Below are 72,089 nucleotides of genomic sequence, written 5' to 3'. Positions count from 1 at the left end.
TATGCCTTTGTAAAGTTAATGGATATCAACTGGTTAAACAAGTCCCTTTAAATTCTCAGGGAAAAGACCATTTCTCTCTCTCTCTCTCTCTCTCTCTCTCTCTCTCTCTCTCTCTCTCTCTCTCTCTCTTCAGATTAATGTCACATTCCTTCAAGACCCTACTCTCAGAAAAATGAGGGGGTTCAATCTGATAAACTCTAAAATTCTTTCCAGTATTAAATCTTTCACCATATTGCCATGTTTGAATATAACATGATAGTGATGTGACAAATTTTGAATAGCTATTTTAAATGGTAAAAATTCATAGTAGCCCATGCTCATAAGTAATTGGCTAAGGGCCTATGGTTAAAGCTGTCTTAATAATTGATGTTCTCAATTGTGTGTATATATATATATATATATATATATATATATATATATATATATATATTCTCAAAGAACCACCATGGTATTTATTGTACTTTATAGATAATAGGTGCTTAATGTACACTAAATAAATGCATGATTCAAAGAATTCTTTAGACTCACTAAAAGTACCAGGGCCTGGATGATCAGTAAATAAGTGTTCAAATAAACAGAAGTGAAGAAATGAGAGTCAGATGAAAAATAATGCAATTAAATTCAATAGATATTTAAGCAACTATGTGTATTGTACTAAGCATAGAAGACTGTTTCCTTGCACCAAAGAGCTTATATTTTCATGGAAAATTAAATAGAAGAACTTTGAGGAGGGGAAGAGCACTAACAAATAGGGAGATAAGAAAAATTCATAAAGAATATAGTGTCTGAAAAAAAGAATATGGTGTCTGAACTGAGTCTCAAAAGAACCTAGGAATTCAAAGGGGTAGAAATGAGAAGAGGGTGTGTGTTAAATATGAAGGGTAGCTTACACAAAATGAAAGAAAGACAATGTTCAACAGTGAATTGGTCAATGGAACACTGAATGTGCAAAGGGATAGCATATGAAAGAGTCTGGATAGGTAGACTGGAGTCAGATGGTGGAAGAATTGAAATGCCAGGCTGAAAAGTTCATATATTTTTTCCAAAGGCAATAGAAAACCATTGAAAAGTTTTGTTAGTTAATACTTTTGAAACTAGAGATCAGTAGGGCTCTACTGTTAGAGACATCAGGAGAATTAGGATTTTGTATTGCTTGGTTAAGAGAAGAGAGGGGAAGAAATAGAGAATAAAGGAGAACAGACTCACAGAATCTTAAGAGTTAGAATTGGACTTCAGAGATCAGCTAGCCCCACCCAAACCTAAAAAAGGATTTCTTCTACAGTGTCTGACAAGGGTTCATCCTACCTTTACTTGAAGACTTAGATGGAGGGAAACCATGCAGATGACACAGTTCTAGGAGGGATAACAGCTACATGGAGTTCTGTCCATCTTCATCTCCATTTCCTAGCTTCCTTCAAGACCTAGTTAAAATCATACCTTCTAGGGGTGGTTAGGTGGCTAGGTGGTACAGTGGATAAAGCACTGGCCCTGGAGTCAGGAGTACCTGGGTTTGAATCTGGTCTCAGACACTTAATAATTACCTAGCTGTGTGGCCTTGGGCAAGCCACTTAACCCCATTTGCCTTGCAAAAACCTAAAAAAAATCATACCTTCTATTAAAAAAATTTTCCAATTTATTGCTAATATCTTCTGTTGATGTTCTCCAATATCTTCTATAGATCTTGTTTGCATATAATTGTGTGCAATTGTCTTCCTCATTAAACTATTAGAACCTTGAGAACATTGATGGTTTTTTTTTTCTTTTTATCTCTTAGCAGAGTGCCTGGGACATAGTTGTAATTTAATAAAAGCTTGACACAGGATGATAGTGTAAAGATGCTAAAAGGATCTTGACAGATCAGAACATTAGGCTGAATTTAATAAAGAGAAATTTAATAGGGAAAATATAATATATTTCATAGTTTCAAATATTGAGTTGTACAAAAATTGTAAAGACAAGTACAAGGTAGAGAAAATAAAAATTTACCTCTTATGTGGTCTGTGGGTAATGGTTGTTGTCGTTATTATTTGTTCTTCATTTTCAAAAAGGACCAATGTCATCACAGAGTGATATCTTGAATTTAAGTGAAGCAGAATTACACAGAGTTATCAGCCCCACTCTCTTTTACAGAGTCATCAAGGTCCAATGGCAAGATGACTGCCATCAACTCAGTGTGTAGTAGGAGAGACAGCAATCTCAATATGAATAAACAGAGTGATATAAGCTACATAAAGAGAGTGATAGCTTTTAAGAATAAGGAGGTCATGGAAAGACTTGCATGAATTGATGCTGTGTGAGATGAGCAGAACCAGAAGAACATTATACACCTTAACAACATCATGGGGTGATAATCAGCCTTGATGGACATGCTCACTCCATCAGTGCAATGATCAGGAACAATTTCAGAGGACCTGTCATAGAAAATATCATCTGTATCCAGAGAAGGAACTAAGGAGTTTAAATAAAGACCAAAGATTATTATCTTCAATTTTTAAAAAGTTATATTATATTAGATTAGATTATTATATATTATATATTATATAATTTTGCTATCTCTAATATTTTCTTTCTTTATGGATATGTTTTTCCTCTCAACACATTCAATTTTGATCTATGGAAACAAATCTAAAGATTATATCAGATTGCCTTCTATTGGGGGAAGGGGGGAATGGAAGGGAGGGAGGGGGAAAATTTGTAAAATTCAAAACCTTGCAAAAAATAATTTCTAGAAACTACTATTGTATAGAATTGGAAAACAAATAAAAATTTATATGATATAAAATAAAATCTGAAAAAAAGAATAAGGAGGTCATAGCCTCCACTACACATTGTCCTATTTGAACCAAACCTGGAGTACTATATTCTGTTCTGGCTCTCTATTTTAGGAAGAACATTGATACCCTAAGAGAATTTCCAAGGAAAATGGCCTGAATGATAAAAGATCTCATGTTCATTTCTTATGAGGGTTTGTTGAAAGAACTAGTAATATTTTAGCCTTGAGGAGAGAACACCCCAAGTGAAAATAATAGCTGCTATCAAATATATCATAGGACATAAGTTCATGGATTAGGATCTGGAAGGAACCTTAGAAGTCATTTTATTTTATAGATGAAGAAGATGAGGATAAAAAACTATTTGACTTGCCCCAGGTCAGACAGGCAGTTAATAAGAAGGAGAGGACTTGAACCCGGAGCCTCTGACTTCAAATCCAGCAGTTTTTTTTTCAATATATCACATCTAGATGGAGGAACAATTAGGATTGTTTTTTCTTGGTCCCCAGGAGCAGAGCTAGAAATGATATATAGAAGTTAGAGGCAAATTTAAGACTGGTATTGGGGAATGAACTTTCTTTGGTAATGAGACTTCACCTCATTAAAGCTCTTAAAACATAGACTGAATACTTACCAATTCTTATAGAAGAACTATGTAAAGTCTCTTTCACCTCATAAATTATGTGATTCTGTGAGAAGTCACAACTTCCCAGTTTTTCTCAGGTAGCCCATATCAAGTCTAAATTTGACCTTCTGAAACTTTCATCCATTGATGCTAGCTCTGTGGTCTTTGGGCTCAGAAAATCAATCAAATTGCTCTTAATTACTTTATTTAAAATGTTTCAGCTGTTTGAAGACATTTCCATTTCCACTTTCTCCAGGCAAAACATTTCTGATTCCTTTAACAGGATCCTAGTAGAATGATCTTGTGACCAGATCTTCAGCCATCTGGATAATTTTTCTCTCAGTGTTGTCCAGCTTACTGATGTTCTTCCTAAAATTTGGGGGGGACAGAACTGAACACAATATAACAGATCTAGCCTCCCCAGCAAAGAGGACAGTGGACCCATAATCATATTCTTTCTAGATCCTGGGCATTTCTTCATCCAAGATAAGACTGTTTGGTTCACTTGGTACACTAAAACCCCAGATCTTTTTTTTTCAATTAAATTATTATCTAGTCAAACTTCCCTCATCTTAAATTCATAAAATTGACTTTTTAAACTCAAGTACAGGATTTCCCCCTTTCTTCATGCAGTTTTAAGATCTGGTAAAGTTTTGGAGCATCCTGTAATCATATTTTATACTGACTTTTAGAATATTCATAATGATACTTTACATGGATTTGCACTAAGAGTTTTGGAGCATCCTGTAATAATAATTTACATGTATCTCTATTTAATTTAATCTTATTTGACTTAGTCTAATGTCCTAGTCTATCGAAATCTTTAAAAAATTCTTATTGCTATCCAATGCATTAGATGTCCCTCCAGGCTTTCTGTCATAAACCAATTTGATAAGCATGCTGCCTATATCTTCATCCAAGTCATTAATAAAAATATTAACAATACACAGTCAATCACAGAGGCCTGGGGCACTTCAGTAGAGATCTTCTTTGAAGTTGACATTGAAACATCTATGAATACTGTTTAAGTCTTGTGTGGTGTTATGAAAATTCTCTTGAAAGCATTCGAGTTGGAGTTTGAAAATCTGGTTCAAATTCTGATTCAGCTACTTATTGCAGGTGTTACTTTGAGCAATTCCCTTGACCTCTCCAAGGGGTCTGAAATGAGATTATGTTTGGTGAATGCTCACTAATCAGAAGCCAGGACATAGGACAGGAGCTTTCAGCATCAGATTAGATGTTGATTTTGCTGTTTGTCCTTTTTTGAAGAGGACCAATGACATCATGGGTGGTGTTTTGACTTGTGCATTAATTGAATTTAAATGAGGCAAAGTAGGAATGAGATTGGATGTGGTGGTTAGAGCAAAGGAGCATGGCAATAATTAAGAGTATAAATGACATCTAATGTTAGTGTAGAGGTCTGGAAAGCCATATTTATGTCAGTAGATTTTAAGAAGTTTCTTTCTTCCCAGACACTCTACTATCCTTGCTCTCTGGCATATGTCCCTATTCATGACATGCTATTCTGATCAAGGTGGGCCATTACCATATGGAGCCCTCTTGTCCTCTGCTGTTCCTCTCTAATAGACTTTTCCAGGCTTCCTTTGCCCTGGGTGTCTCTTTGTTTCAATTAAGAGTAGGAGTGAGGGGGATTGGGTAGTGCAGTAGAATAGCTCTGGAAATGAAATAAGGAAGAAAGTAAGGTAATCTGATCTATTATCCTGAATGCTTGCAGGGAAGTAACAAAGGGAGGAAAACAGCAATAAATCCTGAGGAGTTGGTGTTGATTCAAAACTGGCTCAGTAACAGCCACTGGGAAAACAAGGAGAGAATGACATGCTGGTTTCTCTTTAATGTAGACCATTTCCATTCTTTTTTCACAAAGGGATCTGAGCAGCAACTGTGAGCAAGTGTTATATCTCGACTTTGATAAAAGATAGCTCTGAGAAAAGACTAATGCAGAAATGGCCTAATCTAAAACTGGGAGCTCTTTTGGGAAGATTTCTTTTGAGTGATTTTGCTTGCTGAACCCCATTGCTTCCTGGGTCACCTCCCATCCATTGCAGGATGTGTAGGAAACTGTACATGCTCAGGGTCTACATCAAGTTATAACAGGAAGATGAGGATTTTGCTTTTATCTTTAAATGACCTTGTAGAAATTTCCTCACATTCCCGTGCCTCAGTTTCTTCATTGTACCCAAATTCAGTAATTAAGAAATCCGAGATGGTTTTAGACAGTGAATTTTCAGTTGAATGATGAGGTAAGAAGTCAGACTGCAGAGAGTTAAGAGACAGAAAAAAGGGAAAGCCAGATCTTCTGGCTTCTATTCTCAGATTTGTAGGTTGATTGCTCTGCCCATAAGTTTATCATCTGGGTAATATCACAGGTATCATCATTAGAAATTCATTTTGGTGAGTTAAGGCTCGTTACTAGTGTAGTTGGTTTCTTGGTGACCTCTACTTTCAGCTGAGACATTGTTTTTCAGTCATTTCAGTCCTGTCCAATATTTCATGATGGGTGATCTTGGTAAAAATACTGTAGTGGTTTGTCATTTCCTTCTTCAACATATTTTTACATATGAGGAAACTGAGGCAAACAAGATTAAGTGACATGCCTAGGATCACACATCTAGTTATGTATCTGTGAGGCCAGATTTGAGCTGAGGAAGATAAAGCTTCTCAGATCCAACACTCTATCCAGTGTACCAACTAGCTGTCCTTTGCCTGATACATACTAGGTATCCAAAGAAATGTAAAAAAACATGGCAGATGCCAGTTGGCCTTACTAGGGCTTCCTGCTCTATTACATGGCATACAAAATCTTTCTGCCATTAGTCTTGTGACCCTCAGCTCCAGGTGATGCTGTACCCTTTAGTAAAAAAGAAGGTAGGTCAGTGACTTCTCAGAACACACCATGTCCCTGGTTACTTTAAAGAGATAAAATGAAGCACTCTCCAGGTGAGTGGCACTTAGGGGACCTCACAGAGTTATAAGAAAGCCTGGACAAGATAGGACAGTATTTGTAAAGCTCTTAACATTGTGACTGACATATAGTAGGTACTTAAATGATTAGTCCCTTCCCCTTCCCTTCTCTAATGATTTGCTTCTTGGTGTTGGGGCGAAATGCAAGACCAAAGTTGGGGTCCTCATGATGCCAAATCATATGGATGACAAATGGAAAATCCAGTTCATTTTTCCAGATACTTCATATTAGCTCTGTTTGATATTATGTCATAATATTTTTGGCAGCTAGGTGACACTAGACCAGAATCAGGAAGACCTGAGTTCAAATCTTACCTCTGGTTTTTAATATCCTTTTGATCCTGGGCAAGTTATTTAACCTCTGTTTGACTCAGGTTCCTCATCTATAAAATGGGGATAACAATATCTCTATTGTTTGCTATATACCTATATAGATAACATTTATCAACCAGGGTTGTTTTAAGGATAAAATAATATTCATAAAGCACACTGTAAATCTTAAAGGATTATAGGATTCTAGCCATTATTTTTATTTTGCAATTCCATATTTCTTTTGGTGCTTTAATCTTTATAAAACCATCCAGTGAAGTAGGCATTACAAGTCTGATTATCTCTGTTTTACAGACTATGGAACTGAGGCTTGAGTAGAGAAGGAATTTGGTTTCTCAGCTGGTGAATGGCAGAATCAGGATTTGAGTTCAGGCCTTCTGGCGGTCAGCCCTGTGTTCTTTCTACTACACCAGACTGCAGGGGATTGACTCAATTTTTCATTTTTCCTTAGGATGTTCTGGTGTCCTGTAGGCCTCGCCAGATTGTAAAACCATGTACTGCGTGGGAAATAACATTAAGCTAATCCCCTGCAGGGCTCCTCTGGCATCCTTTTTTCTTCCTCTTAATTTCTATTTTAGAGAAAAGATAGGTCCTTTTCCCCAGGTGTCTGCACCTTATTTGGTTTAATTTAGAAAAGAAACCTTTCCTTTCTTCTTTTTTTTAAATTAATTTGGGAACGACCCTCAGTTATCTGCAGCCCACTAGGCAAAGGAACCTGCCTCTAGGAATTAGGAAACCAGTTTGTCCCAGAGGGGTAAAGAGAGCCTTCTTAACTACTGGGATAGGAGAGGCCACCATTGGGAGAAAGAAGGGATTGAGGAGAGAGAAAGAATTCATCTGCACCATCTGCAATCAGAAGAAGATAGCAAAAGCAGCTGGGCCACCCCAGGTGGTAGCCCTAAATTTCCACATATTCACACCTCTCTCCTCCACCCTGTTTCTTAGCCTCCTGTTTTCTTATATCCTCACTTTCAGCTTCCCAAAGGAATAGGAGTATGAAGCTTATCCCTCAGTTCTGGCGTTGGGAGGAGGAGGAAGCTGGGAGGAAGGATGGGGATGGGGCAGTACTGGAACTAATGTAAGGGGGAACGTGGCCAGTACTCATGCTCTAGAAACTGGTCAGTTTCTAGGTAAATTAACATTAAAGAAAATGCAGCATATACATACATATATATATATATATATATATATATATATATCTGGTGGTGGGGTTCAAGGGAAGAGTGAAGAGAAGAGGTAGGAGGAGAGGAAAAAAACAGGAAGGGAGATTTTACTAAAAAGCTCTGGAGAGAAAGGAACTCAGGAGAATGAAAGAAGGCTAATAGGAAAGAAGGATGATGAATGAGAGATGGGGAGGACTGAGAAACAAGGGAAAGGAAGAAGAGGAGAGTTAGGTTAAGAAAACTGGGAGAAGGATGTAGAGATAGGAAGAGAAAGAAGAAGGAAAGATAGCAAAAAGAGAGTTGGACAAGGAAAGAGGGAGAAGAGTAAAGAAAGGAAATGGGGAGGAGGAGAAGAAAAGAAAAAGGGATAAAGGCAAGGACACCAAGGGAGGGTTTCCATTCAAAGCTGGAAATAGGTCTTTTAATCCAAGCAGGGACAGGAATGATTCAGGTCACTAGGCAAATACAGTATGGCTTAGTCTCACCCCAGCAGCTGAATGTGCCCATGGCCTATTGTTCCCTATGGCACTTTTACTGGAGGCTCTGTGATCAAACAGTAGGCAGAGCTGAGAAATGTGCTTCCCAAACTTGGAGACAGCTGAGAGTTCAGAAATGAGCGAAGAGAAGCCACATGATTCCCTTCTCTCTGCTTCTCTGGACTGGTCACAACGAAACTTCCAGCTAGACAGAGGTCCTGGGAATCAGGTAACCACAAGAGGTATAGTGCCTGGGACTTCAGCTGGACTTCCTGAAGAGATAACTTTCACCAGATTCAGACAGCTAAAAGGGAAAAGAGAGTGGGGCCAGCTCAGTGCTGCAGAGGAGGCAAATGAAGCCCAGAAGGATGTGACCAGGGTCACTCAGCTCATAGGCATCAGATTTGAACCCCTCTTCTTTCTTTCACAATGCCTCCAAAAAGGCTGTGGTAGAGATAGGGTGGAGAGTATTGATGCTGGACAAGCAACAATAATATTGAGTCCCAGGAAGTACAGTAATCCATTCCTTCCACATCACAACATTCCCCACTGGAGTTTCATATATCTTAGGTCATCATAAGACATTGAATGAGAATTTGGGGGAGTTTTGCAGGAGCCACAGACAACATATGAAGTCTAACATGATTCAGAAAAAAAATAGGAACTCAGAAATGCATGAATATATGAATGATAATGTATAAATATCAACCCAAGAATTTACAATAAGATACTATAAAGAAAAAAGAAAGAAAAATCATACTTCTTCTCTGGTACAAATGCAGAACCAAAACAATTTTACTTGGATTTTCCAGATCATGAGGGTGCCACACCCCTAACCCAGTGATGTGGAAGGGATAACTGCAGTCAGCTTTGCTCTTTCTAATTCCAATCCCTTAAGCTATGAGAACTCATATATTTGTAGCTGGAAGTAACATCAGAAGGCATTCAATTCAACCTCCTCACTTTATTGGTGAAAAAACTGAGGCTCTCTGACTTACAGAGTCAGCTGCATTTGAACTCCAGTCTGCCTAGACTCAAGGTCTAGTACTGTATCTCTATACCTTGCTGGAAGCAATTAGGATCTGGGGAAAGTTTGGCCAGATGTTAGAATTCCTTGCCTCTACCTAGATTCTCTCAGGACAAGGTCTCTGGAAGTTCATTCTGCACCCTACCCCATCCCTCTGCAAACACAGACACACTCAGATATATCCAGAACCAAGAGAATTAAATTAGCTTTTCTATGACAGTTGCAACTAGCTTTTTACCACAGTGGTGGCTCAGTAGGGACCCTCTGAGGAGACACAGGGGGAGGAGAGAGAGAGAGCAGTCAAGGGAAACTAAGGTCTTTGGGTTGGTAAGGGTGGGAGTGAGGGCTGACCTCTATATAGAGTGCCTCATTAATTTAGTCCCAGTGTGACCCTTCTCCCCACCCCCTCCCAATTAGCCATTGGACAGATATGGGACCAGGGGAGATGGACGACAGACTCTAATGGAAACGGTGATGTTGGTGATGATATAAACAGTCTGAGTTATGGTCTCAATTTGCACAGTGCCTGATGGATTTGAAATAAGTTCAAACTGGGTCAAGTGGCTCTGTCTCCTCTTTTGCTGATCTCACACAAAGTCTCCCCATCCGTCAGGCTCACTCTCTCTGAGTGGCTGCCTCCTGCTCCATACACTCCCACCTCATCCCTTGCAGGAGCAGGCTATAGTCTCAGCACTTCTTTGTGAGTTCTAGGACCTAAAGATTTCTCTGTTTCTTGGTAGAGAAGGGTCAGGAAAGTGGGGCTGGGTGGGGGGGTTGGAGCAGTTGCAGCTTAAAGACTAATTGCTGGGCAGACAAATTAAGGCAGGAAACTTTTAACTATCCTTTCTCACCTGTACCATATAGTGTTTTGGAAAATATAGGACTGAAAATCAAGCAACAGATCAACAGTTTCCATCATCACCACCACTCTATAATCATTAGGATGTGAACTCTTTGAATGAATGGACTGTCTTTGGCATCTTTTTTATTTATTTGTTTTTCCACTCAATAGTATTTTACTTTTCCAATTACATGTAAAGACAGTTTTCAATATTCAGTTTTTTAAGATTATGAGTTCCAATTATTTTCTCCTTCCCCAATCTGATAGTCTATACATTTAATAATCATAATAATAATAATAATAATGTTTGTCCTTCATTCTCAAAGAAGACCATGACATCTGAGAGGTGATGCCATGATAAACACATGAAGTGGATTTGAGTGAGAGGGGCCGTGCTAAGTCATCAGTCTCACTTTCAGAGCCATCTGAGTCCATAAGCCAGATATGAATCAGGAAAACTGGAGATGGCCCTGGATACCATCAGGGTTAAGTAACTTGCCCAAGGTCACACAACTATATAAGTGTCAGAGTGATGTAGAGAATTATGAATGTAGCAGAAACAAAATCTGTAATCTTAAATGCTGTTAAATCTGTTAGATGAGTGGAGGTTCCCACTCTTAAGATTCTGCCTCCTTTGGTCACTGTTGATTGTATCCTGTCTCCCCTTGATCCTATTGTTTGTATCTTATCCTCCATTTCCACCTTAACCTAACTTTGGTTACAGACACTGGTGGGCAGGAAATGATATGCTGAAAGGACAGAAAGGACCAGTGTGTGGTTTGCCATTGTGGAGTTACCTGGCTCCAAGGTGGAAAGACCACACCCCAAGCATCACCCTCTGCCCAGCCTACAATGGAGGAGTTTTTAATAGGAAGCACTGCTCCTTGGTGTTGCTTGCTTCTTCCAGCCTACCATCCAGAAGGAAGAAGCTTGCTCTGGCTCTTCATTAAACCACGTGGAGCTCCATGGGCTTCACCATGTGGCCTGGTTAACCCAAGTCTCATGGCTTTCTTTCTCTCTTTCTTTGTCTCTCTCTCTTCCTTTCCAAACTTCAGCTGAGCCTGCCAAGATTAATTAGCAATCCACATGGCTTTTCCTTAAACTCTTCTTAACCTTCATATCACTTTCTTTTGTGATTTAACTTCTTTAATAAAAATCTCAGTTTTCTTCAATACCTGCATTCCCGGGTTGGATTTGTGATTTATCACAGGCAATAATCAAACTCAAGCAAGTGGCTACGAGAGTCTGTATTCAAACTCCCATCTTCCTGATTCCAAGGCCAGGGCTCTATCCCCTACTTACATTATACATGTATAATAATATTAAACATATTTCTACATTAGTCATGTTGTAAAAGAAGAATCAGAAAAAAGGGAAAACCACAAAAAGGAATTTTTAAAAAGTGATAATGATATAGTTGACCTTCATTCAGACTCCATAGTTCTTTCTCTAGATGTAGACAGCATTTTTTACCATAAGTCTTTGGAAATTGTCTTAGATCATTGTATTTGTTGCATCTTTTTATCTCCCCTCTAGAGCTTGCCACTTGGTGGGTGCTCAATAAATAATAACTCCTGACTCTCAGTTACCTTTGTGATCTTAATAAGCTCTTCCATGCCTCCGAATCTTCCATGCCTGATTCTTCAGGCTCAGTCTGGAGTACCTCAGGTGGTGTGCTGGAAACCTAAGAGCATGTGGTCACCTGGGCTACCCTGGCTATAGCACTGCAAAGAAAGGTCTCTATCCTTATGCTTTCTCAGGGGGAACTTTGCTTCTTACCGCTTCTGGATATAGAACTTTTAGATCTTTGGTCCATCAGAGGAGAGACATAAAGAGGGAGAAAAGGAGAAAACATACTTCGATCTGAGACAAGACCAATATATCTGAAACAACTCAAGAAAAAAATATACATTAAATGGTTATTTGAGTTCTGTGCTCATCTCCCCATCTCTCAACTCTACCATCCAAGACTATTGTGATGACTTTCTAACTGGTCTTTTTGTTGGGGTTTAGACCCCAAAATGTTAGGATTTGGTATAGGATGTCTGAGGAAGAATTTATGAGATGAGGGCTCTCAGGCAAGTAGGCATTTTATTGGGTACTGTGATGACCCAGTGGGCTGAGGATTGGGAGATATCCTAGCAAAGAGGAATCCCAAATATTCCCATTCACATTGGAAGAGAGGAAGAAAGAGGAGGGAAAAAATGTTCACAGTTGGTGATCAGAACTGTCAGGGTATACAATAGATATCAGAAGTTGGTACCCCCAAAGGACAGTTAGATCTTACTTGTTAAGGGAAGCTTTTGAATATCAAAGAAGACCCCAGGTGTGGATAATAAATAATTAAATTTCTAGGCAGACCCTTTTAAAAGGTTAAAGGGCAAAGATGTCTCAAGCAGGTACAGAACTTAATGGGCAACCAGAAGACACAAAGACCTTGGGCAAAAGTAGAGGCAGCAGGGCTAGTAATTAAGTCATAGCTAGAATTCCTGGTTTTAGCAAGAACTCAGGAAGGACTCTCAGAGCAGATCAGAGTTTTGGGGAGGAGGCTCATTTATTGGGACCTCTGCCATCATTATCAACTCTATTTTCACTCCAGCAAACTAATTTATGCTTCAGAATGTCTGAATAATCTTTCTTGAGTATAGAACTGGTCATTATCACAGCTCTACTCAAAATTATCAGTGGTTCCCTACTGCTTACCATGTAGACATCTGAAAAAGGGAGTGGGTCTGAAAGGAAGAAAGACACTCACATGGAGGCTGAGCAGTTCCCTCTAGAAAGGGAACCAGAAGTGGAGAGTGAGAGTAGTAGGTTTAGTCCTTCTCCTTACACAGAGATTCCAGAAAAAAGTTCACCCATCACTGAGTTGACCTCAGGGTGGGATCATCTCTAGGGACCCAGGTACCCCTTGAAGATGGGGACAGGGGAAGGAAAATGAACTGGAATGGAGGAGCAGCAGGCCAGAGAATGAGCCAGAAAAGGAAAGTAAGGAACTGATGATTTGAAGAGATATTCCTTTCATTTAGCCAGAAAAAATTACTCACTTCCTCTCACTCTAGTGAGGAAGTAGAAGCCTGTTGGAATTCAAAAAAAAATAGAGAGACTGATCTAGAAATGGGGGGGGAAGAAGCAGTTAAGTGACCTGATGATAAATCATGGCCTTAGTCAAAAAATTTGAGTTTGAATCTTGCCCTAGATGCTTACTAACTTGTAATCCTAGGCAAGTCATTTAATCTCCAAGAACTTCATTTTTCTCATCTAATAAAATAATAGGGTGAGACTTAATAGTCTCTAAAGTCCCTTCTACAGTGATGATGGTATTCCCTTTGGACATGAATAGACTGTACATCAATAGTTAGATAGAAGTATCCAGAACTAATTCACTGGAGAAAGAAATGGCAAACCATTGTAGTGTCTTTGCCAAAAAGAACCCATGAACAGTATGGTACTCAAGGTGATAGAGTCTGACCTGTGTGAACAACTGAACAGCAGCAGCTTGGATAATGCACTAGAAATTAGCCTACTTTGGTACTAACACTTCCTCCCCCCACTCAGGGATGGCAGCCCCCTTCATGGCACCCCGAGGCCAAAAGGACCGATTTTGCTGATCTTTGGCACTGTGATATGATGGGTAGAATGCCAGCCTGAACACTAGGAAGAACCAGCTTTTTATTCTCCCTCTAGCCTTTACCTGCAGTGTCATCATGGACAAGTGAGCCTCAGACTCCTTATCCATCAAGTGAGAATAATGACTTTCCTTGCTCCCAGGACCATTGGGAGATTAAAACGAGATGATATATGAAAAATGCTCAGAAAAACTTAAAGTGTAGTATATATTTCCTTATTGGTACAGCAATAGTGAGCAATACACATTGATTGGGGAAGAGTGGGTTGGTGCCTATGTAAATGGCTAGTAGAAGCCTATTGATGATGCTCGTCCTTTGTACTTGAAGAAGACCATGACATCAGAGAGGTGATGCCTTGACAAGCAAGTGAATTGGATTTGAATTGGGGGGGGGTGTACCAAGTCACCAGTCTCACTTTCTCCTCCAGAGTCCTCCAGGGTCTAATTACCAGAAATGAATTAGGTCTGGATCTAATCCTAATCTGGAGATGATGCTGGGTGTGAGGCATTTAGGGTTAAGTGATTTGCCCAAGATCACACAGTTAGTCAAAGAGTCAAATATCTAAGGCTGAATTTGAATTCCAAGGTCAGTTCTCTATCTAATGTGCTACAGAGTCAGGGAGACTTCTAATCCCAAATGCTGAGAGTATTTTGAGCTGGAGGTGCCCCTCTTTGAGATACTATGCTATAGCAGTCTGGATCTCTAGTCTCTGACTCTGTGGCTCCCACCCACCTACAAACTGAACCTCCCTCATCCATATATCCTATATCTGTAGTATAATCTTGGTGACCTTAAAATTTCCCCTAATTGCTACTAGATTTTAGTTTTTTAGTTGATATTTACATGTACGTTAAGGTTTGTTATAAAGTGCTTTACAAAGCTTACCTCATTTGATACTCACTACAGCCCTTTAGGAGAGATGATATTATCCTCCCTATTTTCAGGTGAGGAAAATGAGGCTCAAAATAGTTGTGACTCGTGAACTTACACAATTACTAAATGAATGAGAAAAGAATCAATATTTCTTTCATATTTTAATTTTATTTTTAACTTAAGAAATAAAACAAGGATTTCCTAATTCTTTTTTTTTAGGGTTTTTTTTTGCAAGGCAATGGGGTTAAGTGGCTTGCCCAAGGCCACATAGCTGGGTAATTATTAAGTGTCTAAGGTCAGATTTGAACTCAGGTACTCCTGACTTCAAGGCTGGTGCTCCATCCACTGTGCCACCTAGCTGCGCCTAAAACAAGCATTTCCATAGCAGTATAGTAGGAAAAAAAAGATGAATATACATGAAAATGCCAATACAAAGACAAGTTTGGTAAGAAATTGTGGAGAAACCTGGATATTTCTTTCTTATTCCAAATCTCTACGTGCCTGTCTTCTTACAGCTGTATTTTCCCCTCCTTTTTTCCTTTCCCTCTCTTTATTCTTTTCCTGCACTCCTCTAGATCGATGTCCTATTTTTTCTTGAGGAGGAGGAACACAGGATTTAAGACAAGGATATATGTTTCTGAGGACTCAGCTATAAAAAGGAGTTTATAGGCCATAAGTCATGGAGACCAAAAAGGTTTCCTTGACCCCCAGTACTGATCACTCCTCTTGAGGAATTCAGGGAAAAGTTGGATCACAGGAAAGCTGCCTTCCACTGGATCACAGTTCCCTTCTTCTGGTCTGACTGTAACCCGGGGCTGCCAATGTGATTCAAGATGCTGATCTGAAAAGAAAAATGTTAAATGCTTCCTCTGAATCTTTCTGGCCTGGTCCAGCCACAAGTACAACTAAGGGAGCTTGTAGGTCAGACCAAGCAGCTTGAGTTCCCACAAAGAGGAGAAGGAAGGTTAGAAGGATGATCCTGAACAGCAGGAGCCTCTGACTTCTCAAGATTATCAGTCTAGAATGATAAAAGCAAAAAATATCATAGGTTATCTGCAGATTATATCAGGACATGAACCATTTGCAGCCATGTCCAAACCACCCCCCCATCACAAAACAAGTAAGAACAGGAACTGTGCCTTATGGTGTGTAGGCAGCTGACAAGCCTCACTGTAGGGGATAGCAAATGGTGCTTTTGGGACAAGTTGACCAATGTGTTGGAGTTCAGAACCAAAATGAGATGATAGTGGGGTAAGGGACTGGATCCTTCTCCATCTCTCTGCCCTGGAAAGGACACTTTCAAAATTGTTTTCCTGGGGACCTAAGAGATCTGAATTTGTTCTACTAACTCTTCCCTTATTTCACCTTCCACCTCTCCCCCAGTGAATTACTTCCTCTTTTCTTCCCTGGGGAGCAATGAAATTCCTGTAGCTTCCACCCCTCCCCTATATAAAGGAGTTTAAACTCCCACTCCCAGCATCAGCAACCCAAAGAGCAGAGGAAGGTGTAGAATAAACCACACATTGTACAAAATGTCCTGCCTGTGTACCAGCAAATGAAAGACTGTGAAGTGGTTCCATTGGAGCCATTTTGTGTGACAGGGAGGTGTTGAAGCTGGTGTATGGACAAACTATTGTTTTGTTGTACAATTGATTTTTAATCTTAAGCTTTGGAAAACCAGGCATCAGGCAAGCTTAAAAGAAATGGTGAACCTAGGGGCGGCTAGGTGGCATAGTGGATAAAGCACCATCCTTGGAGTCAGGAGTACCTGGGTTCAAATCTGGTCTGAGACACTTAATAATTTACCTAGCTGTGTGGCCTTGGGCAAGCCACTTAACCCCATTTGCCTTGCAAAAACCAAAAAAATGGTGAACCTTTTCCCTAACTCCTAGGATGATATGAAATATGTTTAGAACCAGAAGACACCTTTAAGGGTCAGTTAGTCCAGTCCCTCCTCCATAATAAAAATAATAATAAAGGGTCTTTTATTAATTTAATTATTTTCAATTAATGAAAATCAAGTTTTTCTACTTTTCACCTTCCCCATCCACTGACTAACAATAATAACAAAAGATTCAAGAAAAAAGAAAGAGAAAAAAAGGAAAGAGAAAAAACTAAGCCCTTGGTAACTAATAGACAAGGTCCAGAAACTATCTCAATTCCTACCCTGATTTCATCACATCTCTGTCAAGAGGTGCTAGAGAGTAAGAAACTGAGAACAAGAGAGATTAAGTGACTTCTACAAGATCACACAGCTAATGTCAGATTTAGAATTTGAGCCAAGGGCTTCTTACTACAAACTCAGTTGTATTTTCATTATGTTATGGCCCTCTCCTTCACTTGCCCTTATTCCCTCCCAATCTGTCATTACTCCCAAGGAATGGTGACCACCATTGCTTAAAGGACACTGCAGGGAAAGCCCTGCTTAATTAGGTAAACAAAGGGAAGTCAAGTATTCAGGACTGAAACAAAGCAAAGGGAATCAAGAGGAGGATCTTTTCTTCAAAGATTAGATTTGAGTTTAATTAAAAAGATGACTTTTACTTTCTACTTTAGGGCTTCCAATGCATCCCTGGTAGACCTCTACTTGCTTCTGCAAATAGCCAACATAAAAAGGACGTTTTTCTCCTTCAAAGACTAGACTCCTGAATCCATTATTTCCTTCTCCCTTGCCTTCTCTTTCCCTAATGCTTTACCCGCCATTTCTCCCTTAATTCATGTAAAACAAATAAGATCAATTTGACTAACAACCATCTGTAACTCCAGGTGACTGATTCAGATTCAAGATCAAGGACAATTAAAAAGTAAGGGCTAGCATCAGTCTAAGTGTAATTACTCTGCTCCTAGGTGTACAGAAGTAGTCAATCATCCCTGGTGATGGAGCCACTGATAGCCCAGATTTTAAAATAGTAGTATAAAAAGAATTATTCAGAAACCATATGTTCATCCTGTCCTTTGATTTCTATTGGATTTGTTGACCAAGAACTATTGTTGGAGCACATTCACGAGATGTAAGCTATCTCCTAGCCAAAGGATGCATTTATTTCTATGGCTAGAAAGGGGAGATTCTCTAAAAAAGAGTGATCTAACATATGCTCATTTATATGGGAAGAGAAGGAAGAAGAGAGAAAAAATTATCTAAGTTAAATAATTAAGTCTGTTTGAAGTGATTCTGGATATCAGAAATTACCCCAGGAATGTATGACCACAAGGACAATTAGAATGGACAGAACTTATAATTAAATTATAAATATTCTTGTTAAGAAGGATTTGGGGATGTCAAAGAAGATCCTAGGTACTAATAATAAGTAATTAAGTACCTTCAGGCAAACCAAGATTTTCACATAAAAAAGTAAAGGACAAAGATAACCCTAAGCAGGCTAGGACCAGTGGACGCTGATAACAGTCAACCAGAAGATAAAAAGGTCTTGGACAGAGGCAGGGGCAGTAGAACCTGTAATTATGTCATAGCCAGGGTTTCCCAGCTTCAGTAAGGATTTTAGCACAGGCAATCAGAGTAGATATGAATGTTGGGGAGGAGGAATCATTATTTGGGACCTCCATTATTGTGACAGAGCTCCCACCTTTTAGAGTATTACAATAGGTCTACCATTTTAGAAAAAGAAAATGGGTTATCTCAGTTAAGTCAAGGGTCTGGATCAGGTTGGATTACAGAATCTCAGGATCTTCTCTGAGTTGAAAGATAGTTCAGGGTCATCTAGTACCCCTGGAGGGAAAGAATTCCTCTTAGGGAAAAAAGACTCCCTTCTAGAACATATCCAACAAGTGCTCAATCAATTTTTGCTTAAACCCCTCCAGTGAGGAGAAACCATTAACTCTAGGGTTATCCATGCCATGTTTGACTACTAAAGGTTTTTTTTGGGGGGGTTCCCCTTATATCTAACCTAAATATGCCTCTCTGCAACTTCCATCTATTGTCTCTATTTCTGCCCTTTGATGTCTGATCCTTCTTCCAGTTAATATAGATACTTGAAGATAGTCATCATGTCTCTCCTAGTTTTCTCAGAGTTCTCTAGACTCAAATATTTCTAATGTCTTTAATTAATCCTCACAAGCCATCTTCAATCACCATTCCAGTCACCTTTCTCTAGATATTCTCTAACTTTTAAAAAGATCGTTCCTAAGAGGTGGTATCCAGAACTGCACACTGATTTGACTGAGCAAGTAAAGGGAAACTATTTCCTCTTGTCTATTGGATAGTGTGATGACTGGGAGTCAGGAAGATCTATATTCATATCCTGCCTCAGACAATTATAAAGAGGATGGTCTGAGGCCTAACCCATGTCAACCTCAGTTCCTCATTTGTAAAATGGGGATAATAATAGCACTTCCTTCATTAGTTTTTTTAAATTTTATTTAAGGCAATGGGGTTAAGTGAGTTTCCCAAGGTCAGCTAGATAATTGTCTGAAACTAGATTTGAACTCAAGCCCTCTAGACTCCAGGGCCAGTGTTCTACTTCATTAGGTTTTATTGTCTATCATCCTTAATTCTTTTTTTTTAGGTTTTTTTGCAAGGCAAATGGGGTTAAGTGGCTTGCCCAAGGCCACACAGCTAGGTAATTATGAAGTGTCTGAGACCAGATTTGAACTCAGGTATTCCTGACTCCAGGGCTGGTGCTTTATCCACTGTGCCACCAAGCTGCCCCCTATCATCCTTAATTCTTGAAGACGATCAATGGCATCATAAAGGTGATACCTTGGCTTGCACATTGTGAGAAATTCTGCACTGTTTGGTTTCCATAGGACATGAGAAGAGGCTGTTAGTTAAGATTTCACAGGTGTCTGTCAATATAGTAAACTATTAATTAGGCTGAAGGACACAAGTTACATAAAGGAATGCAAAAGTAAAACACATGAGACACATAAATTAGATTTAAGTTAGGCAAAGATGTGTAAAATCATTAAACTCACTCTCTCCTCCAGAGTCATGAAAGTCCTATGACAAGTCAAAAGTCAAGATGGCTAGTGATGGACCCAGGAGTCAATGGATGACCTTGGCTTTTCTAAATTAAGGTCTTTTCAAGGTTTCACTTTGTCTAAGGTCTTGCTCATTCAAAACTAAGGGCCAGGGAAGAGTTCAGACCAAAAACAGTGGCTCAATTTGCTGTGAACTGATCCTGGAAAGCAATTTGGAATTACACCCAAAGGGCAATAAAAATAAGTATACCCTTCTATCCAGCAATACCACTACTGAGTCTATACCCTGAAGAGATTGTGAAAAAAGGTAAAATCATCACTTGTACACAAATATTCATAGCTGTTCTGTTGTTGATAGCAAAGGATTGGAAATTGAGTGAATACCCATCAATTGGGGAATGGCTGAACAAATTGTGGTATATGTACATTATGGAACACTATTGTTCTATTAGAAGCTAGGAAGGATGGGATTTCAGAGAATCCTGGAAAGACTTTTATGAACTGATGCTGAGCAACATAAGCAGAACCAGAAGGACACTGTACATGCTAACTGCCACATGGACTTGCTCATTCCAACAGTGCAAAAATCAGGGACAATTTTAGAATATCTGTGATGGAAAATTCCATCTGTATACAGAGAAGGAACTATGGAGTTTAAACAGAGAATAAAGACAACTACCTTCAATTTAAAAAAAATTGTATGTAGTACTTATGTACTACATAATTTTGCTATTTCTAATATTTTGTTTCTTTTCTCAAGGATATAATTTTTCTTTCAACAAATTCAATTTTTCATCATTGTATAGCATGGAAACAATGTTAAAGATTATCAGACTGCCTTCTGTGGGAAGATGGGGGCAAAATTGTAAAATTCAAAAACCTTAAAAAATGATAGGTAGAAATTACTATTGTATATAATTGTAAAACAAAATATTTATTTTAAAAAGGGGAAATAGCTCAATTTATAGTCACAGAGATATCGGCAAATCAAAAAAAGGGAAAGACCTCGGTGTTTCTGGCTAAAAGAAATTGCTATTTACACTCATTCTAAGTAAACAAACTTAAATAATGACTCAGAGGCTTGGGTTGGGGCCATTCAATGAAAGCCAGAATGATTTGAGTTAAAAGGTTAATCAAATAGCTCCATTTAAAACATGATGGACTTCTTTAAAGTCTGTTTTTTCAGAGCTATATTTTAAGTAATAAATTTAAGAAATTACAAATGAAAACTGAATAAGAAAAAAAAGTAAATTGTTCCAGCTTTTTGAAGGAGAAGGGGGAAGGAAGGGGGAGAGGGAAGAGGAGGCAAAGGAGAGAAGGGGAAAAGAGAAGACTCTTTGGTTGACTCTTGACCTTCATTAGCGAAAAAGACCAAAATGTGTCTGATTATGACTGATCAGACCAATATGAGCTCAGAATGTTCTACTACACAAATATTACATGAGAACACCTGGAATGAATTCTCTAAACTTGGGCATCCCATATTTCCTTTCAGCTGCTTCAATTTTGCCTTGTTCATAGAGCACAGCACCCTCTCTAATGGGAACACATCATACTGGGTAGTCCTTTGCTGTAGAGGGCCAGTTCCTGATTTTCACATATCCTTGATGACCTTTTCCATCTATGTATGCCTTCTTACTCATTGTATGGATTTGTTGGCTCTCCAGTAAACCCTGACCTGGGATAATCTGTGGCTCTAGAGGTGATTGTAAAGGCTTTTCTGATAGAGAATTATGCAGATTTCTAAGAATAATGTAAATTTACCCAGGAAATTGTGAAACTGGGTCTCTTTTAACTGGTCTTTCCTGAAATAAGTTTTTGTTATAAAAAGTCTGAGTTTCCAAAAATAAATTTAGTAGATTCTTGCAACACAACCTTGTATGTGTGAGTACATTGCTACTCCAATCTGACATTCATAAGTTAAAGTCCAGACCCACACCAGAGCTATCAAATGGGGTACTTTGCCAGTGTCTCCCATGCTGCACAAGCAATTCCAAAGTTCTTTTGTTTTTGTTTTGTTTTGCTTTTAGGATTTTGCAAGGCAAATGGTGTTAAATGGCTTACCCAAGGCCACACAGCTAGGTAATTATTAAATGTCTGAGGCCTGATTTGAACTCAGGTACTCCTGACTCCAGGGCCTGTGCTCTATCCACTATGCCACCTAGCTGACCCATAATTCCAAAATTCTTAATAGAGATCTTCAGAACGTTCTTGTATCATTTTTTATGACCTTCCTATGAGTCTTTGCCCTGTGTGAGTTCTTCACAGAAGTCTTTTGGCAAGTATGCATTTGACATATGACCAGATTATTGAAGTTCTGCTCTCTGTAATAACATTTGAATGATTGGCAATTTAATTTGAGAAAGGACCTCAGTTTCTAGTATCTTATCCTGCCAGGTTATCTTCAGAATCTTCCTAAGATAATTTAAATAGAAGTGATCCAGTTTCTTGGCAGGGTGCTGGTAGACTGTCCAGGTTTCAGCAATGAGGTTAGCACAGTGACTCTATAGACCTTCAGTTTGATAGTCATCTCTTCTCTCCCACACTTTCCTTTGGAAATATGCAAACACAGAGCTAGCTCTGGCAATTCCTGTGTCAACCTCATTATCAATATGTACCTCCTTGGACAGTATACTGCCTAGGTAAGTAAATTTATCCACAGTATTCAAAACTTCTCCATTTGTTATAACCAATGGTTCTATCTATGGATGCAATTATACTGGCTGATGGAGCACCTGTGTTTTCTTGGTGTTGATTGTTAGGCCAAAAAGAGCACAAGCAGCAGAGAATCAATCTACTCATTGTTGCATTTCAGCATTAGAGGATGCATTGAGACACAATCTGCAAACAGAAAATCTTGCACCAATATTCCTGCCACTTTTGTCTTGGCTTGTAGCCTTTTCAAGTTGAAGAATCTACCATCAGTGCAATAGCTGATCCTGATGTATTGTTCATCCTCTGTAAAGACATTTAATAAAATGATAAAATGGTTGAAATATCTTGCTTAAAAGCATGGGAATAAGCACACAGACTTCTATCATTCCACTAGTGATTGGGAAATTGCAAGAGTAGCATCCTTTATCCAGAACCCAGGCAAGCATGGTATCATGAAATTGACATATAATTATGATGAACTTCTCTGAGCAACCAAATTTTGGCATAATTTTCCATAAACCCTCATGACTAATGGCATCAAAGACCTCAGTCAGATCTACAAATGTTGTATACAGACCTCTGTTCTGCTCCTGGCATTTCTCCTGGAGTAGTTGAATAGTGAAACACCATTATCAATTGTTCTTCAACTGTTCTGAAGCCACAGTGGCTCTCAAGGAGGTGAACATCTTCCATGTGAAGGATCAGCCTATTGAGGAGGACTCTGGAAGGGATCTTGCCAGCAATGCCTAAGAGATAAATACCCCTTTATGGAGATAGAACTCCAGAGGGACAATCTCCTCATGACAATAACCTGGAAAATTTCAGTGAGTTTTTGAATGAACAAATGGATCTCTTCCCCCACCTTGTAAATCTTAGCTGTCAATAGAATACACACCAAGTACTTTGTCAAATGAAAGGAGTCTATTGGGATTCAAAACTTCTTAAGATGGAGCTTCAGCTAGGGACTAGCCAGATTAACTTCAACTAGAGGTCATGGTTTCTACACTGGTTGATTATGGTCTATTAAAAACACTATGTAAGTATTCAGTCCATCTCTCTAGGATAACATCTCTATCACTAATTAATCTGCCTCTACCAGCACTAAGTAGTTGATATGCACCATAAGTCTCTGACCTATAAATAACCTTAAGAACATCATAAAAACATTTTGGATTGTTACTATCAACATAAAATTGAATTTCATCAGTCTTCTTACTGAGGAAGAGTCCTGTATCTCTCTAAGCTTCATTTGCACTTAACTTTTGATATAATTAAATGCTACTTTGTTAGAAATGGATGAACTATCCTGCTTGTAAATCTTATGGAGTTCTCATTTTTCATTTAGCAGCTTCTGTATTTCTTCAAAATTTTCATCAAACCTGTCTTGATATTTGTGAGCGATCTGACCCAGATGAGAAAATGCAATGCTGCACGTCAAATCTCTGAAGTTGTCCTCTCCTTTTCTGCATCACTGTTGCCATTGATATGTTAGCAACTTTCCTCCAAGTTAGCAACAAATTGTTCCCACTCAGATAAACACTCTAATTTGACATTGTTTTTTCTGGTAGTCATTTTGCCTGGAGCCTGAGGCTTCAGTGGATTGTGAATATTCAGCTTGGAGAAGATGAGTCTGTGATAAATCTAGCCTTCTGCACCACACATTACTTTAGTCACTCTCACATTCTGTCTATCTCTTAGCCTTACAATCACATAGTTTATTAAATACCAATGTTTGCTTTGAGAGTGTATCCAGGAAGTTTTATTGCATTAAGGTAAACAGAAGACAATGTTTGTGATGAGGTTATGAGATGTTCAAATCCTCAGTAGTAAGTGACCATTGTTATTAATGTTTCCAGCTACATTCCTTCCAAGGACTCCCTACCATGTCTAGTTGTCTGAGCCTTCTCTAGAATTAAAGTCACCCAGAAATATGAATTTGTCTTCTTTTGATATATTTATGATAAGGGTCTCCAGATCTTCATAAAATTTTTCTTTGACCTCTTCTGGGGTCATCATGGCAGGAGCACAGTCACTAATGATTAATGGCATGACATTTTCCTGAAAGTGGCAATCTCAGTGACATAAGCCTGTTATTTATTCCTTTTGGTAGGCATACAAGATCATTGACTAGATTGATTGCAAAACCTATCCCAGTTTCACTAAGCTCCCTTTCACTACAACCACTCCAGAAAAATATGTATCCTTAGGGGAAATTAGGTGGTACAGTGGATAGAGCACTGGCCCTGCAGTCAGGAGAACCAGAGTTCAAATCTGATCTCAGACACTTAATACTTAGTTAATTGTATGACCTTGGGCAAGTCACTTAATCCCATTGCCTTGCAAAAACAAAGACAAAAAAAGAAAACAAAATATATGTCCAGCTCCAATTTCAGTAAGCTGACCTTCATTTGCCAGCCTTGTTTCACTCAGAGTTGCTGTTTGAATATGATATCTACTGAGTTCTCTTGAAAAAAGTTATTGATTTTTCAGGTCTATTAGATCTTGTGTAATCTATGATTATATACACATTCCATGCTCTGATGGCAAGTGGAATCTTTTTATGAAGTTTTTGTTCATTCTTTTTGTATTTCAACCACAGGAGATTCCTGCCTGCCAAGGTAATCACACCAGGGGTAATAAGCAGACAAATTTTTAATTGATATTTTATTTTTCCAAATGTATGTTATGAAAGTTTTATCAACAATCATCCATTTGCATAGTTACAAAATTTCTTTCCACCCTCCCTTTCCACCCCACCTCCCCTCAGCAGCAAACAGTCAGGATAACATACATACATATTTTTGATAAACATGTTTACAGATTAGTCATTTTCAGTATGAAGAATTAGGATTAAGGGAAAGAGATACATAAGAGATAATTATTATAAAGTGTTCATCAGTTGCCCAAAGGGCAACAAAAATGTGCATACCTTTTGATCCAGCAATATCATTACTGAGTCTATACCCTGAAGGTATGATGAAAAAGGGTAAAAACATCACCTGTACAAAAATATTCATATCAGCTCTGTGGTAGCAAAGAATTGGAAAATAAGTGAATTTCCTGCAATTGGGGAATGGCTCAACAAACTGTGTTATATGTATGTCATGAAACACTATTGTTCTATTAGAAACCAGGAGGGATGGGAATTCAGGGAAGCATGGAAGTATTTGCATGAACTGATGCTGAGCGAGATGAGCAGAACCGGAAAAACATTGTACCCTAACAGCAACATGAGGGTGATGATCAACCTTGATAGACTTGCTCATTCCATCAGTGCAACAATTAGGGACAATTTTGGACTGTCTGTGATGGAGAATACATCTGTATCCACAGAAAGAACTGTGGAGTTTGAGTAAAGACCAAAGACTATTGCCTTCAATTTAGGGGGAAATAAACCCATTATCTTATTATGTGATTTTGCTATCTCTTATACTTTATTTTTCTTCCTTAAGGATATGATTTCTCTCTCATCACATTCAACTTAGATCAATGTATACCATGGAAGTAAAGTAAAGACTAACAGACTGCCTTCTTTGGGGGGTGGGGGAAGCAAGAATAGGGGGAAATTGTAAAACTCAAAATAAATAAAATCTTTCTTTAAAAAAATAAAGTATTCATCAGATTCCAAAGGGCTGGTTTTTTGCTTGTTTGTTTAGTTTTGCTTCTCTTCCTCTGGATGGGGATAACATTGTCCATAGCCAGTCAGATACAGTTGTCCTAGCTTTCTGGACTGCTGAGAGGAGCTACTTCCATCGAGCTTGTTCATCTCACAATGTTGTTGTTAACGTATATATTGCGCTCTCAGTTCTGCTCCCTTCACTCAGTATTAGATACGGTAATAGTATTTTTGTACCATTACTTGTTCCCCAACTAATGGGCATCTCTCAGTTTCCAATTCTTTGCCACTACAAAAAGCTTTGATTATTTTGGAATATGTAGGATATTTCCCATTTTTTATGATTTCTTCTGGATATAGAACTAGAATTGGAATTACTGAGTCAATGGGAATGGACAGTTTTATTGCTCTTAGGGCATAGTTTGAAATTGCTTTCCATAATGGCTGGCTGTATCTGTTCCCAATTCCACCTGCAATGGATCAATGTCCCAATCCTCCCACAACCTCTCCAACATTGATCATTTCCTATATTTTCCATTTAAACCAATCTGATAATGTGAGGTGATACCTCATTGTTTTCATTTGTGTTTCTCTAATCAATAATGATTTGGAGCATTTTTATATGATTATATATAGCTTTAATTTCTTCATTTTAAAGCTGTGTATTCATATCCTTTCACCATTTATCATTTAGAGGATGACTTAAAACCTTATAAATTTGATGAAATTCCCCATATATTTTAGAACTGAGAACTTTATCAGGACTCCTAATTGTGAAGATTGTTTCCCAGCTTTCTGCTTTCCTTCTAATTTTAGCAGCATTGATTTTATTGCAAAGACTTTTTTTTAATTTAATATAGCCAAAATCATTCATTTTGCATTTATAATGTACTCTATTTCTTGTTTGGTCATAAATCTGTCCCCTTTCCATATATCTTAAAGATAAGAGAATTTCTTGGTCTATTAATTTATCTATAGTGTCTCCCTTTATGTCTAAATCCTGTACCCATTTTAACCTTTCCCAACAATTTTTGTCATACAGTTGAGTTCTTATCCCAAAAGCTTATGTCTTTGAGTTTGACAAAGAGGAGATTGCTGTAGTCATTTCCTGTGATTTCTTTTGAATCTTTCCTAATTCACTAATCTATTACTCTATTTACTCTATCTTAACCAATACCAGGCAGTTTTAATGACTGCTGCTTTATAGCATAGTTTTAGTAGAGCTAGGCTACCTTCCTTTACATTTTTTTTCCATCGGTTCCCTTGATATTCTTGACCTTTTGTTGCTCCAGATTAATTTTGCTACTATTTTTTTCTAGCTTGGTAAAATAGTTATTTGGTAGTTTGATTGGGAAGGCATTGAATAAGAAATTTAATTTGGGTAGAATTGTCATTTTTTGTTATATTAGTTCTACCTAACCATGAGCAATTGACATTTTTCCAATAATTCAGATCTAACTTTATTTGGGTGAACTGCTTTAAAATTGTGCTCAGTTTCTAGGTTTTAGAAACTTTCAATGGTCAGAAATTTTTTCTATCATTTGATCATTTCCCCAGTCTATTTCTTGTCATAAATCTATTTAAAAGTGAGATTCTGCTTCCAGGATGGAGGGTGCACTGTCCAAAGCTTCTGGGGTATTATGCAACTGTTTTCAGAGTTACTTCAAGGGTCCTGTAAGTTTCCATTTCTTCTAAAGTGGCATGATCTAAGGAGGGGTGTGTTTCTACCCTTCTGGCCTCTGTTCTTGTCTGTGAATGACCACAAGTATTCTTTTCTATCTACTCTATAATTACAAGCTCTGGTGTGCTAGTGCTTCTCCTTACCCAAGCACTGACATCCAGGACTGTGACCTAGATCTGATTTGGGAGAAGCAACAGAGTCCTGCCACAGTGTTAGCAAATAGAATTCTGTAATCTCCTTCTGACAAGTTGGTTGACCCCTTTATCATCTGTAGGCTGAGAGTTCTGCAAATGGTAGCTGCTGCTGCAGATTCTGTGGCTCCCAAAGCCCACTTCTGGTTTACAGGGTCTGTCTGTATTGGCATAGCTTTCACTGGACTCTGTTTCACTCTCTTCCAGTGTGACAGACCTTTCCTACTAACCTTCTAAGTTGTCTTTAACTGGAAAATTATTTCACCCTATTCTTTTGTGGGTTCTGCTGCTAAGAATTGTTTTATGGCATCTCTGCCATGGTTTTATGTTAAGGTGTTTACAGGGGTTCAACGGAGAGCTCAGTTAAGTAGCTGCCTTTTCTCTACCATCTTGGCTCTACCCCACATTGGCTTCAATTAAATAAGACATTCAACTTTTTATAAAATTTCACTCTTCCTACTATTTCTTCCATATTACTTTGTAGCATTGGATTCCCCACAGATTTCTGCCTTACTCTGGGATTCCTTAATATGTCTCAGTTTCAACATACTGTTTTTGTTTTTGTTTTATTATTACCTTATCACTAATTTTATAATTTATTTATTTTTCATTTATGGAATACATTATAAATACACAAGACACTATTTTGCATTATCAACTATTTAAACCTTGACCCAAAGCCTTCATCCATGCAAAAGATGCATGAATCTTAAAATGAAAAGCTTTTAACTAAGGCAGAAAAGGAATATAGGTAGAAAGGAATTAAAATTATGCAGTAAACTGTGGTCTCTAACTTTATACATGAATGCCATCTCCCACATCTAGGGGATAGATACTCCACTTCTCCTTTAATCCTGTGGTTTATCCTCCCCCCCCACCCCCAATCTCTCTTCATAGTGAAAGATACAATGTGAGGCTAGATTGTGCTGTGGAATTCTTTAAGTATTCACAATCCCAAGGTGTCTACATTTAGTCTGCCCTCATAGCTCTTATGTTACCTGGTTTTGGTTTTTTAAAGTTCATTGCTTGATAATCATTGTTCCACACAATTATCTTTCTCCTAACCCGAAATCACTTGTTCTCTTTTCACAGAATTGTCATATACTGCTGCCAAATCTGAGTCTTCCTGGAACAAATCCTGAGTCACGAGATACTTCCAGAAATCCTGCATCCTAAAGTTCTCTCCAATGACCAGTTGTTCCATCCATGATGAAACTTTGGGCAAACTGAGTCTTTCTTGGAAAGTATCCATTACAGGCAGAGGCAAACCACACCCAAATTATATCGTCTTAGTTAGTAGAATTCAATCTATCCTTTGTCTGAACCCTCTAAAGTCTGTTCTATCAAAATCTCAGGAACACACTAGACTTTGATCAGATTTCCTTTCCTAATCTATCCTATCCAAATCTATCCAAATTGGAACAGTTACTTTCTCACAAAGTTTCTACCAATTCTGCCCCAGCCAACAGTTTCTGTCTGTTAGATAGAACCTAATATAGAATAGCAGTTCCTTTCATTATATCCTCTACCTTTTGAAGAGTATAATTATCATTAAAGCAAACCAGGAAATTATTAGCTGTTCTTATTTTGGCTCCAGAAGTTGACAGATAATTCAAGTCTCCTCCCCAATCCCCTCTTCACTACCATATTATCTGCCCTTGATAGGTTTGTCATCTATTGCCCCAACTCCTCAATTATTTCTTCTTTTTTCCCAGGAACTCTATAGAATACTTCAATAACAATTATTTCTTCAGATTCTCCCTCTGCTATTTACTAAAATATTCTTCCTCATGCCTTGCCCATCCAGTATTTGACTGACATGAATATCTCTTCTTATATATTGACCCTCCAAATTCCAACTTTTACCTATCCCCTTCCTTTTGGAAAGGGTCTAACTACCCTACATTCTAGTCAGATTCCATCCCAAACATGATACCTATCAATTAAAATCTGCATCCTTGTGTTGAGTTCTCCAATTCTTTTTCCTTATTACTCCAATTTTGTGCATTTATGAACATTTATCTGATGCCATTGTTTCATTGTTGGCTCCTTACTTGGATTTTTGTCTTGTGTAGATTTCTGGGCATCACTACTATTATTCTTCTTCCAATGTTGTAATTACTCTATAAGGCATTCGAGTTTGATGGATATACATAGGCAGTTTCCTGCTTCCCCTTTCATTTTCAATTTAAAGTCCTTTTGATTAGATTTGCAAGACTCCAGGCAAATGCATTTTTACCAGTCTTTGTTAAGTGCACTCCAATGCCTGGCCAGAAGCCTGTCATTTCTATATTTTATGCTGTGGCCCAGAAATCCAAAATTTGTTCTCAGACACCATATTCTTAATTAGCTTCTCACTTCCCAAATTGCACTTTCTCTTCCTGAAATATCCTTGCCTTCAGTTGGCAGCAATGATGAAAACAATCCTGGTGCCCCTGAGGTCTTCACTTTCTTGCCCAAGACTTCATAATCTTTAGCAATTCCCATAGAACCCATCTGAAAGCATAAATTTTGCACACATGAGTCCCCAGAAGTAGGTAGTAGCCATCAGACTTGACAAGACTTAGAAAAATTCTCCATCATTTTCCATATACTTGTGGAAGCAAACCTTTTCATTTTTTCTTTTTTAAAACAATTTATTCCTCCCTTAAATAATAAAAAGGAAATAAACCCCTCATAATAAATACACATAGTCAAATGAAACAAATTATCATATTGACTCTGTAATAAAAATTTCATTCTACATTTTGAATCCATCACCAACCATTCTGGCAAGAGGTAGGATACATGCTTCATCATCTGGCCATTAGAACCATAGTTTCAGATTTGATTGTCAAATATTAAGTCAAAGGTAGTCACCTCTGATCCCTCATCAGTAATTCTTCCTACTTTTGGCAGGGTCTTGTTTTTTTTTTCACCTGGCACTTGGGGACCTCCATTACACATCCCTTGAGGGTCAAGAAGGTGCTTCCTCTTTTCAGACAGGATCTAGCTTCCTTCTCTTGAGAAGAGCCTCCCATCTATGACTTAGCACTATGTATTCTGCTGTTTCCCTTCTTCTCTTCCTCATCTGAGTCATAGTCCTCCGTCCTCCAGTTTCCCACCAAAAGTCAGGTTTTCCCTTGCCTTTTCAGATGCAGTTTTCCTCTTGTTTTTATGTTCAGCTTCTTCCAATTTTATAGAAACCCTTCAAATGTCTGATAACCTGGAGAATGGAGAGGTGTTCCTTGATATCCTCCTTTGCCTTGTCTTCTGGAATACTTTTGATATGTGAGTCAATAGCTCAGCTATGTCAGGAAGACAGGCACCATGAAAATGTTGCTAAAAATTGAAGTCAAGAACTAATTCATTGTTGGTGAAGTTGTGAAATGATCCAATCATTCTGGAAAGCAATTAGAAACTACATTCAAAGATACAAACTGCATAAATTTTGATCATTGTCTATACACCAAAGACAAACATAAAAAGGGGAAAAGGATCCCCCAAAACAAAATTATTTATAACAACTCTTTTTGGGGTGGCAAAAAAATAGGAAATTGAGCAGATGACCATGAGTTGGAGAATGTCTGAACAAGTTATGGTATATACATGTAATAGAATACTACCATGCTGTAAGAAATTAGTAGTAGGCAGATTTCAGAAAAAATTTAGAAAAGTTTACATGATCCAATGCAAGTGAAGCAAGCAGAAGTAGAACATTTGCACAGAAACATCAATATTGTGTGGTACCTGACAACTCTTTTCAGCAATACAGTGATCCAAGACAATTCCAAAAGACTCACTCATGTTGGAAAATGCTATCCACACCCACAGAAATAACTGAGAGTCTGAATGCAGATCAAAGCATACTATTTTGTACCCTTTGATCCAACAATACTTCTAGTTCTATATCCCAAGGAGATCATAAGAAAGGGTTAAAAACCCACATGTACAAAATTATTTATGGCAAAATTATTTATTATGAATGAAGTGAGCAGAACTAGAAGAACACTGTACACATTAACAGTAATATTGTGTGGCGATCAACTATAATGGACTTGCTCTTTTTAGCAGTACAATAATAAAATACAATTCTAAAGTATTTGAGATGTAAAATATCATCCACATCCAGAGGATGAACTATGGTGTCTGAATGCAGGCAGATTAAAGTTTTCTTTTTGCAATTTTTAAAATGTTTTATGCTTTTAGGATATTTTCCTCTCTCTCATGATTTTTTTCATTTTTGTTCTGATTCTTCTTTCACAACATGAATAATGTTGACATATGTTTAACAAAATAATATATATTAGATTACTCTCTTCTAAGGGGAGGGGAGAGTAAAATGTGAAACTCAAAACTTTACCAAAAATGATTTTTGAAAACTACCTTTACATATAGTTGGGGAAATAAATTTAATTATAAAAAGCATACTATTTTCACTTTATTTTTTCTATTATTCGTTCACAAAATGAATAATATGGAAATATGTTCTACATGACTACAGATTATATATATATATATATATATATATATATATATATATATATATATATATAAAATCTACATCAAATTGCTTACTATGGAGGGGTGGGGAGAAGGTGGGGAGGGAGAAAATTTGGAATTAAAATTTTTTTTAAAAAATATCACAAAATTTTTTTTATAATTGGGAAAATGCTATTTTAAAGGAAAAAAGAAAAAGAATAGAAGTCAAGATCAGTGATAGTTCCAAAATTCTGCCCTCCTCAATTTTTTTGAAAACAGAGAGCTTTATTCATTTTCTGGTCAGGACACCCCTCCTTCCAATAAATCATTTTTCATAGGATCCTAGAATACAGGTTACCCAGGAGTGGTGACTTGAACTCACTTCTTTCCCCATTTTCATCTTGAGTTTCATGTTTTTATTAACCAATTGTGTATTATCCTGGTCAGTTCAAAGAGCATTATCCTTGGTGGGCAAAGCAAGGTGAATAAGAGAAAGGTAGTTCTACTTTCTCCTTATCTGTTACCACAACCCCATCCATCTATTTGGAAGAGATCTCCTATCTTATCTTCCTTTTACTTTGTGATAGATTTTTAAAAATCACCCTTTTTGTTATCCACAGCATTCATCATTTGGATTCAGCTCTTTCTGAGATTTAATGTTTCTGGTACTATTTTTACAAGACTGCACAACTTTTTTGTATTCATTCTCAGTTGCCAGCCCTTACTCCTGTCTTTTGCACATGTCTTTTCAAAATCTCATTCAGCCAAAGAATTGCATTCACATCAGTCTCTTCTCCTTTTCTTCCTTGCTGGAATCATTTATGTTCATTTCATAAAAGCTCCATTCATGAGGGTTTTAAACTTAAAGTTGGCAGTAATGAATTTGGGTCAGAGGATTTAGATTCAGTCCTGGCTCTTCCCCTTGCCATTTATGTAATCTTGAGTTAAGAGCTTCATTTCTCTAGGTCTCAGTTTTTTCATCTGTAAAATAGGGAGATTTGTACCATATGATTCATAAGGACTCTTTCAGCCCTAAATCTCTTATCTCTGATGGCCTAATTTCCCCCATAAATTTTTGTGATATTCTTTTTAGTGTTTCTATAAACTCTGATATGTTTTCTAAAATCCAAGGGTACAAGTCAGGTAATTCTTGGCTTTGCTATCACTTTCTTACATGAATGGTTTTTACTTGTATGACTTAAGAGGACCTGTTTTTCCTTTTAAAAGGTACTCTAACCAGTAACATGAATGAAGGGAACTGGCAGAAAGAGACTGGGTAAGATGTCAAATCTACTCTAAGTCTAGGCCCCATTATTTATAAAATATGTAAATGATTAAAAGAATATTTCCCTTACATAGAAGATTTAGTAGGCCTCCCATGGGAAGCATGGATCCCCACTTTCCACATTTCTCAATTTTGCAATCTTATCTTGTCACTGCTTGACATAGCTATAGTATTCTCTCCATGCTTATAGGTTCTCCAATTTGTGGAAGCTTTCATATGTATGCTCTCTACAATATGCATACCTTTATTCCATTTGGGACAGGCAAAGGAAGTCAGTGTCTGTTCTTTCTCACCTGGTACTTCAGTTGCACCGTAATAAAAATGTCTCCTGAGCTCTACAGAGATCCAAGCCTCTCCCTTAGTCTCAACCCACACCAGCATTAATCATACTAGACAAAGATTTAGTGGCCAATGGATTTTCTTTTATATTAAGTAGGGAGAACAAATGCATAAGTAATCACAATAATGAGAAGCAATCAAAGAGCAAATCCTGATAGGGAAAAAGTTGTCTAGTCTTTCAGCAGTGGAGAATAGGATCAGCTATTTCCCCAGATCTTAACTCTCTCCCAAAGAGGGTAAAAAAAAAAGAAAAGATCTATCATACAAGCCTTAAGTCAACCTTCTTTAACAACAATAACAAGAATACAACAACAGCAAAAATGGGAGAAAAACCAAGTTTCCCTCAGCTGCTCTATAGTCTCATGCCTCACTGGTTCTCAATCAATGCAGGAGGGAAAGATTGTTTTATCATTTTAGGATGACCATCATCTTTCACTGGAAAAGACCATAGTTTAAAGTGGCAGGGAAACCAGAACCTAGAGATTAGGTAATCTGTATGGCTTTGCCCATATTTCTTCTCTCATAGAAGAAAATAAGAAAGGCTGCTTATCCTGACTTCCAACATTGTCAGTCTCTCTGTCTCTCTGTCTCTCTGTCTCTCTGTTTCTCTCTCTCTCTCTCTCTCTCTGTCTCTCTGACTCTGTGTGTGTCTCTGTCTGTCTGTCTCTCTCCTCCTCCTCTCCTCTTATCTTCTCTCTGTGTCTCCCTGTCTTCCTCTGTTTCTCTCTCTCTGTCTGTCTGTCTCTGTTTCTTTGTCTGTCTCCCTTCCCTTCCCTTCCCTTCCCTTCCCTTCCCTTCCCTTCCCTTCCTTTCCCTTCCCTTCCCTTCCCTTCCCTTCCCTTCCCTTCCCTTCCCTTCCCTTCCCTTCCCTTCCCTCCCTCTCCCAGAAATCTCAAAGAACAAAGTCACAAATATCCAATTTTCAGAAACATTGCCTACTGGTGAACTCTGGAATAGTATTTGCTTTCACTTTGTCATCTTTATAATAGTACTTTCTGGGTGGGATGCCCAAGAACCAAGGCTTCACTTGCTAGAGCCCCATCAGTCCAACTTCAGCAAACAGTTCCTCCTTGTTTGGTCAGAATATGATTAAGAATATCAGTATTATTCATTGCTTCGTCCATCTTTTTTTGAAGGATGAAATTTTCATTAGATATGGTGGTTAGCAGAGGAGCCACTCTGATCCCACCCAAATTTATACAACTTGAGAGGACCAGCTCTGGTTAGGGGACTGTTTTCTTCTAAAACCCTAGTTCCCACTAAGATGTATTCAGTTGCCAAACCTCAGGAGAAAGGCTCTGATTGTGGTTGTCTCAGGGCAAGACAGGACTCAACAATTACTGGACATTTATTTAGAAACCATCTTTAAGGACAATAAATCCTTGGTTCCAGCTCTTGCAACCAGATTCTTCTTCCAGGAATCTCATCTAAATCTACCCTGGTGACATGTGTACCCTATGTTTAGAGGCTGCCTGGATGATACTAAGCTTCTGAATGGTCTCCTTTCCTTTAAGATTCAGTTGCTTAGCTCCGTTGAACTGGAAACATGGCCACTCCAGGGACAACTAGTTCTTGGAAAATTAATCCACAGTAAATCAATTCACATGAACCTGGACAGTGAATCATGAGGTCACTCTTAAGTCTTTCTAATGAGAGATATTTGCTTTGGCTCCAGGGTGGAGGCAGTCCAAATAGTCCCTTCTGTTGGCTGTGTCCAGAGGGCAGCCTGGGATAGCAAGACCATTTTAGAAGTTTTCTTCAGCATGGAGTCAAGACAAGAGATTCAGGAGATCAGACCTGTAGAGGTTGAAGGAACATCCGAGGCTGTCTTGTCCAAACTGCATTTTACTCATAAGGAAACAGACTTAAGAGATGAGATATCTTGTCCATCTCCTCTGGTCGTCATCAGAATGGAATGCTCCCTGGGACAATATCTTTCCTGTCTGTAAGCGACAACGACAACAACAAAAATAAACACAACAGCAGATGACCCATTTGCTCACAAAAGAGAGGCAGTGTGGTATAGGAGAAATCATGCTGGATTTTGAGAGTCCCAAGGGACTTACATTTGAAACTTCCTTCTAACACCAACTAGTTGTGGCATCACTGTCAACCCACCAGATCTCATCTCAGTTTCCTCATCTATAAAATGGAAATAGCAATTCTAGTACCCAGGTGTTATGAAAATCCAATCAGAAAAGGAATGTAAAATGCTTTATACAAATTAAATTGCTTTAGACTTGTCCACTCTCATTATTATTATTATTATTATTATTATTATTATTATTATTATTATTATTATTATTATTACTGCAAGTCACAGAATAGTGTAATCAGACAGGCAAAGAATTGTAAAATCCACATTCTAGTCCTGAATCTGCTTTTTATTAACAGTATAACTTTGGACAATTTAATCAACGTCTCTGAGCTTATGTTCCTTATGTCAGGAAAAAAAAATAAGGTTAATAATAATGTTTCATAGGAACATTGAGAGAAATGAATAAAGTAATATACATGGAAGTATTTTGCACACTGTACTCCAAAATATACATGTTGGGCAGTAAAGTGGTATAGTGAATAGAGTGCAGGGTAGGGAGCCAAGAAGACCTGAATTTAAATCTAGCATTAGACACATTGTGACATATGAACTAACCATGACCTTATGTGACCTGGACAAGTCACTATTTGTCCCAGTTTCCTCATCTGAAAAATAAGCTAGAAAAATAAATGGCAAGAAAGCCCCAAATGTGGTCATAAAGAGTTAGATATAACTGAATAACACAACAAACAACAATAATAATATATGTGTACATATGTACATATACATATATATATAGTATATACAGCAATTTGAAAATCTTAAAGGGATATCTATATTCACTATCATACATATCTTATATGTCTTATATTATACAGAGACTCTGATACACAGAACTGAATGCAAAACCTTCCTCTAGCAATGGCAATTTGCCCTCTTTTCAATAACTTATAATCTTAGACAATTACCCAAAGCCCTCAAAGAGAGGAGAAGTGACCAGCATATATTAGAGGTAGGACAAGAATGGAGGTTTGCCTGACCCACAGATTCCCTCTTTATCCTCTATACAGCCTTACATGCTGATTAAAGAGGGGGGGGGGTAGGTGGTACAGTGGATGCAGAGTTAGGTTTGAAGTCAGGAAGATCTGAGTTCAAATTCTGCCTCAGGGGAAGTCACTTAGCTGCTCCCAGTCTGGTTCCTCATCTGTAAAATAGTAATGGTAATAATAATAATAATAAATAATAGCATTCATGTGGTACTTATCAGGCATTGTGCTAAGTGCCTTACAACTCTTTTATCATTTGATCCTTACAACCACCCTAAGAGATACTTGTTACTTTTATCACCATTTTGTAGATGAGAAAACTTAGACAACCAGAGGTTTAGTGCCTTTTCTAGTATAAAACAACTAATAAGTGTCTGAGGCTGAATTTGAACTCAGGCCTTCTTGACTCCAACTTCAGTGCTTTCTCTCTACTGCATCATCTTGCTGCCTCTAATAATAGCATCTACGTGCCAGGATGTTGGAAAGATTAAATGAATGAGCAATGTATGTGGTGCTGGATGTAAATTGATTGTATTTATGTAAATATAAAGTGTTGTCATTGTCATTATCATCATAAATTCAGTATCAGGTAGACCATAGACATGTGCAGCTAGGAGGCACAATGGTCAGAGTACTTGACCCCAAAACAGAAAGACTCATCTTCCTGAGTTCAAATCAGTTACTTTCAAGCTGTGTGACCCTGGACAAGCAATTCACTTAAGCCTGTTTGCCTCATTTTCTTCATCTATAAAATAAACTGAAAAGGGAAATGGAAAATCACTCCATATCTTTTCCAAGAAGCCCCCAAAAGAGGTCACATAGAGGTTGGATATAACGTGAAACAATTCAACCACATCAGACAATGAACATTTTTCTGCCCTCCTTCCTATACTGGAAGACTCTATTCTTTAAGATTCTTTAAGCCTCTATTGTTTACCTTGAGGATTATTTGATATCAAATTTTTAGCAAAAAGTCTGTTTTAGCAGTGAGAACCTAAGTCAGACCATGACTTTTCTGGATCGCAGTTTTCCCATCAGCCAAAACAACACATTTTCATAGTTTCTCTAAAGTTGACAAAAGAAATTTCTTTTTAATATGAATTGGAAGTGAACAGTGCACATGTCTGATTAGCTACATTCTATAGAAAAGAAAACTGAGGCTCAGAGGAGGTCAGAATCTTGTCCAAGATCATACAACTTACTCAAGAGAGAATGGAGCTGTCTCTCAGACCTGAGAAGTTCAGATTAGTATGATCTCTAATGTCCCTTCCAACTCTTACATACCATAGTTCTAAGAGCAAAACCAGATGAAATATTAATTTATGTTAATAAAATCTCCACTGAGCAAGTTTTTTTTTTTATCATTTCCCTCCCAGGCAGACCCTGATTCACTTGCATTTATTTCAAGCCCAATCCCCACCCCACCCCTTCTTTCTCAGAAGCCCTGGAGAACTGTCCTCCTGGGAACAATGAAGCTTTGATTGCAAACAGAAGATTAGTCTAGAAGAGCAGGAGGGGAAATATGAATTTGCAGTTTGGGATGATAAAGGGAGAGTCATGATTTAAAAAAAGTTTCCAGTTTTCCGTATTTTCATTTTATTTTTCATTTCATTTTAAAATTCAATTTTTCCTCTATTTCACATGTTTTCTCCCAGGCTTCCTTATTCCTAACAGGTATCAGAGGTCACTCCACTTGAAGCATGTTCCCATCTTACTTCCAACATTTATCTGCAGGATAATGGGACAGTACTTTCCTGAAGTGAATATTTGCTAAAAAAAAAAAATAAAGCATAGTGAAGAAAACAATTGAATTCCATTTTTTTTTGTTCTGTAATAAAGCCAGAGAATGAAAAGCATCAGAGAGGGTAGAGGACAGGGAAGCTGGGTGAAGACAGTGAGGTCTAGGGGAAAGAAAACTACATTCAGAGTGAGGGAACATGAATTCAAATCCCAGCTCTGCCATTTTTGGATGTCTATCACTTTGTGCAAATCTCTTCCTTTCTCTGTCATCTATAAAATGAGGGAGCTGGCATAGACGAGATGATCTTCTAAGGTCCCTTCAAGCCCTAAATCTATGATCCTAGGGAATCAAATTGGTCAGTGGGGCAAAACTCAGAGAACACCTGCTCCATACAAAACAATGTGCAGTGCTTGACTATTGATGGATATTTGCTTGAAGCCCCTGTCTTTGACTTCGTCTTACATTGAGGGCATATTCTGTGGTCACAAAGTGGATGATCTCATTTGATCCTCACAAAAGTAGTAGAAAGTAATATAGTTGTTATTGCTCCTATTTTCACAGATGAAGAATGTGAGGCTTAGAATGTCACCTCCTTGAAGATCACTTTGGGGAAGGGTATATATTACAGTGAAAAGAGTCCTAAAAACATAAGTTATGCATTTATTCCTCATGTGACCTTGGGTTCTTGGCTAGTAAATGGAAAGTCAACTAATACCTATAAGCCTCAAGTTCCAAAATAAGGCAGTGTTGCCTGGTGGAATGAGGACTGGCTTTGGATCTACAAATACCTTGGTTCAAGTCTTTCCTCAGACACTTACTATTTCTGTGACCTGGGCAGGTCAAGTAACCCAGTTCCCCAGAAATCTGACACCATACACATACATCATATATGTATTTGTCACACATACATGCATATATAATTTTATGTCTTCATGCTTATATAAAACATACTATGTATATCACATGCATGTTTATATGTATTTATCTGTGTATGGTACACACACACACACACACACATATTTATTTATTTATTTATTTATTTATTTATTTATTAGAGGGAAGTTATGTAGCTATCAGTGAAAAGACTATACCCAGGAATTCTCTACACTTATGAAAGCACAGGTCTGGATCTCCTCCTCTCCCCAATAGGGATAATGATACATTCACAATGAAACCACCTGGGACAGCAAGATGGTGCAGTAGATAGAGTACTGGATCTAGAGACAGAAAGATTTTTCTTCCTAAATTCAAATCTGGCCTCAGACACTCAAAGTCTGTGTGAACCTGGGCGAGTCACTTAACCCTATTTGATTCAGTTTCCTCATATATAAAAATTAGTTGGAGAAGGAAATGGCAAACACTCCAGTGTCATTGCCAAGAAAACCCCAAATGTGGACTGAAAATCAACTAAACAAATATCAAATCATAGCCCTGAAAAATCAGGATCCAGAGACCAAGATAAAAGATTAATTCTCTTGGATCTCAGACTTACAACACAAATGGATGAGCTATATGGTTCAGAATGGCCTAGCCCAACAAGATAGTAAAACTTGGGCATTTGTCCTAGCAGGCCAGGACAAAATGATGAGCATCCTTTGATATGAACAGCGTGATATTTTTCTGATTTTACACATTTCTCCTCCTAGACCATCCCTCATTCCCCTTCAAGATTCACTGAACTTAGCCTATAAATTTGGCCTAAATTCTCTATTCCAAAAGAAGAAATTTTGGGAAAGCCACTGATTAGGTAACTTGGTGTAAATGTGCAGACCACCTACATCTTTGAAAGACTATAAAAGAGTGGAAGAAGTCATAGGCTGACCTCTGTCAACAAATAACTGAGTACCCACTCCTTTTCAGAATCATTTTTTTCCCTCTATTCTTCCCCTCTCACAGACTCTTCCCACACCCAGCAGGGGCTCGGTTAGCCCAGTTGGCAATTATATGAAGAGAAAACTAACTGAATTTAAATGAATAAAAGACCAGGAATGATGGGCAGACAGCCCTAATTGGGGTTATTTTTAGAAACCAGCCATAAAATGGTACAAAGAGGAGAACATTTCTCCAGAGAGCTGGGAAGTATGAGTAGAAACATTGGATTAAGTTTTTGGGGAGGGAGAGGGAAGCATAGAAAAAGCAAGCAGTCTGCTCTTCATCAGGAGCTGAGGCAAGGGCAGGCAGACCCATGCATCAAATTGGAGGGGGAGCTGCCTTCCCAGTTGAGTCCACAGTCTGTCTCTAGCCAGATTGCTGCCAAGCCCTTCTCTCTCAAGTTCACTCTGTGCCAAAGGTTCAGATGGAGTTCTCAGATCCAAATCTGAATGCCAGTGACCAAGAGCTCCTTAATGCACAGGGGAGTTGGCTAGGAAAGGAACAGAAGATAAAAGTCTAAGAGTTAAGAATCTAGTAGGTAGGGTTCCCTCAGGGAGACTAACTGGATTTTTTAAAATTCATTCTCTTTTAGGGATATTAACTCCCACCCAATGATCTAAGGTTAACAGCAACATGGAGGCAGCTCAAATCACTTCAGATGACACCTGCAGAACATTCCTAGAATGAGGATTTTAAATCTTTTACTCTCCTGTGGGCAGTAATGCCCAGAGGAGCAAATAGTTCCTTCTCTTTCCCTCTTCTGTAGAGGTTTCAGGAAGTGATACTGCTAGAGTGATTTGTTTATAAGTTGAGAGGTTTGTTGCTGGTAATAAAGGAAAGAATGTGAACTATACCTGCTTTCTCCTGGCTTAATACACATGCCCATCAAAGAGGATCACCTCAGGGTTTGCAAAGCTCCCATAGTTTTGATTTTTTAGCAGAGAACTAAAAAATGTGGTTTTGGGAGACAGAATAACAGGGTTTAAATGTAAGTCACATAGAAATTTCATTCTCTAAATTATATAGTTCGTAGAATCCTAGGGCCATAGATTTATAATTGAAAAGAACTTCAAAGGACCTCTTGTCTACTTCCTTTATTTTACAGATGAAAAAACTGACACCCAGAAAGGTTCCAAGTTTTTCCTGAGGATTGTCTGAAAGTTCAAAATTCAGAAGAATCAGAAAAAGGGAAGTCAAAAGAATATTCTTCATCTTAACCAAAGTCATTCTACAGGGCAGTTAGGCAGCACCATGGACAGAGGGTTGGACTTGGAATGTAAATCCAGCCCCAGACACTTACTAACTGTGTGACTCTGGACAAGTCACTTAATCCTGTTTGCCTCAGTTTGCCTCACTTTCCTCATCTGTAAGATGAACTAGAGAAGGAAATAGCAAACCATTCTAGGATCTTTACCAAGAACCCCAGATGGGTTCATTAAAACTCAGACAAGGCTGAAAATAATTAACCATAACATGCACTAAAAGAGCATAATGTTTCTGGAGAGGTTTTCTTGCCACAAGACAGAGAGATCAACTGGGGATGAGGCTAAGACTGGACAAAAATTTGAATCTGGAGTTCTGAGCTGTAGTCAGATCAAAGCCAGTTCAGGGTTTGGTGCTGATTTAGGGAGACCTGAAGTTTAGAGAATCATCAGACCCTCAACAAGAGGGGACGATGGACCCAGGCTAGAAAAATGGAACATATTAAAGTTCCAGTATTGGACCTGTGAGGTCACTACACTTCCAGCCTAGGAAAGAGGAAGACATAGTAGAGAAGGGGGAGGGGGGAGAGACAGACAGAGAGTAAAGAAGGAGGAGGAGGAAGAAGAAAGGAGAAAGAGGAACAGCAGGGGAGATGGAAAAGGAAGAGGGGAGGGGAGGGGAGGGGAGGTAAAAAGAAGAGAGGAGGAGAGGAAAGGATATTGGTTTTTAGGCTATGATGTTCCTGGGAGTTTTCATTTGGGAATCTCTTTTAGGTGGTGATAAATGGATTCTTTTAATTTCTGTTTTGCCCTCTGGTTCTAATATATCAGGACAGTTTGCTCTGATAATTTCTTGAAAGATTTTGTCTAGGTCTTTTTCTTTTGGATCATGTGGTTCAATTATTCTTGAATTATCTCTCCTGGATCTATTTTCTAGATAGGTTGTTTTTCCAATGAGATTTTTCCCATTTTCTTCTTTTTTTTTAATTTGTTGATTTTGTTTTATTGAATCTTGATATTTCATAGTCATTAGTTCCTACTTATTCTATTCTAAATTTTAAAGAATTTTTTAGTGAACTTTTGTTCTTCCTTTTTCCATTTGTTAAGTTTTTTTAGGGAATTATTTACCTTGGTAAAATTTTGTGTATCTTTTCCATGTTATTGCCTCTTTTTATATGATTCTCTTGTATTACTCTCATTTCTTTTCCAATTTTTCCTTCTATTTCTCTATTTACTATTTAAAATCATTTTAAAACTCTTCCAGAATTTTTGAGGGAGCCTGAGACCAAATCAATTTTTTTGAGGCTTCACATTTAGCCATTTTGATGCTATTGTCCTCTAGAATAAGTTTATGACTTGATCATCCCTAACCCTGAAAGCTTTATTTAAAAAAAAGTTTCATTTTTCTGCTTTCTTTGGGGACTTGGTGTTTATATGAGGGCTCTGATCCTATAGTATCCTAAGGCTTTTGTGGTGGGACCCAAGGTCTTAATGCTGGCTTTCACTGAGATGCTTTCTTTCTTTTTTTTTCCTTTTTTCTTTTCCTTTTTTTTTTGCAAGGCATTGGGGTTAAGTGACTTGCCCAAGATCACACAGCTAGGCAATTATTAAGTGTCTGAGGTCATATTTGAACTCTGGTCCTCCTGACTCCAAGTGCAGTAAACACTTCACAAGTCCAATACTGGAGTTTTAACATGTTCCATTTTTCTAGTCTAGGTCAGTTGTCCCTTCCTGTAGAGGGCCCAGTGGTTCTCTAAGTAGAAGGGAAAAAATGGGAAAAGAAATGAGAGAAATACAAGATAGTCACATAAAAAGAGTCAATAACATGGGGAAAGATACACAAAAATTTTCCAAGGAAAATAGTTCCCTAAAAAGTAGAACTGATCAAATGGAAAAATAAGTACAAAAGTTCAATAAAAAAAAATAATTCCTTAAAATTCAGGATAGAAGAAGTGGGAACTAATGATTATGAAATATCAAGATGCAACAAACAAAATCAACCAAGTGAAAAAAAGAAGAAAATGTGAAAATTCTCACTGCACCACCTAGCTGCCCCTTCCCTTCTACCTTGAAGGGCATTTGTGGCTCCAATTGGCTTCCCCTGCCTAAGGCTTTTAGCAGCTGGCCTGCTCTAGGGGTGGAGCCTTGCTACTGCATTGCTATGGGAGCCACATCTCTCTGCTAGGAGGGCCCTGGAAGTAGGGTCAGCCCCAAGGTGGGGCTTCATTATTGCTCAGCAATGAGGTCAAAGTCTCACTGGTGGCATGTGCTGGGGTATGGTCATGGGGTGGGGCCTTGCTGTGCAGCACAGACTGCTCACCTGCCCAGAGCTAGTTTGGAGGAGGGAGGGGTCTCACTGCTAGACTGCCCCAAGCTTAGAGCCCTGCTGTGTTCAGAGCTGTGGAGGCCTTGGAGGCTTGTGAGCATTGCTGCAGAAGAGGCTGCAGAGGCTGTGGCTCTTGCTCCTTCCTGCCCAGCCCATCCTAATAAGATAAACCTTTCCTGCTGTGCTGATAAGCTCTTCTCTGCTCCTAGATCAATTCTGAGGTGGTTTTTCTAGTTGTTTGTAGGGGAATTGGGATGGGGGCTGCTTTCCTCACTCTGCCATCTTGGCACCAGAAGTCCTCAGTCTTCTTAATTCTCTGTAGTCTGGTTACCAATGTCATCATGCAACTGAAACTTCTCTCTCCTAAGTTACTAAGGATCTCTTCATTACCAACTCTTACCTTTTTTTATCCTCAACCTCTTTGCAAACTATGATGCTCTTGATCACTCCTTTCTTGATATTCTCTTCTCTCTAGATTTTTGGGATATTACTCTCCTGGGTCTCTTTCTACCAATCTGTCTATTCCTCCTCAGTCTCCTTTTTGGCTCCTTAAACAAGTAATGCCTAATGACCATGGACAATGCCCTAAGGCTCTGTCCTGGGTCCTTTCCTCTTTTCTCTATAAGACTTCATTTGGTGATTTCATCAGCTCCCCATGGGTTCAATTATCTTCTCTAATTCTGATGATTCTGAGGTCTACTTATCTGGCCCTAACCTCTCTGCTGCTTTCCATTCATCCATCTCCAACTGCCTCCAACAGGACATCTCAAACTGGATGATCTGCAAACATCTTAAATTCAAAAACTGAAACCATTTTTTCCCCTCCATCCCTTTCCTAACATCTCTTTAGCTGTTGAGTCCTGCTCACCCAGACTTGCAATCAAGATGCCATCCTCAGCTCTCCAACTCTTATTCCTCATATTTAATCTGTTGCAAAGGTCTGTCAAGATGACCTTAATAGCATCTCTCCTATGGAAGTCTAATGATAGCCCAGGCTGCAGGGGTGACCCACATGATTCTCACCTCTGACCCTGCAGTCACCTCCGTGAAGATGCTCTTCTTTTCACAGCTGATTAGTCTCCCTGCAACTAGTCTCTCCCCACTCCAGTCCATCTGTCACTTGGCTGTAAAAGTGATCTTCCTAGAGTATAAGTCTGACCATATAACCTACCCCCCTCAATAAATTCTAATGGTTACCTGTCTCTTCCAGGATCAAATTTTTAAAAATCCCCTCTATAATTTCCCCTCCAACCTTTCCATTCTTCTTATACCTTACAGATTCTCTTTGACCTCCATGTGCCCTGCAATCCAATGATACTGGCCTTTTTTCTGTTTCTTAATTAAAACCCTGTCTCCAGACTCTGAGGAGTTTCACTGTTATCCCCTATGCCTAGACTGCTCCTCTTTAACTTCAGGTCCTGCCTTTCCTGACTTCCTTCAAGTTTCAGCTAAAATGCTGCTATAGAAAGCCTTTCCTGATCTTCCATAATTCTAGTGCTTTCTTTCAAATTTACCTTCCTAGAGATTTTTATATTTCTCCCATTAGAATTGAGAATAGGAATTATCTTTTGTCTTTTGGCACTGGCATATAGGACTCTATAAATGTTTGATTGACTTTCTTCATTCTGAATCACTTTGCAAGTTTCTCTGAATTCTTCATTATCATCATTCCTCATGACAAAGTAATATTGCAGTCCATTTGTAGTCCACTGACATTTCACACACACATTCACACAATGTGGGTCACTCCTTAGTCCAAGTTCTGGGTATTTTGTGAGTCAGCATTTTCTCTGTACCATAACTCACAAATCCCCATTGATATATTTTATTTTTACCAGTCTGCCACAGAACATACTTAAATTACATTACATTGAAATATTAAATAGCAACACCACCATGTAGCAGATAAGGAGCCATTTTCGGAGTCAAGAAAAACTGAGTCCTGACTTCATAAGAACATATGACTGAACAAGTCATTCACCAAATTCACTTAGACTCTAATTTGAAGAATGTCTACATTGGAAGAATATTTACCAGTCAAGGTGAAATTTCATACCAGTGAAATCACAAGCCCAGACATGCAGTGTCAATAAAAGAATAAAATAGCACCTTCTTCCCCACCAAAAATGTATTAATCCTCCCAGAAATACATAATCAGTAAGTAGAGGGGACCTTAATGGGAAGTATATATAAGCACATGGGCAGGGCACCTGTGAAAAATGAGTATACATGTTTAACAAAGTATCATACAAAGAGCAACAATTCACTTTTCTAATGATGTAAAACTGCTGTTGTCTTCTACTGACAGAATTGAGCTGTTCTTTGCTAGACCTATTCTTCAATTCTTCATTACTCTCCTCTTCTCCTTGTCAGATCTTGCTGTCTTCTCTAACAATTGCCATCAATGCTGGTAATTTTCAGACACCTCATACCTTGGCCAACATGATGCACATACTATAGTTAGAGCTCTTTTTATCCACTGGAATTGGGAGATGAGGGTAGGGTTGTGGTTATCAAGCCTGTCTGTCAGACTGCTCCTTCATCTGCCTTCAGCAGTGGGCTCTAGAGAAACTTTCACAACCTAGTCTTTCATCTACCAAAGGTTCTATGCTTTTTTTGTTCTTTGAAGGGAATGCTACTTGTCTTCTCAACCAGAATTCCCTTCCAATAGCTATGGAGCCACTCTTAGGTCATCTGTTCTCCTCAGTCCAAAAAGATGTCATTTTCTGTAACCTTCTCAGATGTTTTCTCTTAGGCATGACTGAAAATTTTCATTTTACCCTGGCAACCTATGCAAGGGTATCCAGAAGCCTAGACTGAGATCAGATCTTCCTTCCTTCCTCTAAGAATCTATTAACAGTATCTCTTCTAGGGGCGGCTAGGTGGCCTAGTGGGTAAAGCACCAGTCCTGGAGTCAGGAATACCTGGGTTCAAATCTGATCTCAGACACTTAATAATTACCTAGCTGTGTGGCCTGGCAAGTCACTTAGCCCTGTTTGCCTTGCCAAAACCTAAAAAAAACAGTATCTCTTCTAAACAAAATTTTCTCTGCTCTTTTTCCCTCTTCTTCACTCTTCACTAAATTGTACTGCTTGGATTTCTCAGTTTATCACTCAATTCATGGTCAGAGACCACCTTAGGATTTAACATTTCCCCTGGCAGAGGGAAAGAATGAGTGACATTATATAAAGAAAACTGTTTTAAAGTTATCCCAGAAGTCCCTTTGATTGTCTATATTAGTCACCACTACACTAAAGAATTCTAAAAAAGCTTTTCTATGCAAATTGTATCTACTATACTATTAAACTTAAAAGAAAGTATTGATCTTTCTCTCACTTTCCCCAGAAATATGTATATGTATGTATATATATATATATATATATATATTATAGCTCTCTGTCTTTTTCTGTTTCTGCTACTGCCTCTGTGTCTCTTTCTCTCTCTCTCCTTGACCCCTCCAAATTTTATGCTATAACTTGTTTAGTCATTCTATCATTAAGCACATATTTTGTTTCCAGATTTTTTGTTATCACAAATAATGTTTTCATGAATATTTTTATACATATAAGTCTTTTCTGGTAGTTAATAACACCCTTGGAGGTATAGACTCCCTGGGACAAAGGGTATGAATAATTTCATTACTTTTCTTTCATAATTCCAAATTATATTCCAGAACCATTAGATACATTCTCAGCTCCTCTAGTAGTGATTAGAATTTCTTATCATAGCTCTTCCAAAAATACATTTTCCCATATTTTACCATATTTGCTAGCTCAATGATAGATGTGAGATGATGGATCAGAATTGTTTTAATTTGCTTGTCGCTGATTGTCAGTGATTTTGAATATCTTCCAGAGAAGTTATTAGTAGTTTGTATTTCTTTTGTTCAGAACTATTTATAATCATCACTCACTTTTGTTTTAGGAAAGTTCCTAATTTTGTATATTTCTCTCAATTCCTTTAAAATTTCATAAAGAAAACTATTATGTGAGAATTATGCAAAAGGACCTACTATCCATGACATCTGAATCTAGTTATATTTCTTGTGTCTGTTCAAAAGTTTATTATTTTTATAAAATTGAATTTGTCAGGGCAGCCAGGTGGCACAATGGATAGAGCACCGGCCCTGGGGTCAAGAGTACCTGGGTTCAAATCCAACCTCAGACACTTAATAATTACCTAGCTGTGTGGCCTTGGGCAAGCTACTTAACCCCATTTGCCTTACAGAAAAAAAATGAAAAAAAATTGAATTTGTCATTTTTTTCTGATTTCTTTTTTCCTGTCTGGTTATGAGTACTTCCTCTTTAACTTTCCACTTGGCCCCATTTTTTTTTATAATGAAGTGACTTTATATTTAACACACTTGATCTTTTAGAAATAATGTGATACATGGTATAAAACTGATCTAAGTATTTTATTCCAGACTATTCTCCAGTTTTCCAACTATTCTTCTTAAATCAGGAATCCCTAAATTAGCAGTTTGTATGCTGTAATTTATTATGCACTCACTTCCTATGTACATTTCAGTTAGGTATTATTTATTAAATCTATTTGATAACTTCTGCTTTATAGAATATCCTGAAATCTAGTAACCACCTTTACTAATTTTTTATTACAACATTTGATAATCAGATTTGATATTCTTTTATTTCTACTTCAGTAAAAGAAAAATTTTCTGTTCATTTAAATCTATAAAGAATTCTACTGATTTAGCCCTAAATCTGTAATACAATTTGGATAGCATTGTTCTTTTTTGCTATATTGTTATGAGTGAGCAATAAACAGTAAATATTCAATGATTTAGGTCTACTCTCATTTTTCTAAAAAAAAATTTTATAATTGCCTTAAAGACCAAAATGTGTATCATAGTTTAATTTTCAGTTACTCAATGTATTTTTATTATCTTAAGTAGAACTCTTTAGTGCATATAAAGTTAAAATTGAGATTGTTTCATAATTTATAGTATCTTTACACATATGGACAATATCTAATTTTGTTATTTGCTTACTTATCATCACAATCGACACTCTTGCTTTTTTAGATTCAGCTGAGGAATAATAAATTCTATTCCAGTGTCTTATTTTAACTCTGTAAAAATCTTTATGAGTTAAGTGTATTTTTTTGTACAAGGAAAATTGTCAGATTTTACTTTTGAATCCATTCTAGCATCCTCTTCCAACTTGAGTTCAACATATTCAGATTCACAATTATTAATATTTTTGTTTTTCTCCATCAAATTATGTTGTAAGATTTCTTCTGTTTTCTTTTAAAAATTAGCACCAAAGAACTCATTACTAGATATTTATGTTGCTTAGCACATTCTTCTTCCAGTCTCTACCTTTCTTCTTCCTCTACCCTCTCACTTATCAAACCTAAATTATTGAGCCTTGCCCCCACCAAATGTTTTATTCAATCTTCACAAATTTTGCTTTGATTGAGGTAATCACTTTGTAGATCTCACCATCTAGCTCAGAAATTTCTCCTTTTTAACCTCTCTCCCCCAATTTCTTCTGTCACAAACATTTTGTATATTTCTGGGACATGCACATATAGAACTGATTCTTGAAATTTACTCTCCTACCCGACCTTACCTCTATATTTAAATAACTATCACTTGGATACCCCAATTTCTGGAAATACAAAGTTCCTTCCTTTCCCTTTTTTCCTTCTTAAAGTAAGGTAAACAACTGCAGGAAACTGTTTCTTTAGGCACTTCTTGTCTTTTTAAAAAAGTTTTAATTTTTATCAATTTTAAACTTAATACAAAAGAAGGAAAAAAAAAGAACATTGCCATGTACACAGTAGAACATGAGAAGATTCAAAATAAAACAATAAAATTCCATTTCTAGAAAACATATATATAATAAATACATTATTTTCCAAGCTACCCAGCTTTTCTTTACTTCCTTCACCACCCTAATAAAGCTTCAATTAAAATTAAAAAAAATTATATATTCATATGCATCACACACACACACACACACACACACACACACACATATATACACACTCATACATATCTATCTAGGATCATACTAAGCATATTTCTACTTATCTCTTTCTCTGAAGGTGGTTAGGATTTTCCTTCATAGGTCCAAGTCTTTCCACATTTTTTTCTAAATCAACTAGTTCTGGGGGAGGTTAGGTGGTGCAGTGGATAAAGCACCAGCCCTGGAGTCTGAGTTCAAATCTGGTCTCAGACACTTAATAATTATCTAGCTGCGTGGCCTTGAGCAAGCCACTTGACCCCATTTGCAAAAACCTAAAAAAAATGAACTAGCTCACCACCTTCCTCAAAAATGAAGGACAAACATTATTATTATCATTACTATTATTATTATTATTATCACAGCAAATTCTAACACAATCACATCCTATCTGAGAAATTGTGTATGAAAGTTTTTTCTCCAAATTTTCTGCTTTCCTTCTATTCTTGGGTAAATTGGTTTTATTTAAACAAAAAAAATTTTAATTTTTAAATAATCAAAATTATTTTATATTTTAAGAATTATCTCCCCTTATATTATGGCATAAAGTCTAATACTGCTGAACCTCCTTCCTTTGTATTCTTCCCTAGTTTCTTTGAAATTCATTTCCAAGCATTTTTTTCTTCCAAATGATTTTTGCTATTATTTTTCATAGCACAATGAGAATTTTTTTTAGTAATTTAATTGGGATGGTATTAAATAAATAGGCTAGTTAGGTTAAATTTTTGTTTTAAACAAAATATTGACTTTACCTACCCATCAACAAGAAATATTATTCCAATTAATGTTTTTTTTAGGTTTTTTCAAGGTAAATGGGGTTAAGTGGCTTGCCCAAGGCCACGCAGCTAGGTAATTATTAAGTGTCTGAGACCAGATTTGAACCCAGATACTCCTGAATCCAAGGCTGGTGCTTTATCTACTATGCCACCTAGCCACCCCAATGTTTTTTAATCTTAAACAAGATAGAATTTCTATTTTTTTTCCTCCCCATTTCAGTATATAACAACTAGAAATATTTGGAATTCTTTTTTTAAAACTCCTTTGATTCCCTTTTTCACTTTATGACCAGATTTTCTGGGAAAACATTATTTTCTGAGACAAACTATTTTTTTTTTACATTTCTGTATTTCATACTTCAAGCTTTCAATTCAATTCTCATTGAGGGTGAGTAATACTGGAAAATTCTGACTTATTCTTTTCTAAATAATATGTCTCTAGTTGGTTACTGACAATATTTTCTTTTTTAGGTGCCAGCTTTTGAACTTTAACAACTACATTTATGGGTGAATTAAATCAGTTATTCATGTCTGATGGAATCCTAAAGATTCTACAAATCTATATTTTATTCCTTGGTTCTGATTTCCTTGAGTAATCTTATAAATTTCTTGAAATATGAAAAGAATCAATAATATTAAACTACCGAATTGATAATGAGGTCCTTGCCTTGGAAACCAATGAAACAAAATAGATCCTCAAGGGGAGCAGCTAGGTGGTACAGTGGGTAAAGTACTGGCCCTGGATTCAGGAGGATCTGAGTTCAAATGTAGCCTTAGACATTTAATACTTACTTAGCTGTGTGACCTTGGGCAATTCACTTAACACCATTGCCTTGCAAGAACAAAAAAAATTACCCATAATACTTGTTGAATTATTAAAGACAGACAACTAAATCATAACTGTCTTAGCATTCTCAATGTAAATAAATCCAGAAAATTAAAGAAAGATTTAATTAAATGGAATGATCACACATATAATCTCCTTAGATAAATGCAGGAGTTGGAAAAGATTATTTTTATCATTAGGTGAATGATAATAATAAGTATCATTTCATGAGACATTTGTTATCTCATACTGAAGCTCTAATGATAAGTATTTGCAAGAAAGACTACCATAAAGATAATTGCAGATTATGTACCATCAATCACAGAGGATGAATAAATAGAAAAATATTCTGTGAAAACCTCAATAAAATTCTTCAAATTAAATAACATTCTTTGATTCCCAGTGATTTTAAGTTAACAGTAGGAATAAGTAAAGAGAATGACATATACATTGGAAAATCTGTTCAGGAATAAATTTTATAGTTCAACAAGTATACAGAAAACATATCTAATGGATACTTTAATTGAGAATATAAGTGGGGAGTATTGGATTTGACAAACCCAAATAACATTAAAAATTAAATCAATTACAGGTACAACTGTCAGTCAAGTCAATAAGCTTTTTCTTAAGAACCTACTGTGTGCCAGGCAATGTGATGGTGTTTTATCCTTCATTTTCAAAGACTTCAACATCAGGGAGCTGATGCCATGACAAGCATATGAACTGGATTTGAGTGAGGGGTGGATGTGCTAAGTCACCAGCCTCATTTTCTCCTCCAGAGCCATATAGGTCCAGTGGCCAGAGATGAATCAAGATGGCTTGAGATGGCCCTGAATGAGAAGGAATCAGGGTTAAGTGACTAGCCCAGGGTCACACAGCTAATAAGAGTCAAGTGGATTCTTGTCCTCTTGACTCCAACACTCGTGCTCTATCCACTGCACCATCAAGCTATGTGCTACGTACTGAAAATACAAAAAAAGAGAATGACTTCTGGCAGAATTTTTACAGAGACTTGAAATAAGACATGAAAGCCCAGAGAATAGAGGCTAAGGAGATACAGAATTGTAAACATGGAGGAATGTATGTGAAAATGTGAAAATGCACAGAGCTGATAAGACTATGCTATGTGTCTTAGGCAGTTGGTAGTCTAGTGTAGAGAATCCTGGGCCTGCAGTCAGGGAGATATAGGTTCAAACCTAACTTCAAACTCCTTTCAGCTGTATACTAGGCTGGCCACTTAACCTCTGTTACCTTTAGTTTCCTTAACTATAAAATGGGGATAATAACAATACTTCCCTTACAGGGTTTTTGATTGAGGATGAAATAAAAATAAATAAATAAATAAAATAAAATAAATAAAATAAAACACTTTCAAAATGCTTAGCACAATGTACAGCAGCAAGAATTAGCACCATATAAGTTGCTTGTTACTTTCCCTTCCCCTCATGAGAGGTATAGCAAGAAGGTCACATCATTGATTATAGAGGATGTGGGAGGGGAGCAGGCTATAAGAAGACCAAAAAGGTAGGAAAGGGACAGGTTGTAAAAGAATTTAAAAGTCAAATGGAATTTTGTAATGGATACTTAAGAAAATAGGAAATTCAGTGAATCAGGTTAGAAGAAAGAATATGACATGGGAAGACTTGTTCTTTGGGAAGACACTTGACCATATTAGTGAAGGACAGAATGGAGTGGGAAGAGACTTGAGATAGGAAACCAACCACCAGGGGATAGCAATTATTCAACATGGGTTCATAGGTTCTCTATCAGATGATATCTAAGTGATATGAAAGAAGGAGATATACATGAGACAATATGAAAGTTAAAAATAACAATGTTTGGCAATAGAATGAATATGGAGGGAAAGAAAGAGAAAGGAATGGAGGATGACTCTGAAGTCAAAAATTTGAGTGCTTTGGTGGTGACTTTTACAGAAAAAGAAATATTAGGAAGAGGGGAGAGTTTCAAGGAAAAGATAATGAGCTCAGTTTGAGGAATGTTGAATTTAACATGGCAGGATATCCATAATTGAACATTAAGAAAAGAAACATTACTGAAATGGAAATCATTCCTGAAAATGCTATCTTCAGTCATATCATTGACTATTTAATACAAGGAGATAAAATACAAACCATAAAGGAAGAAAAAAAGAGAAAAAGTTTTATGCCATTCAAGTGAATCAACTCCAATCTGACCTATTTAAAGAGTTACTAATACCTCCAAATGGAAAATGGAAGAAAGAAAGGGCATAGAAACGGATTATGATAATTTCCTATAGAAGTTAAAATGATGTAGCTTGATTGAGTTTTCACGTATATATATATATATATATATATATGTATATATATTCATACACACACACATATATGTATGTATGTATATGTATATGCAGACCTTCTCTAATGATATTTCTACAAGTGGAAGACCTATGAGTTCTAGTCAGGTAACCATGAAATGAAGAGGATCCTCTTTTATTGGCTAGATTCATTAAAAAAAAGTCTGTTCTGTTTTAACTTCCTCTCATTTGCCCCAGAGTTCTTAGGAGAGCACCTGGTGAAGGGAGAAGAGACCCGTGACCTTGTGAGTTCAAAATGTCTAGAGGTTATCCTCAATATCCCATCACATCAGAATTTGTTTTGCAGCTAGCATAGAACCCATGCCTTGAAAAATAAGGAGTGATTTTCCAAAGTGATTTTTGGAATTCCCTAGCTCAATGGTAGCTAAGACAAGGATTCACTCAACAGCAATGCTGCTTCTGGATGTGAACTTGGTAGAATTGACACTAGACACAAACTGAACTAAAATTGAGTCTTCTCTCCCCATGATTGAGATAGTAAAAAGGGAGAGGGGGAAGAGGAAGCCTTTGTACTTTGTTTTTGTTATAGCTTTGAAGTAAATAGCCTTTTGCAAAGAGTTATCCAATATTAAGCATTTAAATAGAATTGAATGCTTGTCAAAAGTCCCTAACAAAGACAAGACAATCAGTTGGGACTTAAGCCAATATCAATGAAGAAGAGACTTTCCACCAACCCCTCAGAGTCACCTGGAAGCTTGACAGGTCAAGAAGAAAATGTTACAATTAATTTAGAAAGAGTCCATTCAAAAAATCATGGAGACACAGTTAGGGTCAGATTACAGAAGGCAAAGTATCTAGTGTTACAATTAAGAAAAATCATCCATCCAGCTAAATATATTCCTGAGTATAATCCTTGGGGGAGGGGGGATGGAGGGGACTTGAGGAAAAGAAATTTAATGAAATAGAGAACTTTCCAGAATTCTTGTTGAAAAGACCAGAACTGAATAGAAAATCTAATATTCAAATATAAGACTCAAGAGAACTTTATAGTTTATAGATATAGTTTATAGTTTATAGATAAAGATGAAAGAGAAACCATAAGAGAATAATAAAGTCAAACTTCAAATTCTGTTATAGGAAGATGATACATGTAACTCCTAATAATAATCATTTTAGGGCACTTCAGAAGTCATATTCATGGAGTATACAGGTATGAATCAATTATATTGAGATGATCTCAAAACAATGAAAGTGAGAAAGATACATTAGGAGAAGAGCAAAGAGAGAAAGAAAGGCAAAAATTATCTCATAAAAAAGGCATGAAAGGAAGAACTTTATAATGGAGGGCAGTGGTAGCAGATAACACTTGAATATCTCTCATAGGACTTGGTTCAAAGAAAAGAACAGATAGATGTCAGAGAGAGATGCATGTGTTTGTGGATACATATACACAAACACAAACACATACAAACACATACACTCTGAGGTGGTACATTACATATCTTACCTAATAAAAGTAGGAGAAGTCTACAAGGAGGGGTGGGGTGATAAAAGGGAGGGCAGATTAAACAAAAAATAGACTTTTGAGGGAGGGAAAAGCACAAAGAGAAAGAGAAGGATAAATCAAAGAAAATAATGTGGAGGGGAAAACACAGTTAATAATCATAATTAAAAATTAAAATGGAAGCAAATAGCAGAATGGATTAGAAACCACAATCCAACAATACTTTGTGTTCTTTATAAGACACAGAGCCAAAATATACTTCAGCTGAAGTTTTTATTTTTAAAAAGTAGCATAGAAATCATGTTCTCAGACAAAGCAAAAATAAAAATAGACCCAATTTAAATAGATTATCAGGGAAATTACATTTTGCTAAAAGATACCATAAACAAAGAAGTAATATCAATACTTAATATATGCACTAAAAAGCAAGGCATCCAAATTCTTTCAGGCACAAATAAATAAAACCAAGTTTGCCAAAATTAAAAGAAAAGCAGGAGAAGGAAAAAGTTTACAGCAAATTTCTTGATAAAAGCTTCATTTCTCAAATATATCAAGAACTGACTCAAACTTATAAAATCAAAATTGTAGTCAAAAATTGCTTTAAATCAATGTTAATTAGAGAAATGTAAATTAAAACAGTGCTAAGGTACCTCCTTATATCTATCAGATTGACTGATATGACAGAAAAAAAGAAGGCAATGTAGGAGGAGGAAATATAGAAAATAGGGACCCTAATATTGTGGAATTCTGAATTGGTTCAACCATTCTGAAAAGCAATTTGGATTTATTCCCAAAGACTATAAAACTATGAATGCCTTTTTATCCAGCAATACCACTACTAAGTTTATATCCCAAAGAGATAAAAGAAAAAGAGGAAAGGACCAAAAATATAGCAGCTCTTTTTGTAATGGCAAAGAATTGGAAATTAAGGACATGCCCTTCAATTAGAGAATGGTTGAACAAATTATGGCATATGATTTTAATGGAATGTGATTGTGCTATAAAGAAATGACAAGAAGGATAGTTTCAGAAAGAAACTTGACAAGAGTTATATGAACCAAGTGATCATTGTACACAGTAACCACAATAGTGCAATGGTCATCAACTAGACTTAGTGACTCTAATCAATACGCTTATCCAAGACAATTCCAAAGGACTTCTGATGAAAAATTGTTATCTACCACTAGAAAAAGAATTTAGTACAAATTGAAATATATATATATTTCAATTTATTTATTTTTCTTAACTTTTACAAGAAACATGGCCAATATGGAAATATTTTGCATGATTTCATATGTATAAATGATATATTGCTTGCCTTCACAATGAATGGGGGCTGGAGGAAGGAAGATAATTTGTAATTCAAAAAAATTTAATGAATATTAAAAATAAATTTTTAAAAAAAAGTCACTATACATTACAAAAAGATATAAATTAAAAGTCTAAAAAACTGTCAACAAATACTTGATTTACTAGCCAAGCAGATAGATGTTAGTCCAAGGAAACACTGGTTCAGAATGCAAGCTTGTTTGTAAAATCTTATTGGAAAAATAGCAAAATAATCTTGTAAATTGGTAAAAATCAATGGAAGGAAAAAGAAACTTAAAAGAAGGCTTTTTGAGATATCCAGCTAAGCAAAGCTATCCTGAGTGTATTCAAAGATAAAGGCGAAAGGAGGATCACAAATGGATAAAATAAAAAAAAGGGAAAAAATCTGTTAAGTTTATTTTTTCATAGCAATCTCTTTACCATGAAATACATTAGAATTACCATATATGTATTTTAAAGCTTCAGACCTACATGTAATTCTTGAGGGAAAAAAAATTGAAAGACATCTGCTAAACAGAAAAAATTAAACGTTCAATAGAATACACTTTTTTTTTTTTGCAAGGCAATGGGGTTAAGTGGCTTGCCCAAGGACATACAGCTAGGTAATTATTAAGTGTCTGGGGTCGATTTGAACTCAGGTACTCCTGACTCCAGGGCCGATGCTCTATCCACTGCACCACCTAGCTGCTCCTAAGAGAATACACTTTTGAGGGTATTGAGGGAGCAGTGTTGAATGTGTCAGAAGGAACCAAAAGCAGAAACAGAGACAGAAAATTATTACTAACCTGTAAACAATGAATTGGGCAGTTAGAGAGTGCTGGATTGCTGTCAAAGATCTGATTTCAAATCCAGCTTCAGACGCTTACTAGTTGTGTGTCACTAGTCGAGTCAATCTTGTTTGCCTCAATTTCCTCATCTGTAAAAATAAACCAGAGATGGAAATGGCAAACCTCTCTAGGATCTTTGCCAAGCTAAACAACACACCAATGAAATTGGGTGTAAAGAAAACCTATCCCTCAGCCATTTTCCTTTAAAAGGTTTTCTCTTGCCATAATTTTTAAAATTCATTCAGGACTTTTGACTACAGGAAAAAGATTTCAGAGCTCTTGAAGTTGTTCTGCTACTCCCTATTTATGGGACCCTGGGCAACCTCACTTTCCTCCTATGTAAAGGCAGGGAATTGTAGTACTTAAATTTTAAAGTCTCTTTCAATTCTGGCATTTAATCAGTAAGAATTTTTTTTTTTGTAAATGAATGTTATGGGATAGTAAAAAAAAAAGATTCCTGGGAAGGAGTTTTTGAGAAAAAAAAAAGTAAAATTTCCATCTACCAAGAGAAATATTCAGAAGCTATATGTTGTTACTTTCAAAACCATAGAATTTATTTATTTATTAGTTTTTGCAAGGCAATGGGGTTAAGTGGCTTGCCCAAGACCACACAGCTAGGTCATTATTGAGTGTCTGAGGCGGAATTGAACTCAGGTCCTCCTGCCTCCAAGAGCTTGTGCTCTATCCACTGTGTCACCCAGTCACCCCCAAACCATGGAATTTCAGGGATGAAGACTACGCATCATTGGCCTTTGTGAGGTGTCTGCACCGGACTGTTGGGGTTCATGTTTCCAAGGTGATGGATCCAACCCAGACTGCTCAATAGTTGGCCCCGGCCGTTGGCCACTTTTAAGCATGGCGGTCAGGCATTGCTAACGGTCATCCTACTACCTCTGCAGAAAAAAGATCCTTAACCCGCCCCCCCCCCCCAAAAAAAAAACAATCTCCGCCTTGGCCACCCAAGTAAATCACAGAGAGAAAATTCACTTGAGCAGTCAGAGGACTATGAGACGGTCACTCCGGCTGGGCGAGCCCTGCAATAGCGAAAGGGGAAGAACCTGCTCCGCCCGCTGCTCCCCGCTTTGACAGCGCACCGACTCCTGATCGCTCGCAGCCCACCGACTCCTGATCGCTCGCAGCCCACCGACTCCTGATCGATCGCTGCCTCGCTCGCTCCGTCCACTCCGGGCCTCCCAGAACTGACCCGTGCCAGGAAGCCTCCCGCCTCCCAGTGCTGCGCCCGTTGCCTCCTCCACCGCCGCCCCTCCGGCACTCCAGCTCCCCAGATCCCCAGGGAGGGCCTGGACTGTCCACCCCTGACCCAGCCATGCTGTCTTTCCAGTACCCCGAAGTGTTCCGCGACGAGACCGCGGTCCAAGATTACCACGGGTCTAAGATCTGTGACCCCTACGTGTGGCTCGAAGACCCGGACAGTGAACTGACCAAAGCTTTTGTGGAAGCCCAAAACAAGCTCACGGTGCCCTTTCTTGAGCAGAGCCCCGTTCGAGACTTATACAAGGACCGAATGACGGAATTATACGACTACCCCAAGTACAGCTGCCACTTCAAGAAAGGGAAAAGGTATTTCCATTTCTATAACACGGCGCAGCAGAAACAACGAGTCCTGTATGCCCAAGATTCCTTAGAAGAGGAAGCCAGGGTATTCCTTGACCCCAACAAGCTTTCTGAGGATGGCACTGTGGCTCTTCGTGGCTATGCCTTCAGTGAAGACGGTGAGTATTTCGCCTATGGTCTGAGTTCCAGTGGTTCGGACTGGGCAACCATCAAATTTATGAAAGTTGATGGACCCAAGGATCTTCCAGATGTTCTAGAAAGAGTCAAGTTCAGCTGCATGGCTTGGACCCATGATGGAAAGGGGATATTCTACAACTACTACCCCAAAGAGGATGGGAAAAGTGATGGCTCTGAGATGTCCGCAAACCTTCACCAAAAGCTGTTCTACCATATTTTGGGGACTGATCAAGCAGAGGATGTTACGTGTGCTGAATTTCCTGATGAACCAAAGTGGATGGGTGGAGCTGAGTTATCTGATAATGGTCGCTATGTCCTGTTATCAATAAGACAAGGATGTGATGCAGTTAACAGACTCTGGTATTGTGATCTCCAGCAGGAAACCAATGGCATCAGAGGACTTTTAAACTGGGTGAAGCTGATAGACAACTTTGAAGGAAAATATGATTATGTGACAAATGAAGGGACAGTTTTCACCTTCAAGACAAATCTCCATTCTCCTAACTATCAGCTAATCAACATTGACTTAAAAGATCCAGATGAATCAAAGTGGCAAGTGCTTATTCCTGAGCATGAAAAGGATGTCCTTGAATGGGTAGCTTGTGTTAGGACCAATCTTTTAGTGTTGTGCTATCTCCATGATGTAAAAAACATCCTCCAGCTGCACGATCTTGCCACGGGTTCACTCCTCAAGACGTTTCCATTAGAAGTCGGGAGCATCGTGGGATATAGTGGCCAAAAGAAAGACACTGAGATCTTCTATCAGTTTACTTCCTTCTTATCTCCAGGTATTATTTATCACTGTGATCTTACCAAAGATGAGTTAGAACCCAAGGTTTTCCGAGAAGTGACTGTGAAAGGAATCGATTCTTCTGATTACCAAACCATCCAGGTGTTCTACCCCAGCAGAGATGGCACAAAGATCCCCATGTTCATTGTGCATAAGAAAGGAATTAAATTAGATGGTTCTCATCCTGCCTTCATGTACGGCTATGGGGGCTTCAATATATCGATCACACCAAGTTACAGCGTATCCAGGCTTATTTTTGTGAGGCACATGGGTGGTGTGCTAGCAATCGCTAACATCAGAGGAGGGGGAGAATATGGAGAGACCTGGCATAAAAGTGGTATGCTGGGCAAAAAGCAAAACTGTTTTGATGACTTTCAATGTGCTGCTGAATATCTCATAAAGAAAGGTTACACTTCACCAAAGAGACTGACAATTAATGGAGGCTCAAATGGAGGACTTTTAGTGACGGCTTGTGCTAATCAACGCCCTGACCTTTTCGGTTGTGTCATTGCCCAAGTTGGAGTAATGGACATGCTCAAGTTCCATAAATATACCATTGGCCGGGCCTGGACTACTGATTATGGTTGCTCTGACAAAAAAGAACACTTTGAATGGCTTAGCAAGTATTCGCCATTACATAACATCAGGTTACCTGAAGGGGATGGAGTACAGTATCCATCCATGTTACTTCTCACTGCAGATCACGATCACCGTGTGGCACCCCTTCACTCCCTGAAGTTCATTGCAACCCTACAATACATTGTGGGTCAAAGCAGAAAGCAGACTAACCCTCTGCTCATTCGTGTTGATACAAAGGCAGGCCGTGCAGCTGGCAAACCCAGTGTTAAAGTTATAGACGAAGTGTCTGATATGTTCGCATTCATAGCACGATGCTTAAAAATCGATTGGATTGAATGAATGGAATTCTCAGCTTCCATTGAATCTCCAAAATAAACCACCATTTACACAGAAAAATTAGTGGGCATAGTTACTTATATTTGAGAACACTGTTCCCATACCTAACAACTACATTTTATTTTTCCAGTGACCTAAAGTGTTGTGGAAATTTTAATCTTTTTAGGCTTATTCTTTTTATCATTTCCTGGGAATGGCTTTTTTCCTGCCATATTCAGATACAGGTTTTGTTTTGTTTGTTTTTTTTAAGTATCTTTGGACAAATAGCTAATTTGCAGCAAACACTGTTGTGAATACTTAATTTCCAGAGTTTTAAAGAAGTAGTCAAGTTTCCTATAAAACCTTTTAATGTTATTTGCTCCAATAACCTCATCCAAGAAGTGTGATAATACAGAAAAATTCTTTTCCACCATAATATTTATGAATAGGGGGAGAAAACTAATGAATCAAAGACCAAAGTCAATGGTTTCTAAAGGTCTACCACCCACCAAAATGTCTTATATTGCTTCATTTCTTTTAGATTCAGTTTAACCTTTATCATAGATGAGACATGTCCCAGGATAATTTGCCAATATGATTAGAAACCCTAAGGATGATAAGCAGGATCCTCAGAATACCAGAATTGTTAAGTTCCCTCAATCTGTTCATATTAAAGGTGAACACAGAGAAGGGAGAAGTGATTTTTCTGAGGGTTGCACACTAGTAGGTGACACAATCGTGATCTAAACTCAAGCCTTCTGAATCCACATTCAGTGCTCTTTTCACTACATCACAATGTTTCTCTAGCTAAAAAAAACTGGGCAACAAAAGATAATGCCAAGACATCAGTGTTTCTCACACAAGAGGATCATCATGGCAAATGAAATTTATCAGAGAGCTTGAGAACTTCACAAGATTTCAGAGTTATAATAAGAGACCAAATGGCCATCTATAATCCAACCATATCCTGATTAAAGAGTGGTAGGTCATCCAGAGTTTGCATGAGCACCTCTAGCCAGAGACAACTCAATTCTTCTCAAGACAGTTCATTCTATTTTAGGACACCTCTAATTATTAGGAAGGTTTTTCTGACATCTGGATAAAATTTGGTTTTTTTTTTTTTGAAATGTCCACTGTCCCTAATTTTGCCTCCTCAGGTCAAAGTAAACAAACCTAATCCTCCTTCCATGACAATCCTTCAAATACTTGAAGACAAGTACTATGTCCCTATCAAACTTTTTCTTCAAGGTTACCTGCCCAAATTCTTCCCACTGGTTCTAATATCCCTTTACCATTTTGATTGCCCTCTTATGGATACTCTGCAACTTATGAGGATTCTTTTTAAATCGTGACACCCAGACCCAAACACAAGACTCTAGATAAATAGTCTGACCAAGACAGAATATGGCAGAATTATCCCTTCCCAAAGTTTTGGCATGATAATGCTCTTCATACTATCTGAATCTGCATTGATTTTCCTGGCTGCTGGATCATTTAGATTCATTTAGAGCATGAGGTCACTAAAACCCCAGATCTTTTTCTATCTAGCTACATTTTCCCCATAAAGAAGCTCACATAGATCATCTAGGACAATCCTGTATCTAAATTCTAACTGGTAATTATGCTTCTTTTACTATTATCTGGTAGGGTCTACTCATCAATACTAGATGAGGGATAACAAGAAACATAAATGAGCTTTTATTATAGTAGGAATATAAAAGTTGTGCATAAATAGCTATAAAACATGCTAAATGTTTATAAGAGCTACAAACAAGATCCAGTATGAATTATGAGGAAGAAAAGATTGGCACTGAGGTGAAAGGATCAAGGAAGGCTTCATGAAGGAGGTGGCATCTGAGTCTGAGCTTGAAGGAAAAGTAGGAATCAACAAGAATGTGTCAGAGAAAGACAACTCAGCCATGTGGAATGGTGTAAATGAAGACACTTGAGGCAGGAAGGTGCAGTGTGTTTTGGACTATCTATTACAATATTCTAGGTTAGGAAAAGGGACCCTGAACTAGGAGAGTAGCAATGGGAACAAACAGAGGAAATAAATATAAAAAATAATGTAGAAGTCAAAACAGCATTGGGTGAGTATATAGGAGGAAAAGGAGATGGCAGAGAAACTAGAGAAGAAGCATTTGAGCCCTTGGTATGTGCCAAACATTGTGATATTTTGAAAATATTTTACCTTTTATCCTTGGGAAGTAGGAAACTCAGGTATACACCAGGTTCCAAGCTAGTGCCTTAGGCAAGATTTGAACTCATGATTGACTAATTTCAGGTTCTTTTCTAGCCATTATGTCAAAGTCAACTATTACTCTAGGGTTTTGAATGTGAGTAACACTAAGAATGATTTCATTCTCAGGAAATCAGAAGCTTCCTCCCATAAGGTCTTTACCATTTCTTTCTGACCATAGGTAGGCAGCCTCTCCAGCTCACAGAGGAACCAATTCAGGCTGGCTTGTGGCCTAGAGGTAATAAACCACTCAGGCAAGGTTTCAGTTAAACTTGATGTCTTAGTAAATCTCTCCTCAGCACCATATGTTAGGAACATTATACAGATCACTGCTTGGTAACTCACAAGCCATTCAGAGCCAATAGGAATTAGTCCCTAAATTTGATCCTTGGAAACATCTGGATGATTGGCATGGTGTTTATCAATCATTCTGATGATTGGTTGGGGTTTTCAATTTTGTCTCTCAGTGGGAGACTTTACTCCCTTCTTTCACTCACCTGCTTCAGGATCCTGGGCTCCAGGCTATGTGTCCCATTTGTGACTCACTGAGGACCCTAGATGGGGAAGCCCTTGTGAAGATTTCTCTTTTAATGAACATTTCCTGTCTGTCTGCTGAGGATTAGAATTACCTTTTCCATGCAACATTCCAGGTTCCATGGGGCGGCTAGGTGGCGTAGTGGATAAAGCACCAACCCTGGAGTCAAGAGTACCTGGGTTCAAATCTGATCTCAGACACTTAATAATTACCTAGCTGTGTGGCCTTGGGCAAGCCACTTAACCCCATTTGCCTTGCAAAAACCTAAAAAAAAAAACCCAAAAACATTCCAGGTTCCAGGAACAGGAAAACTAATTAGAAACATGGATCTGCTTTTTATTTTCCCTCCAAAGAATCCAAAGAAGTGAAGAAGGATGTGAGAGCAAGATGGAAATTCATTCCCTTTAAAATCTCTTAGGTGAAAACAAGAGTCAGGTCCTTAAATGATGATGGCTCCAAGGCATAAGCATTGATTTGGACTTGCATGCCACAGATGGAAGAAAGACTTAGACTGTGCAGGTAGTCAACAAGACAATGACACTGGCCTTTCTCTGAAGACTCCATCTCTGGTCTTTGTGTCCTTCACAGACTGTCTCCCATGCCTGGAGCACTCTTTTTCTCTTCAAAGCTACCTCTTGCCTTTTGTCAAGTTCAAATCCTACTAACATAGGAGGCCTTTCCCAGATTCCAGGGCTACCTCCTCCTCCTCCAAATAGCACCTTTATTCCTCCTGAGAGTCTGTGATTAATTCCCATTTTTCACTGCTATAAATGTAGAGATAACATAGCATATAATACTATATAATAGATACATATATGTACATACACATTTTTATGCACTTTTTTTTGTATTCCATTTAGAATGTGAATTCGTTGAAGATAGGAATATTTTTGCTTCTCTTTATATCTCCAGCATGGAACACATTGTCTGGAACATAGTGAACACTTAATTTCACTAAGTAATTGATTTGATAGGTCTTCTTTGCCTCTATGTCTATCAGATAGATCATATGATCATAAATATAGAGCTGAAAGGGATCCCAAGGGTTATTTAATTTAAATACTTTATTTGATTGTGTCTATTGATCTGTCTCTATGCCTCTGATCTTTATCTTTCTGTCTCTCTGTCTCTGCTTCTGTCCCTCTCTCTAATGTAAGCTAAGTTTCAATGCAGTAGTATGGAATACAATACAATGAAAATTGATTCCTGCTAATCTTGTTGTAACACCCCAGCCCCTATTTGAGGAAGCTCAATATGAGATATATATGGTCTTAGAAATGGAGTCATATAATCCTACCCTGTCCCATGCTGCTCCTCTACTAACCATCCTCTAAGTTGCCAGAGTCCCTTAAAAATTAGTGACAGCTTCATTCACAAGAATACTTTCAACACACACCTTGGAAAGCATAAAGAGCACTGATCCTGGAGTCAGAGTCCCACCTCTGATAATGCCTACATGATCTTGGACACACAAGTTCCCTAGACCTCAGTTTCCTCATCTGTAAAATAATGGGTTTGGATTAGATAGCTTCTGAGTTTTCTAGCTCTGTATCTGATGACTTTAATAGAGACAATGAGAATTACAGAGGGATGAGCTATTTGTAATTATCTCAAATACCTAGAGTCCCTATTAACAGCTTGGGTTTCTAAAGTTAGCCTCTAAGTTACTTGTTTAAAATTAGGAACATATTTTTCTCAAAAAACAGTGCTATACATAGTTAGTTCCTAGGTCAGACTACAAAAGTTTTTTAACCCAAAAGGAAATGCTTTAGCCAATAGGAAACATTTTCTGTTAAATGAGAAAATAAATTCTGAATTTTAATTCACATCTTTGGAAACACATTGTCCCTCTAACAGTCCCAGCAAGATGAAGGATTCCATAATCCTTTCTGCCCTGATAGTGGGATTAATAGTTCCATTTCCTTTCCTATGGAGGAGGGTGAGGGTAGTGATTCCTAAATTTTCAATAGCAATTCTGACAGGTGGAAAAGGAAGAAGGTATTATAGCAACTAGAGTAGAATAAAGATAAGGAGAGAGAGAGAGAGAGAGAGAGAGAGAGAGAGAGAGAGAGAGAGAGAGAGAGAGAGAGAGAGAGAGAGAAACAGAGAAATGCAAATAAATAAGCAGTGAGTTAAAGTGAAGATTTCTGAAAAGGGGTTTTGTAGGAGAATCAGAACCCTGGCTTGAAATCAATGGAAAAATGGCACGACATACCCTATAGGGGACTTGGAAATTTCTCTTCTCTTGGTGTCAGTGTCAGATATTAGAGATTGTTGTTACTTAAGGAGATTAAATTGTTCTTTCCAGCTTCTGATCTGGGACCTGTTTTATTCAGTTTCTAATCCACTGGAATTTCAATTCATAGGCCATTAGGTCAGTTTAGGCAGATTTCTTATTATATCTTTGCTATTTGAGAGGCCAATGGCAGGCTTAGCCAAATATCAAAATATACTGTTTTGGAGGGGTCAGATGAGGGACAAACCAGTTATCCACCTTGTCTTTTTCCCTTAGAATCTAGAGAAAAGTGAGTAGAAGAGCTAGGAATGGGCTGACCTTGAAACTTATTATTCTTGAAAGTTTGAAGAAGGAAGTAGGAGGAGGTGTTGATGGTTTGGCTTGAGCCACTGGCATTGAGAACCAAATGCAGTTAATATATTCTGCTGATTTTGTCCTAATTTTATATTCATTTCTTTTTTTAATTTTTAACATTTTTTGAAGTTTTGACTTCTAAATTCTAGCCTTCTTCCCTCTCTCCTCTTCCTCCTCTAATACATTAAGCAATCAGATACAGGTTTTACATGTTCTGCTTTTATATTTCAAGTAAATTATCCAATTTCAACACTGATGTCAGCAACATGACTTGATATTTTGAGGAAGGAATTAAGAAGGATTAGGAGTTTATGGGCATTAGTTTTAGGAGACTGAATCTAGATTAGGCAAGTTTGGAAAAACTAGAGGGTACTAGGTATAGCTCATTGGGTCAGATCTGGTGTTTCTATCTCAAATACTACCTTTACACAGGACAAATACATGTGTGTATATATATATATATAATATATATATATATATATATATCTTGGATGCCTTATTCATCCCTTCAGTCCCAACAAAAGTCATCTCCCTGCTCTCTGACCTGGTTTCTGAATCTTTTCCAGACAAAAGCTGGGGACCATTAAATTCATTGCAGACAGCTAGATATGTGTGTGGTGGGTCACCAGACCCAGATAAATTTCTTTCAAGCACTTGTGAATGAAGTTGTTTGTCACTAATTTTTAAGGGACTCTGGCAACTAGAAGAGATGTCACAGGAATAAAGATAGATGTCTTGCTTTCTTAATAAAGAAAAGAAGGTGAATTCTTTACACTGTTGGTCTGCAAGCTTGATGTCAATTCCCAGAAAATCCAAGAAGAGATCATGGAAGGGATGTTTTGTGTGCATCTGAAAAAGGTCTAAGAGATCAGTTTCTTTGGAGCGGAGGGATCCAAAGTAAGGTACTAAATGAGTGGAGAGGAACAGAAGCAGTAGGTATAGACTCTTTCATAGTAACATACATACAAGTCTTTTTTATCGCAATTGCCATATAAAGGGAAAGAGGGGTAAGATATATAGGTATACCAGCTCATCAGGTATTTAAATGTTCAGTATGAGTATTTAGATGTCAGAAATGGGCAAATGCTACAAATAAGGTTTAGTTTATTGCTTTGTTCATTGTCTACACTAAAGAAAGGAATGGAAAATATGTAATGCAAATTAAACTTTAAATGTATTAGCATACCATTTTTTCTTCCAGCACATTTACCAGCATAATCTTGGTAAGAACTTCAAGTCTTGATAACAGAGAATGAGATGTTCCTAGCAGGATAACCCTCAAAAGACCACCAAATTTTATCAACCCTCTGTTTTACAGATGAGAGAAACTGATGCTCAGAGAGGTAAAGGAATGATCCTATGATACACAAAGGTAAGAAATGGAGCAAGGATTTAAATTAAGGTCTTTTGCATTCTAGTTTGGGCTTTTAAAATCACTTTCTAGACCATAATATATTCAAATGATTAGAAAAAATTTGTTCTGAGTAATTAGAAGATTTAGTCCTTACTTTTCTCATAATAAAACTAAGAAGGTTAAGTTTTTCCAAGGGATAATAGAGCTGTCTCAAAGACTCCTATTGTTACTTTCCCTCCCTTTTTTCTTCCTCTGTCACCTGTTTTCAAAGGTTTCCAAGAGACTGATTATTTCCCTAAAAATAACTTTCTAGGAATTAAATATCTCTCTACAGTGGTTACTATCCATGTCCTACTGTCCAGGGCTGAAGTGTGAAAGCCAATATAGGAAACTGAATATGAGTCACATCATTTATTCCAGGAAAGGAAAAAAAAGGAAGACTCAACTCCCCATCATTTCTCTACTGGAATTCAAGATCTTATGGGTCTCAGGCCCCTCATCTCCTATGCCCTTCTCCCAATAAATTGTCCCAGCAACAGATTGGCAAATTCTTTTGAAATGAAGCAAGCAAATAATCACTCTTTACTACAGGTATGAATATAATTGGTGATATTTCTGAAAGACCACTTGTCTAGTTTGTGAGGCATTCTTTTGAGCACTCTCCAGTAGCAATACAAATTGTCCAGCCTCATGTGCTGAAGGCCAATTAATTCCTAAGCCAGGACTACCATCACTACTCTCCCCACAATCCACCTCCATTCTCTCTATAGTTTAGCAGAAAAGAGTTCTAGCCTTAGGATCAAGAGGATACAGATTCAATTCTACTTGTGACAGTAGATAGGGGACCACACACAAATCACTAAACTCTCTGAACCTTAGTTTCTCTATTTGCAAATTATGTTAATTTCATTTTTAGTACCTACTGCAAAGGATTGTTATGAAATTAAAAGACAATGATTGTAAAGTGCCGTGCAAATTATCAGCAGTGTTTTGTGACTATTTATTTTGCAGGTTTCTTGGAAGGAAAACACTTTTTAAAAGATAAAGCATGAAATAAACATGAGTTATTCCTAATACACTATTTTTCTGATTCTCCTTAGTCTTTTACTTGATTTTGGGAACTTCTGGGATCTTAGAAAACAAAAATCACTACTCAAGATCGTATTTAATATCAATCAACTTACATTTCCTAGTTCATGGGCATCAAACAGTTAAATTCTCTTCAAAGTCTGGTTTTAGACTGATCCTGCTCTGTCTTTGACAAATAAGTTCTCAGCCCAGCTACCCTCCTATTTGAAACTCCAGTTTCTCTTTCCTCATGGAATGAATAAGCCTCCAGTTTCAGATATAGCTACCATATTGATTGCTGTGGTTCAATCATTTCTGTCATGTCTCCTTGTGATCTCTTTGGGGGATTTCTTGGCAAAGATACTGGACTGGTTTGCCACCTTCCTTATCCAGATAATTTTTAGACCAGGAACTGAGATGAGTGACTTGCCCAAGTTCATACAGCTAGTAAGTGAGGCTAGATTTCAACTCATAAAAATGAGTCTTTCTATCCTTTGGGCCACCTAGCTTCCATGTTACCTTTGTTATTTCGGAATACTGAAAATTCTGGTTTGTTTGAGTTATGTGGTCGTCCAATAGTCTAATATATATACTATCATAAAATTTTAGAGATAGGAGAGACCTCAGAGGTCATCTAACCTTAAGTGAACAAGAATCTGCTCTATTTTTTCTTTATTAAGGCTGGACCTGGTGTCAAGAAGTCCTAAGTTCAAATCCATCCCCAGATACTTACTAGCTGTGTGACCCTAGGCAAGTCACTTAACCTCTCTAAGTCTCAGTTTCCTCATTTATAAAAAGGGAAAAATAAGAGAACCTACCTCACATAGTTGTTGTAAAGATAAGTGCTTTTATTTTATTCCAGCTTGGCATAAACACCTCCAGAAGCAGGCCATTTCATTTTTTGCAATTTTCCAATTATTAATATTGGAATTTGCTTTTCTGACATTTTTTACCAATTATTAGTAAATATTATGCATGTGTCATTTATATATGCACATATAAATTTATATTTATATGATAACAATTATGACTATTATTCCTAGTTCTGCCCTTTGAGACCAAGAAAAACAAGTCCAATATTCATTCCACATAATAGTTCTTAGTTCTTCAAAGATATAATAATAATAAAAGCAACAACAATAGCTAGAGGTATATAGAAGTTTAAGGTTTGCTAAGCATTTCACAAATGTAACCCCATTTTTTCCCTCACAATATCCCTGCAAGGTAGCTGCTGTTTTTTATCATCCCCATTTTACAGATGAGGAAACTGAGATAATGCAGCTAAGATTAACAGCTGTGAGTTGGGAAGAACTTTAAAATTCATTCATCTTGGGGGCAGCTAGATGGCTCAATGGATGGAGCACCAGTCCTGGAGTCAGGAGTCTCTTGAGTTCAAATCTGGTCTCAGACACTTAATAATAATTGCCTAACTGTGTGATCTTGGGCAAGTCACTCAGCCCCATTGTCTTAAATAAAATTTAAAAGAATTCACTCATCTTGAACTTTAAATGTATTTGTAGTCCCCAGGGATAATCTTTTGTATTTTCTATGCAGTAATTACAAGGGGCTCAAAAAATACCATTTCAGATAAAAAGATACAACCCCCCAAAATTCATGACTAAAATTTATTGCTCCAGAAAATTAGTATGGCTATGGGGAAGGATAAAAGGATACAGAATCCTATACTCATATTTTTCAGGGTCCAGTATAAACATAATTTATTAGCCTTCCTCTCAGAGTTCCCCTAACACTCTTTTTTTTTTCACACAAGCTCACTCCCTCTACTCTCAGCTCATAGACAATCACTGGACCTCCCAAACTCCCCACACATACTGAGCTCCCAAGACCAGATAGAGTATACGTACGTACGTACACACACACACACACACACACACACACACCCTCCTCTCTGCCTTAGCTCTTTAGAGATGCTACTGCTGCCTTTCTTCCTCTTTCCCACACAATTGATGCCCCGACCAACTTTCTATATGAAGTTCCTGTCTACTGCCTAGAGAAGTTTCCTGACTTCAGTAACACCAACATCAAAGATGCTTCCTAAAAAGTTCTATGGATAATTACAGTTTTGAGTAACTGTGTACAAACACTGCCTCCCACACACAGCTGTTTGTCTTTTGTTGGCATTCCCAAGCTCCAACATTTCAAGGTGGAATAGGCACCATTTCTACTTTTGTAACCAATATCTAAAGATTGGTCAACATCAGCTCTATAAGAGTAGCTCCCCTGGCTGCTTCTTCCATCTGAAGTATCCATTCTTCACTGAAGTTAAGACAAAAATGTGTCAGAGTCCCAAGATGTCTGAACACATGAAGACCTCCATCACTTTTCTCCCATGATTTTTTGCCAGGATTATGATGTTTCCCAACCTCAACATACACTTGTTTCATTCTGGAGGATCAATCTGTAGCATGCTTCTGCTATACTATGGTTGCTTTCTTTCTAAACTTATTTTTCAACCATTCTTTTTCTCTGCTTCAATATATTTTCTCAAGTGCACATTTCTTCCTGATGCTACTCTAACTTTACATTTTGTAAATCTGTGTTTTTTTAAAAATAAGTATGTCTTTCCTAAATCATTTTCTCATCTTGAGTCATATTTCTGCCAAGTCTCAACCTTTGAAGTTGAATTTATCCTTCTCATTAAGATCTCTGGTTACTTTGTTTACTACTTCTGTTTTGCTTATTTGTGTATGAACACTAGAGGTTATATGTTTTGTTATCTTTTTAGTTATTGTTTCTTTTCATTACCAGACCTCCTGTTTCTCTCTGGGGTATCTGACTTGGAAGATATATACAAGAATTTACTTCTTATCTCCATTTTGAGTTTCAAGTTCTCTTGATCAAATCAGATAATTAGTAATAATTCATAGCAAGTTCATAAAAGTGTGTTTTTTTAAAGCATTGCTCTATGTCAGTACTCTCTAGTGATTCTCTTGCCTCTAAAATAAAGGTAAACTCCATTGGTATCTAAAGTCCTTCACAAACTAACCCTTATCCACCTTTCCAGTTTTTTTTCACATGATCCTTTTCTCCAGACTTTACAGTCTCTACAACTGTACACTGTCTGTTCCTCATGTTGGACATATTCTTCCTCTTTTACACCATCTTCTAGTATCCTTGACTTCCTTCAATACTTATTGCAAATTGAATTTTCTTAGGTCTTTCTAGATGTCCTCCACTACTAATGCCTTCTTCC

At 37.6% G+C, this 72,089-nt stretch overlaps 1 pseudogene; it reads left to right on the top strand.

Moving 5' to 3' along the window:
• The first annotated feature begins 58,429 nt into the window (after window positions 1-58,429).
• Window positions 58,430-61,173, top strand: LOC141508255 (prolyl endopeptidase pseudogene; annotated as a pseudogene).
• Window positions 61,174-72,089: the final 10,916 nt, after the last annotated feature.

The sequence above is a fragment of the Macrotis lagotis genome, chromosome 1 (genome assembly GCF_037893015.1).
Source record: "Macrotis lagotis isolate mMagLag1 chromosome 1, bilby.v1.9.chrom.fasta, whole genome shotgun sequence".
NCBI lineage: Eukaryota > Metazoa > Chordata > Mammalia > Peramelemorphia > Peramelidae > Macrotis > Macrotis lagotis.
Note: the sequence above shows the minus strand (reverse complement) of the source record. Positions and strands in the feature narration are given on the sequence as shown.